The sequence below is a fragment of the Henckelia pumila genome, chromosome 4 (genome assembly GCF_033568475.1).
Source record: "Henckelia pumila isolate YLH828 chromosome 4, ASM3356847v2, whole genome shotgun sequence".
NCBI classification, from domain to species: domain Eukaryota; kingdom Viridiplantae; phylum Streptophyta; class Magnoliopsida; order Lamiales; family Gesneriaceae; genus Henckelia; species Henckelia pumila.
In genome coordinates this window covers 149,333,412-149,405,500 of record NC_133123.1, presented here as the reverse complement: position 1 = coordinate 149,405,500, position 72,089 = coordinate 149,333,412, and the positions used below count along the sequence as shown (strand labels likewise).

Here is a 72,089-nt window from a genome sequence, read left to right as displayed (position 1 = left end):
AATGGGAGATGGTAGAATTTAAAGAGGGGAGAAAAAAAAAAATAGGTCAATACAATTGAGAATTAAGTATGATGGAAGAAGACAGGAAGGAATAGTAGGGAGGCGACGAACAATGATGAGGGAAAATTAGGATTTTGGGTGATTAGTTTATTTGAGATTGATTAGTTTATAGTTTTTATTTTGTAAACTAACCTTCATTTATAGTTTTGATTTAATATCCGTCCAAACTACCCTTTATAGTAATCTCAATGTCAAAAATCTAAGTAATGAGTAAGAGAAGGTTATTTTCCAAATTTTCTCAATGAATATATGATGATATATATTGCATGTTGACCTCGAGAAATATGAAAATAAAATAAAATTCACTAGCTAGTAGCTATATAGATAGACATTTGAGAAAGTGTAGCTGGAAAATAATAAAAATAAAATTCATTCAAACCCTTTTCAAGTGTTTATATGTAAATTCTATGTTACTAGTTTACAAATAATTGCAAATAGGAAATAGTGTTGCATAATTTTGTGCCCGCAAGTGCACGGTGTCAAGTTTTAATATATGATGAGTAGAGTATCGTTCCCACGAGAATTAAAAATTTATATTCACACTAAATATTGTAATTAAAATAACTCCAACTTTGTTTAGAAAATCAAAGTTTAAAAAATTCAATAAACTAAAATAAAATAAAATAAAAAATCCAAAATTTCAAGGATGGCTTTGGGTGCATGATCTGAGACGGGTTCTAGATACAAGATATCACTCGACTTTCATTCATGCAAATCATATCAATTGATTATATCATCTATTTCAATTTATAGGCCAAGAACCCTTAATTGTTATTTACTGCCTCTCTCGAGCGCCGAGTAAATGTTACTATTCTAATGTTAATTTTGATATCTCTATCAAAAATCAAACAACAAAATAATTTAATCAAGTTCTATGATTTTCTTTCAATGACCTCAAAAGAACTTGTAAGCCGGCCTCTCGAACTCTACAAAAATCTTAGGTTGTGTTTTCCTATGATTCTATTCAAAATCGTCTCTCTCGAGTGCTAGATTTCAAATAAATTTAACATTCAATCTATGGCCAGCAAATTGAAAGGCAATCAAATCAAGAATACACAAATAAATTGTTAAGAACAAATAATAGCAGGCAAAATAATATTCAAAACATGAAAATCAAATCAAGATCCGTCAATCTCTAGAAACAACCAATAATTTTATAGTAAAACAATTAAACACATAGAAATATTCAAAAATCTCATAATAAATCAAGGCAGATAATAAAAATCACAGATTAGAGTTGATTCTCCGTCCCCAGATGAATGTCCTCTGTCTTGTGATTCGATTATCCCTTGTCGTTCGCTCCCACGTCTCAAATCTGTGTCCCAAGCCCACTTGAATTCGTAGTTGTGTGGTTCTGCTATTTTCCGCTTGTTGTGTCTGTGTTGTGCGGCTCCCTTGTGTGAGTGTGTGTTCTCCCCCTCTTCTAGGTCCGATTGTTCTCTTTTATATGTCCTTGAATCCCGTCGAATAAAGCCCGTGAAATCGAGAATTTTAAGATTTTAAAATTCTATTGGTTTTTCGTACAGGCGGCGCTGGAGCGAAAGAAAACTTGTGCTGGGGCTCTGCTCGGCATAAAAAATTCTCGGAAAAAAAACGTCGGGCGCTGGAGCGCTAGTTTTATGGCGCTGGGGCACCGCAGCATTTTTGAAAAAATCTTCTCCGGAGTTCTAGCCATCGGATCGAATTGAAATTTTGACAGCAGCTTCAAAACATCCTAAATTTGATTATGAACGGTGGAGATCGGATTTGAAGGTCTAAAAAATGCCCAGTAATTTTTTGAAGCTGCTGCTCTATATTTCATCATTCCCCTTCGTCTCCCTACTTTTCTTCTAATCATTTCATCTCACAAAACAACAACAAATATGCATAAAATCCACTCGATACATGACAAAAGCCAATAAAATCATATATAAATTAAGTGTATAAATTGAACTTATCAAATCCCCCAAACTTAGACTTTTGTTAGTTCCGAGCAAAAAACTAATGAGTAATATAGTCAGCCTCCGAATTATTATATTACAAAATTCAATCCACATGTCCGCTAATTTTCTCAAGAGTTCTCGTGTGTGTGTGATTTTCCGATCTTGTCTATCCTCCTCACTTTCGATACACTAATACAACAAGTTTGTTTCATAGATTCATCAATTTTGTTCTCGAGTTTCAAAACACTTTCCACCAAGTTCAACTTCTACTCACAAAGATCAAAAGAACAATTCAAGTTATATCACAGTTTTTTCATAAAATCACCGGATTTTACACTCGGTTTTTATTTAGCCCCAATAATTATCCGTATATTTAGCTATAACTAAAGATAGGATTCAGATTTCAATCCCCTCGTCTATAGCCCGGGTGGAGCATCAACCCCATTTTATCCGCAAACTTAGTCATGGATCAGTGATTAGGATTTCAATCCTTTTCAGGCATGGATGAAGTTGTAAATTTTTTTCACAAATCTTTTTTTTTTTATAAATTTGCAACCTCATTGATTCCGCATACTTAGCCAAGGACAAGATAATTAGGAATGTTATTATTCTAATGCTAATTTCAATATCCCTATCAGAAATCAAACAACAAAATAATTTAATCAAGTTCTATGATTCTCTTTCAATGACCTCAAAAAAACTTGTAAGCCTCTCGAACTCTACAAAAATCCTAGGTTGTGTTTTCCTATGATCCTATTTAAAATCGTCTCTCTTGAGTGCTAGATTTTAAATAAATTTAACATTAAATCTATGGCCAGCAAATTGAAAGGCAATCAAATCAAGAATACACAAATAAATTGTTAAGAACAAATAATAGCAGGCAAAATAATATTCAAAACATGAAAATCAAATCAAGATCCGTCAATCTCTAGAAACAGCCAATAATTTTATAATAAAATAATTAAACACGTAGACATATTCAAAAATCTCATAATAAATCAAGGCAGATAATAAAAATCACAGATTAGAGTTGATTCTCCGTCCCCAGATAAATGTCCTCAGTCTTGTGATTCGATTATCCCTTGTCGTTCACTCTCACGTCTCAAATCTATGTCCCAAGCATACTTGAAATGCGTAGTTGTGTGGTTCTATTGTTTTCCGCTTGTTGTGTCTATGTTGTGCGGCTCCCTTGTGTGACCGTGTGTTCTCCCCCTCTTCTAGGTCCGATTGTTCTCTTTTATATGTCCTTGAATCCCGTCGAATAAATCCCGTGAAATCGAGACTTTTAAGATTTCAAAATTCTGTTGGCTTTTCGTACAGGCGACGCTGGGGCGCTGCTCGACATAAAAAATTCTCGAAAAAAAACGTCGGGTGCTGGAGCGCTAGTTTTATGGCACTGGGGCGCCGCAGCTTGTGTTCAGCACGCAGCATTCTTGAAAAAATCGTATCCGGAGTTCTAGCCGTCGGATCGAACTGAAATTTTGACATAAGCGTCAAAACATCCTAAATTTTATTATGAATGGTGAGATCGGATTTGGATGTCTAAAAAATTCCCAGTAATTTTCTGAAGCTGCTGCTCTATAATTCATCATTCCCCTTCTTCTCGCTACTTTTCTTCTAATCCTTTCATCTCACAAAACAACAAAAAATATGCATAAAATTCACTCGATACATGACAAAAGCCAAGTAAAATCATATATAAATTAAATGTATAAATTGCACTTATCAAATAGCTATTGCTTTTTTTTTTATTAAAATTATGTTACTAATGTCAATATTATTGATGTTTTAGTTAAATTAAAATATTAAAGTGAAAGAAGGTAAAATCCATATAATAGAGTACATGCACAAACAATAAATACAAAGACTGTGGAACGGACCCTAGAAATTAATTAAATTTGGAAAGGATAAAGACACACGAGGGAGATTCGTGATTATGAGCAATAGACATATCTCATCAATTTATTTTGCGTTTGCGTTTGCGTTTGCGTTTGTGAGCACATGCAAGATTAGTTTGATATTCAATTATTGTTTTAAATTTATACGTGAAATTTTAGTCCATTATACTAGAAGACATGTAACGTTATATAGTTGGAACATTAACGTCTACCTAAACATAACAATTTTTTTATTATTATTTTCAAATTAATAAATTTTCAATATTTTTTATTCATGGTAATATGATCATCTAAAAGTTTAATCCATATAGAAAACATAAACTAATACTTTTGCAATTTTAAATTTTTTTAAAAGTGGTTAAAATATGTTCGTCACAATTAAAAGTACAAATTTGCCATAATAGGTTATTATCATTACTTTAGGAAGGTATGTAATATGTTAACTTGTTAAGCATTATTCTTCCAATGGCATAAATATGCTTTAAGTAAAGTACAGTGATATTTTTTAGCCCAATTAACTAAAATATTATGCTAGTGTAAGTTTAAGTTACATTTTTTAATGAATTTGAGGAAAATGCATGGTGTTCTTTTATTTTTACTCTAATAAAAGTGTTAACAACATTCTAATCTTTGATCATGTTTTACTTAACTAATTGACGGGATTACTCCGTCACAAATGTTTTTTTAAAAAACAATAAATTTAGTTCATTTCCAAACTAAAAATAATAATTACTTGAAATATTAACTACTATAATAATAATGACCGTTCGCGACCCAACAATAGATGTTAGATGTAGAACGCATGTTGGATTCAAGTTACCGTACAGTTACATATATACTATTGTATAAATCTCTTTAAATTTTTTATTATGATACAATTTGCATGTTGAAAATCATAACTAAACCAAATCTGAAAATCTTCGTATATGTAGAAGGTCGTAACTTGACCGATTATTTGATTTAAAAAAATATATCGTAAATTCAATTTTAGTAAACGTGTAGTAGACTAGACTGTAGACCTCTAATTACCATATCTTGTTTCCCAATTTTTAGATTTTTGGAAATTACGAATTATTTTTTATTTTAGTGAATGATGATATTATGAAATAATAATATAAAAAATATTATTATGATATAACTAAAAATCAAAATTTTGAATTTCTAAATAATAATATCAATTGTAACTTTAAAAAAAAGAATTATTTTGTAAGAAGTTAATTAATTAGTGAGTCAATGTAAGAAATTAATTAAGTTAAATTAACCCAATTTGCATTTAGATGTTGAAATTGCCGCATCACAATAATAGAGCTTTCAATTGAGTGAAAGCAATCGAGGGCTTTGGCATTTGATAGTTTTTAATTATTTTGTCTAAATTTAATTATTAATTAATATAATTAGTGTTGAAAAATATTATTATTATTAATATTATGTTGAATATTGAATGTTGAATGTTGAATATTGAGTTGTAAAATGTGAAAAATTAGTGTGTGATGATGTAGATGATGATGTATTTATTTTTGGACTAATCTCAAATGTGGATCTATAAATAGGTCTTCATTTGTGATGAAAAATACAATTGAGTTGAGAGAAAAATATTATAAAGTGTAGAGTTTGATATATTTTGAGTTTTGGAGTTTTTACTTTTTACCATAAATTTTTACTTTTTCACAACACGTTATCAGCACGATCGCTCGAAGGTTCTCTATATTTTCCGACGCTCCAAAATACAAGAAGAAGTCAAAAATATTCAACAAGTAAGAATTTTTATTTTACTGTTTATATATTTTTATTGTGTATATATTAATATATAATATCATGTTATAAAAAAAATAGTTTTTTTTCAAAACTTGTTATAAATCCTGGGAGGATGTTAAGACGACATCCCACACTCCCGGTAAGGGATACGACAAGTATAAAAGTGTCTAAGGTTTTTAAACAATAACGTGATATATATTTATTATGTATATATTAACTGTATCAATATATAATTTCATGTTATTATATAAAAGGTTGTCTATGACACTGACCTTATAATAACATGATATGATATAAATTATTATGTATTTATATATACTAAACATATTCGTATAATCTCATGTTATTATATAAAAGGTTGTCTACGACACCGATCTTATAATAATGTGATATGATATACTATACCTGACTTTATACTAACTATATTGGTATAATTTCACAATATTATATAAAAGGTTGTCTACGATACCAATCTTATAATAATGTGATATGATATACATAATTATTTAATTATGATTATCATTATATGTATTGCATCATTATCACAAATTTTATTCAACACATACTCAATTTTTTCCTTACCCCCAACGGTCACAAAACGGCTAGTTTTTGCCTATAAATATGTTCACTCAAACTCATTTTTAATCACACCAAAATTCATTCTTTCTCTCAAAATATTTTCTCGATTTTTCGAAGATGAAGATGATGACATTTATAAGGCTATTTTTCATAACGGCTATGATCATCATGCTCACGAGTCTTGTACTCACCAGCGATTTTCCACCGCACACATTTTATCTATTTTTAAACATACTTGTACTCGTCGTTTATCCATTATTTTGTATTGTCATATTAATGGAAATTAACTAATAAAATGCATTGTTGTTTTTCTAGTACCATCATGTCAAATTTGGCAAAACTTAAATTCGTTGCTCTCGATATCACTAGAAAAGAGCAAAGAAATGTTAATGAGAAATCATCAATCCCGACTCAATGTATCTACGGCATTTCCAGAAGCAAATGTCGTAAGTAAAAATGAAAACCAAAATCAAAGGCATAAACTAGATTTTGGTTGAGGTCGAGGATGTGGTCATGAACGTGGACGTAGAAATGATCATGGTCGTGCTTATGGCCGTGAATATAAAAATAATCGAGATAGTTACTTCAATAAATAATCTCAAAAGAACGTCACAAACCACCCAAAAAGGCAGCATGAAAATATGAGTGAAAATAAAAATCACTCAAAAAGATATGAGAGTGTTTGTTATAAATGTGGCACTCCAAGACATTGGTCATGTACCACTGAGCACTTATGTAAGCTCTTTAAAGTATCGATAAAGGGAAAAGAAAAAGAGACTAATTTTGTTGAAATCAGTAACCATTTAAGTGGTTCAACTTATTTCAATGCTGCCGATTTTTTCAAATGATTTCGAGAACATTGATTAATATATTGGTGGGACTAGAATGTAACATGCTATATTTTTCATGCATTCTTATGAAACATGATATATTTTGCTTATATATATTATCCTTGATTTTTTTTTATTATATTTTTGTGAAGTTTGATATGAAAATGCTATGAGCAAACATGAAAATAATATCATGGAAATTTGCATACCAGATAGTGGTACAACACACACTATTCTGCGAGATAAAAGATATTTCTTGGAAATAAAACCAACAAAAGCAATGGTGAATACCATATCAGTTCCTGTAGACTTGATTGAAGGTTGTGGTAAAGCACAATTTTTGTTACCAAATGGTACAAAATTTCTGATAAATGATGTTTTATATTCACCACAATCGAAAAAAAATTTGTTGAGTTTTAATGACATATATTCTCATGGATATGATACTGAGACGATAACTGATGGAAATCAGAAATATATGTGTCTTACCACATATAAATCAGGAAAGAAATATGTGGTTGAAAAATTATCAATGCTCCCTACTGGATTGCATTATACACATATAAGGCCAATCGAATCAAATATGGTGGTTAATAGTTCTTCAATATTAACAAATTGGCATGATCGATTGGGACATCCTGGTTCAATAATGATGCGAAGAATTATTGAAAATACGCATGGTCATCCATTGAAAGACCAGAAGATCTTTCAGAATAATAAGTTTCAATGTAAAGCATGTTCTCTTGGAAAACTTATTATAAGACCATCGCCAGCTAAAATCCAAACTGAATCACCCATATTTCTTGAACGTATTCAGGGTGATATTTGTGGGCCAATTCATCCACCATGTGGACCATTTCGATACTTTATGGTATTGATCGATGCCTCTAGCAGATGGTCACATGTATGCTTATTGTCAACTCGTAATGTGGCATTTGCAAGATTGATGGCTCAAATAATAAAATTGCGAAATCAATTTCCCGATTATACAATCAAGAAAATAAGACTTGATAATGCTGGAGAATTTACATCCCAGACTTTCAATGATTATTGTATGTCAATGGGAATCACTATTGAACATCCTGTAGCTCATGTTCATACGCAAAATGGATTAGCTGAATCATTGATTAAACGTCTACAACTGATTGCTAGACCAATGATTATGAAAACAAAACTCCCTATTTCTATATGGGGACATGCAATTTTACATGTTGCGGCATTAATTCGCATCAGACCAAGTGCATATCATAAATTCCCCCCATTGCAACTTGCATTTGGTAAAGAACCAAATATCTCTCATCTGAGAATTTTTGGATGTATGGTGTATGTGCCTATTGCACCACCTCAACGATCAAAAATGGGTCCACAAAGAAAAATCGGTATTTATATCGGTTATGATAGTCCATCAATCATTCGATATCTTGAGCCTCAGACAGGCGATGTGTTTACAGCACGCTTTGCTGATTGTCATTTTAATGAAGAAATCTTCCCAGTGTTAGGGGGAGAAAAGAAACACATCGAAAAAGAAATCACATGGTATGTACCATCATTGTTACATTTGGATCCAAGGACCAAACAATGTGAGAAAGATGTACAGCAAATTGTGCACATGCAAAGAATTGCAAATCAAATGCCAGATGCATTTGCAGACACAAAAGGGGTAACAAAATCATATATACATGCTGTAAATGCCCCTGCTCGAATTGAAATTTCAAAGAAACAAATTGAAGACACTCATGATGTCATAAAATGCTTGAAGCGTGGAAGACCTGTCGGTTCCAAGGATAAAAATACTCGGAAAAGAAAAGGCATAGAGAAACACGACGATCATAAAATAGAAAATGGTGTTCCAGAAGAATCACCTGATGATGAAAATATTCTGTCAGAACCACAAACTGACGAGAATCGTGAAATCTCTATCAATTATATTAATACTGGAAAAATATGGAACCGAAAAGACATAGAAGATATTGATGAGATATTTTCTTATAATGTGGCTTGTGACATCGTAAATGAAAATGAGGATCATGAACCAAAATCTTTTGGTGAATGTAAAAAAATCATCATGATTGGGTCAAATGGAAAGATGCCATCCAGGTTGAATTGGATTCGCTGAATAAACGCAATGTTTTTGGACCTATAGTCCTCACACCTGAAGGTGTAAAACCTGTTGGATACAAATGGGTTTTTATTCGAAAGCGAAATGAGAAAAATAAAATAGTCAGATATAAAGCTAGACTTGTTGTACAAGGTTTTTCTCAAAGGCCTGGAATTGATTATGAAGAAACGTATTCTCCTGTTATGGATGCAATTACGTTTCTATATTTGATTAGTTTGGCAGTGTCTGAAAATTTGGAAATGTGTCTTATGGATGTTGTTACAGCTTACTTATACGGATCACTTGATAGTGATATATATATGAAAATCCCTGAAGGATTTAAGATGCCTGATGCACAAATTTCAAAACCCAAAGAATTTTATTCTGTAAAATTGCAAAGATCATTATATGGGTTAAAACAATCTGGTCGAATGTGGTATAATCGGCTAAGTGAGCACTTGATGAAAAAGGGATATGTAAATGATCCAATATGCCCTTGTGTTTTCATCAAGAAAACAACATCCGGATGTGTAATTATTATTGTATATGTTGATGATTTAAACATCATTGGAAGGAATAAAGAAATTCAAGAAGTTATGATGTACTTGAGGGAAGAATTCGAAATAAAGGATCTTGGAAAAACCAAGTAATGTCTGGGTTTGCAAATCGAACAAAAAAAAATGTGGAATTTTTGTTCACCAAGCAAATTATACAAAAAAGATCCTTAAACGTTTTAATATGGATAAATCAAATCCATTAAGTACTCCAATGGTTGTAAGATCATTAAACATAGAAAAGGATTCATTCCGTCCATGTGAAGATGATGAAGTTATTCTTGGTCCAGAAGTACCATATCTAAGTGCCATTGGTGCCCTTATGTATCTTGCAAATTGCACTAGACCTGATATATCTTTTGCTGTAAATTTATTGGCAAGATTCAGTTCATTTCCAACAAAGAGGCACTGGAATGGAATTAAACATATATTTCGTTATCTACGAGGAACGACAGATTTGGGACTTTTGTACTCAAAAGACACCAATAAAAGTATTATTGGTTATGCTGATGCTGGATATTTATCTGATCCACATAAGGCATGTTCCCAAATCGAATATGTATTTACTCGTGAAGGTACCGCAATTTCTTGGCGTTCACAGAAACAAACACTCGTAACAACTTCATCAAATCACGCTGAGATTATTGCGCTACATGAAGCAAGCCGTGAATGTGTTTGGCTAAAATCAATGACACAACATATCTAAACTTCTTGTGGATTATCAGTAGACAAGAAGCCTGTGACGTTGTATAAAGACAATGATGCATGTATTGCTCAAATGAAAGAAGGATACAGAACAAAACATATACCCCCAAAGTTCTTTGCCTACACTCAAGAGCTTGAGAAGAATAAAGATATTGATATCTGTTATATTCAATCAAGTGAGAACTCATCAGATCTCTTCACAAAGGCACTTCCCACGACGATATTCAGAAAGCATATATACAACATTGGGATGTGCAATCTGCGGAATATGTGAAGAATCACTCATGTTAACATGAGGGGGAGTTTACGTGGCTGCACTCTTTTTCCCTTACTATGGTTTTTATCCCACTGGGTTTTTCCTAGTAAGGTTTTTAACGAGGCAGTATAAAACACGTAATGAAGACAGTCATCATATCACGATCATCATCACAAGGGGGAGTGTTGAAAAATATTATTATTATTAATATTATGTTGAATATTGAATGTTGAATGTTGAATATTGAGTTGTAAAATGTGGAAAATTAGTGTGTGATGATGTAGATTATGATATATTTATTTTTGGACTAATCTCAAATGTGGATCTATAAACAGGTCTTCATTTGTGATGAAAAATACAATTGAGTTGAGAGAAAAATATTATAAAGTGTAGAGTTTGATATATTTTGAGTTTTGGAGTTTTTACTTTTTACCATAAATTTTTACTTTTTCACAACAATTAGCTCAATTATATCATTCCAAAACTAAAAGTAAAAATATGGAGAATGCCGACAACTTTATTTAACATGGTTCGGTGTAAATTCCTACTCTTAAGTCTTGACATAATCTGTTGACATAGATATATATGTCTATGAGATTCAACATAGTATTTGAGATCTTGTTTTCTCTAGAAAATAAAAATTACGTATTTGCTCCCATTCTTGGTTTTTCAGTACTTTGAGTATAATACTCAATAAAATCAAAAAATTATTGAAGATTACTTCTGACTTTCTTTACAAACTCAATAAACCAGAAGAACATATATATATATGTACATGGTACTAGTTGAATTCTTTAAGTTATCTCTCTCCAAAGCAAAGTATATGAGCCATCTCACAAAAACTCAAGACGGTATCACGGGTCAATTCTGTGAGATAGATATCTTATCCAACCCGATTTATGAAAATATATTATTTTCATGTAAAAAATTTGTAGATATCTAGACTGAATCAATTTATTTCACGAATATAGATAGATTCGTGACACCGTTCACACATGCTCGAGTCAAATTAAAGAATAATATGTCAGAACAAGTTACCTGAGATAATTAAAGAGTCATCTTATAAGCTTGTGAGTCCTTATGACTTTTTATCTCTAGTTTCTTTATAAAAAAAACGCATATATGGGTGCATGTGACATGTCAACCACTGTTCTTAATTATTAACGCAGAATGCAAAGAAATTCATACGACATAGGTTAGTACCAAAAAAAAAAAAAAACCAAAATCCCCGAATTCATTTTCCAACTCAGGACATCCACCCGTTAGGTAGGTAATTTCTGGTTGTCATTTTCAGATTAGGAAAAAAGAAAAAAGATCGAAATTAAGAAGAAAAAAATGCAACTATTACATTAAATTTTAAATTGACTCGTAAGTCGTAACACAACTAACGTTGAAAAATAATATAAATGATTAGACCCAAACTATAATTTTCCTAAAAATTAAATTTGCGGGGGTACGAACGAGACAGTTTTTTTTCCTTGCATATGTTTCACTTTATTTGTGATTGCGGCCTGCGGGCATTGACAAATCCCATCGAGGCCATGCTCGCTTGATTTCGTTTATGGAGTTGAATAGTATGATATTAGATTATCCATAGACTTTTGAACAAGTCGATCTAGCACTGTGAGTGGGTAATTCGACGAGATAATTAAGTAAGTACGATTTATATTTGTAATGAAAAGTAACATTTTTTATGAATTAGAACAATTAGAGATTGATATGACAAAATGGGATTGTGATACATTTTTACAATAATTTTTGTACGAATTATTATATTAAACATGTAAAATATTACTATACATAAACGCGCGCGCACTGTTTATATATACAGCACATTTGTGTTGTGCTTCATTGGGTTTACTCGCAGTACTGTTATTTACACTGATTGTTCGTAAAATTTCCTCCCAAAAAGAGATGATTTTACTTTTACCTCGAATGTCGGTGACATTATCGGAGGTGACGCAAAATACCAAACTCAACTGATGACGCCAATTTATTGTGTAAGGTCATCTCCAACGCATTACGCTATTTTAGTGCAACACTAACTTTAAAATAATGTAATTTTTACACCAAATACAACACTCATCTCCAATCCAATAACTCTAAATTTTACGCTAAAAAGAATATTCTCGAAATATTTTTTATTATTTTATTCACAACAAATAATTTATTCCACAAAATATTTTTAAACACAATAATTAAAATATCAATAATATCTAAAATAATAATTTCTATATAAAAATATTAATAAATTAAAATTTTTAATTACATATATTTTAAGAAATATTTTAAAAATTTTAAAATATTTATTTTTATTTATTAAAATATTTAAAGTTATTATTTATTTTATGAATTTTAATTTTATTTATTTAAATACTTAAAGAATTAATTAGAAAGAAAAAAAACAAACAAAAAAAAGAAGAAAAAGGATAGCGTTTAGTATTTGGTGCAACACTATTGTTCTACTCCAACCTGCCACTGAAAATAGCGCTGGGTTGGAGTATAAAATGCAACACCAATTTGGTGCAAGTGTTGTATTGGAGATGGCCTAAGAAAGATTAGTTTTTCTTCTATCTTCGTTTCCGAACTTTTTCTTTTCCATTTTATTTTGGTTTTATTTTAATTTTTTATATGGTTAATTTCATTGTTGTGTACACTGATTTAGAGACGCAGGTGAAAATTTTTTTTTTACTCATCAATGTGGACGCCAATTTATCATTTTTTTTAATCTTTCCTTGCTACGTCGTTTTAATATTATATGTTACTTTATGTTAAAAATATTGATCAGTTGGTTTAAGTAATCATATATATATATATATATATACAATTTTGTTATCCTGCTCTGTAACACCCGAAAATTTTAATACGTAAATTCGCATGCATAATTAGGAAAAATAATTATTTAAAAATTTATATTTGGGTTAAATGATATTTATGTGTTATTATGTGAATTATATGCATGATTTAAATTTATTTTATCATTTAACCCGCAGTTATGGTATTTTTGGATTTTTTGAGAATATTTATTATTTTGATCGCGTAGACGGGACCGTGGACGGACGAGATACCAAAATTCTTAGCCAAAAATATTTTATGAGTTTATGAGCTTTAAAATCTTATTTTAAGGTATTTTGTCAAGAAAATTTTAGTATTTAATTATATATATATTTAAGAGTTGATTTTTAGCCAAAATAAGTCATTTTTATGACTTTTATTAATTTTTAAAAATACTATAAATTAGTATTTCGGGATTTTTGATTAGTTATCAGATTAGTAGGTATTTTTAAGAGTTTAAAATCTTATATTTATGTTATATTATCTACCTAATTATTTTATACTAGTTATTATCCCAAATTATTCCTAGTTACAAAAATTTAAAACAAAAACCTACCCTACCCTAACCCCACTCAGCCGACAACTCCCATCTCCTCCCACCCCCATTCTCACGTTCAGCAGAAAGCAATCTCCATAGCCGATCCTTCATAGATTCTTGGAGTCTTTGGTTCATTCGTCGTCCCGGAGCGCCGTACACGCGATTATTGTCTTGTTTCTCAATATATCTTCGTTTAAGGCATGTTTATTCTTTCGTTTGAACACCATATAAGCTATTAACCATTCATGTTGGGTTTTATTCAGATTTTTATCAGATATTTTCGAATTATGCAATTTCATGGATGTTTGATGCATGTTTGAGTGTCTACTTGGCATGGCTCACGTTTTTCTTCAGCATGGTATGGTCCAGGGCTGAGGGCTCGAGTCAAAGGGGTCCCAAGGTGCCTTAGGGTCGAGTTTGTTCAGAGTTTTAGGGTGTCATAGGCTGGAAATGAAGCTATTCACTTCTGATGCACACAGACGCGCAGGTTAGGGCTTTGGGAAGAGAGGGGTCGTTCTCCTTACTCAGGCCATGGATTTGTGCGTGGTTTGTTGGGTTTAAAATATTTAGATGTTGGCTAAAATTGAGAAGTGGTTTCACGGTCTTTGGTTGTCGGAGGAAGCCGCACGAATGAAAGTTTGGCGACTGCTCAGTCTGCGCGTGAGGAGGAGGAAGGCGTCTGGTGCAAAGCTTCGTTCTCACTCCTCGGGCCATGGTTTGGTCTGATTCTTGTTGTGTTAGAACCCCCTGGATGTGGGCTATCCATGGGAGGTGGTGCTCTGGCCAGGGGCGGCCGGAGCAGGGCGGCAGCAGCCATGGAATGGCTGCTGCTCGCCCAGCCGAGAAGAGAAGGAGAGGGGTGATCGGGTTTGGGGTTTGGGGGGGTTGCTGGGTCGGGTTATGGGTCAGGGTTGAGTGCTGGGTCGGGTCAGGTAGTCATGGGTCGGGTTAAGTCGGTCCGGGTCCGGGTTAGGTGGGCCGGGCTTGAGTATTTTAAATTTTTAAATGTTTAATGTTTTAATTGGTTTTTGGGCAAATTAATTAGAAATAAAATTATTTGGACCTCCAAATAATTTTATTTGGGCCTTAAATAATTTATTTAAGTTAGCACAATGATTTTTATGGGCTTGGGAGTCCATGAGAATTTTTGGGCCAGTCAGTGAATTTTGGGCCAGTCTAGAGTTTTATTGGGTTTAAGTTAAGTAATTGGGCTTAAATATTTTATTTAGGTCAAGTTAAGTTTAATTAATTTATTTGGGCTAAAATATGATTATTGGATTTTATTTAAGTTTAATGGGCTTAGAGTGAGTGATCAGCAGTCTGGACCAACCCATGAAAATAAACTAAGTCCGGAATATATATTTAATTATTTTTATGCATGAAGTCTATTTTAAGTAAAAGTATATTTATTATTAAAATTAATTAAATATATATTACGGACATATTTTAAGTGCATGCATACATGAAATATTTTATGATGTGTTTATGATTAAGAATTGAGCATGAAAAATATTTTTATGGAAATTGAAGTGATGTGACAGCATAGAAGTGGTTTTACCACTGACACAGAGGTAGTTCTACTACCGGCATAGAAGTGGTTTTACCACTGGCACAGAGGTAGTTTACTACCAGCATAGAGGTGGATTTATCCACCGCCACGTACGATGATTTTTTAGACTGATCAGTCGGCACAGTTATTAGTCACATTCATGGATATGACCATACTCAGTTTTTATGTTTATGACATGCTCAATTATGTATGTATGATGAAGAAAGTTATGTTATGTTTAAGATTTATGGTTCAGCATTTATGTTATGAAAAATGTTTCCATGCATGCTCTTGTACATGTATATGTATTAGTATCTACGTGATGCATTATTTTTAACCTTGTTATAAAGGATTAGACATGTTGAGCCCCTAGGCTCACTACGCTTATATGGTGCAGGTGAGCATGATGACATTTATGTAGCTCCTACCGGTGGTGAGGACGTATGAGCTCACGGAGCAGTGGACCCCGTGACCGTCGCAGTTATTTAGTCTATTATGATGGAATTTTGAAACATGTTTTATTTTATTATTATTCCGCATATGAGATTTTTCAGCAGCAGTGTTTATCATTTTAAATTGATGCATGAAACATTTTTAAGGATTTATTTATTTATTTAATATTTTTCAGGTTATTTAAGAAATATATGTTATTTTTATATACATATATGTATGGGCGTATATGTATAGTATTATTATAAAAAAAAAAGTTTTTCCGCATTTTTTTTAGTAGTAGGTGTTTCAATTGGTATCAGAGCGCGGTCCTTGGAGGGTGTCTACTGTCACGTGAAGCTCAGAAGTCCTGCTACCGATCTGTAAGTTTTAAATGCTTTATTAAGATTTAGAAGGAGCTTATGTATTAATTTTAAGTATTTCATGTTCAGTAAGACTTTTGAAACCCTTAGTTATGCATTGCGATTTACATAAAGAAATATGTGGTGGTACAGAATGCCTCCCAGACAGATGAATAGACGCGGAGGACCTCCACCTCCACCTCCGCAGAACCCTCTCTCAGCATTGGAGCAGGCCAATGCTAACATGATGGCAGGGATCACTGCTTTGTTAGAGCAGCAAGCTACTCGTCCTAGGCTCACACACGATGAGGATGTAGCTGAGCGGTTCCAGAAGAAGGGACCAAAGGAGTTTACAGGCACCACTGATCCGCTCATTGCTGAGGGGTGGATTCGATCATTGGAGTCTATATTTGACTATATGGGAATTGCAGATGCTGATAGGGTCAAGTGTGCGGTGTATATGATGAGAGAGGATGCAGCCTCTTGGTGGGAAGGCGCTGTTAGGGGCGTGAACCTACCTACTTTGACGTGGATAGAGTTTAGACGTATGTTCTATGCCAAGTATTTTACCGAGGATGTGCGCAGCCGCATGATCCGGGAGTTCATGAGTCTCCGTCAGGGGGACAAGTTTGTGGTGGATTACATCACCCAGTTCGAGAGAGGGTGTCGTTTCGTGCCTCTTATTGCTGACAGTGCGCCGGATAAACTGAGGCAGTTTGTTGATGGATTGCGGGCTGACATTAAGCATGACGTTCGTATGTTGGATGTCGCTACTTATGAGGCTGCCGTTAGTAGAGCATTGCGCTCTGAGGAGCGGAGAAGAGATATGCAAAAGGAACAGCAGCGTAAGAGACAATTCTAGCTGGAATCCTATCAACCATCTTCGCAGTCATCTGCGAAGAAACAGTTCACAGGGCCATCTAGGGACCTTAACCAGCAGAGTCAGCAGGTTCAGCCACAACAGCAGCAGAGGGGCGGGGCCCCTAAGTCAGGAGGAGTACCAATTTGCCCGAAGTGTCAGAAACCACATTCGGGCTTGTGCCTGAGTGGGTCGAACGTGTGTTTCCATTTCAAGGAGCGGGGGCACATGTCCATGAATTGTCCCAGGAAGAAGAGCACCACAGGGAGGGTGTTTGTCATACAAGCAGCTGAGGCAGACCCAAACACCTCTTTGATCACCGGTATGCCCTAACTTATTCTTTTAAGGAACCTTTAGTGAAGCAAAAATATTTTGTGAGATCTCGATTCTAAACCACTAATCTCGGATTAAACAACTATTAAGCGAACAAGAATCCAAGAGTAAAACAAGTCAAAGTTTTTTTTTTTTTTTTTTAAAACGCCCGCGCCCGCGCGAGGAACCAAGCTCGCGCGCGCGCGGGCAAACGATCCCGAGGCCCAATGGAGGCCTCGCGCGCGCGCGAGGAACGCCTCGCCCGCGCGCGGAAGGCCTGGGCAGAAATGCTCAGGCTGCAGAAAAAAAAAAAAAGGGATTCCGCGCTTGGTCCGACATGCCTTCAAATACAATTACAATAACAGGGTGTAGGGAAACATGCCATAACAAGTCATGCTTTCAAAAGGCCTAAAAACAACCAGAAGTCTAAATCGATACAACAACAACATACTTCGATTTCATATTTCAATCCGAATACAAACTAATTTGAATAACAAAACATATCAAGTTCGAGTTCTAACATGCTTCAATCTTAAACTAGATAAACATGCTAATTCGACTTCTAAACCGAGTCTCACTTCTACTACTTGCCCTCGAAGCTAACCATGCCTCTTCTGACTTGTTCCTGCCCCACCTGTTGCCAAGTACACATACAAAACAAAGCAATAGCCGGATAACCGGTGAGAATGATAATCCCAGTAAAAGCAACATATCAAGTAATGAATATACAACATGCTATCAAACCACATATTCAAGTCGAAGTTAATGATATGCATGTCTTTAAAACCAGGATATCGATTCTGATAAACACGGGAGTATTGCTCTGCTTTTGGGATCCCGAGGATGAGATCACGTAACAACTCACCGACTCTCCCAATCGAGGTGGTGCCACGTATCCCACTCCTCTAGACTTTGAGCAACCATAATGAGTATGCTAGCACTAGGCGAAATACTACAACCTAGGCCACTCAATCATAGTTCCCAAACGTCTAACAAAAAGGGCGGTTCTGCCCGCTGAAATCAAAGTAGGCTCAAGATGAATGCATAACAGAAACATAAACATAAGCCACATAACAAAACTCAATCAATCAACAATTACAAGTTCCACGTACTAGAACAAGTATCAATGCAATATGTGATTTAAAAAGGGAAACTCGAGAACCAACAGTCCCGAGTATGCTATCCCGCTACGATGACTGCTTTTACCTTTCAATGCAGTAGTTCCAACTCCAGGAAAGCTACAACAAAAGATTGTATCAACAACTATACAATCTAAACAACAACTACGGATCAAGGTAAATCTCATTACCGATCTTCGTCCAACTCTGAAACGATCAATCAGCTGCTAACTCAGGGCTTGACAACTCCAAACGAATCTGTAAGAATTCAAGAGTTGATCAACAACCACGATCACTCACACACCAAGACTTCAAACTCAAAAACGGTTCAAAATCTCCAAAAACTCAAACCGACGGCATAACGGCTATAACTGAACAACCGGCAAATGCAGACAGCAGTTCAATACTGATAACAACTCAATTCAATGCTAATATAACAACAACAAGACAAACCCAACAAATCTCAAAACCATGATTTTCGAAAATGGCTTCCAAAAATCATAACAAATCCGAACGTCGCTCTATTTCAAAACTGACAGATAATAAACGATCAGAACTCTGTAGAGAACAACATACTCGAATCTAGAACGATTCTAACAACATCCAAAAACTAGAATGTATCCGATTGTAGAAGAACTTACAATATAACAGAGCTCTCACTGCAGTGATCGATAATCTGCCTTCAGAATTAATTTCTAACGGACGGATCAACCGGAAACCGAGATTGGAAGAGCTTGGAAACGTTTTCCCCAAGCTTCAATGGAGTTCACGGTTGAGAGGAAGAGGAGGAGCTCCTTTGAAAGTCAAAATAAGTGTAGATAATATATAAAATCAACTATTTGCGTTTTAGTCCCTGAAATTTCCAAAATTTGCAAAAAGGACCCTGATCAAAATCAAACCGGCTCGAGAACTCTGTAATCTCTGATAAACTCAATAAACTCATTTAAGATAAAAACGAGGCGTTACAATTCTCCCCCACTAAGAAGAGATTTCGTCCTCGAAATCAACGAGAATCACAACTCAAAGATAGAATAAAGAATCAAAAGACAGTAAGAAGAACTCACGTCATCCAAATATCTCTGGAAAACGCTGTCTCATGTCAGACTCTGTCTCCCAAGTCGCTTCCTCAACGCCGTGACGGCTCCACTGCACTTTCACTAATGGAATCAACTTGGTTCTGAGTTGCTTTTCTTTCCGATCAAGGATCTGAATCGGTCGCTCAAAATAGCTCAGGGTCTCGTCTAACTCGGCTTCGTCAGGCGAAAGGATATGAGAAATATCTGGTTGGTACTTTCGCAGCATAGAGACGTGAAAAACGTCGTGAATACCAGATAAAGACGGAGGAAGTGCAAGTCTGTAGGCAAGATCGCCTATCTTCTCGAGAATCTCGTACGGACCGATGAATCTCGGAGATAACTTTCCTCTCTTACCGAATCTGACGGTGCCTCTGAACGGAGAAATCTTAAGGAATACACGGTCTCCCTGCTCAAAACTCAGAGGTCGACGTCTGACATTCGCATACTTCGCCTCTCTATCTTGAGCTGACTTCATTCTGGTCTGAATGATCTTAACCTGCTCTGCCATATCTCTAAGCATCTCCGGTCCCAAATCTGGTGACTCGGACAATTCATCCCAAAACAACGGAGATCGGCACTTTCTACCATACAAAGCCTCAAAAGGCGCCATACCGATACTCGCTTGGAAGCTGTTGTTGTAAGAAAACTCGACAAGAGGCAAAGAATCCTGCCAACTAGTGCCAAAGTCTAGCACTACCGCTCGCAGCATATCCTTCAACGTCTGGATAGTCCGCTCTGACTGTCCATCTGTCTGAGGATGATAAGCTGTACTCAGATGCAATCGAGTACCAAGTGCCCCCTAAAGACTGTGCCAGAAGTGAGAAGTGAATCTAGGATCTCTGTCTGAAACGATCGACTTCGGCACACCATGCAATCTCACAACATTGCTAACATACAACTCAGCCATCTGATCATGACGATACGTCATCCTGTACGGAATAAAACACGCAGACTTCGTCAATCGGTCGATCACTACCCAAATAGCATCGCATCCTCGAACGGATCGTGGTAGCTTCGTGACAAAATCCATAGAAATGTGATCCCATTTCCATTCAGGAACAGATAGGCTGTGCAAAAGACCACCTGGTCGCTTCCGCTCTGCTTTCACTTGCTGACAATTCAAACACCGAGATACAAATCTCGCAACATCGTCCTTCATTCTCTTCCACCAGAACTGACTCTTCAGATCGTTGTACATTTTACGACCTCCAGGATGAACGCTAAACCGACTGCAATGAGCCTCTCGGAGAATACGCTGTCTCAACTCCGAAATATCAGGCACAACAATACGGTTATTCACAAACAAAACGTCATCTCTAACCTGGAATTCTGACTGATGCCCAGTTCTGACTTTCTCTACTGAAACCTGAATGCTCGGCTCAGACTTCTGTGCTTCTCTGATTGCAACAAACAACTCCGGCTCGGCTTGAATAGCAAACACTCTGATAGTCTCCCTATCTGTTTCAAACTCTAAACCAGAAGTGCAACAATCATCGACCAACTGAGAAACACCGATAGTTGAAAGAGATAAAGAACAAAGCTTTCGGCTCAAGGCATCTGCAACTGCATTCGACTTCCCTGGATAATACTTGATCTCACAGTCAAAATCCTTCAACAGATCTAACCATCTTCTCTGTCTCATATTCAGCTCTGCCTGTGAAAACAAGTACTTAAGACTCTTATGATCAGAAAAGATCTCGAAAGACTCACCATAAAGATAGTGACGCCAGATCTTCAGAGCAAATACAATCGCTGCAAGTTCAAGATCATGAACAGGATAACGAGTCTCATGCGGTTTCAGCTGTCTTGATGCATACGCCACCACATGCTTATGCTGCATAAGAACACAACCCAAACCTCGGTTAGAAGCATCACAATACACTGTGAAACCTCCAGTACCCTTCGGAATAGAAAGAATTGGAGCACTGGTCAGTCTCCTCTTCAGATCAACAAAGCTAGCCTCACAATCTGTAGTCCAGACAAAAGGCGCATTCTTCTGAGTCAGCTGGGTAATAGGCTTGGCAATAGACGAGAAACCCTCGATGAAACGACGGTAATAACCAGCTAAACCCATGAAGCTTCGGATCTCAGGTACTGATGTCGGTCTAGGCCAATTCATAACCGCTTCGATTTTGCTGGGATCGACAGAAATCCCATCTTCAGAAATAATATGACCGAGAAAGACAACTCGATCTAACCAGAATTCGCTTTTCGATAGCTTGGCAAACAACTGCTCAACTCGCAAAATCTGCAAGACGATCCTCAAGTGCTCTGCATGGTCAGTACGGTTCTTCGAGTAGATAAGAATATCATCGATGAAAATAATGACGAACTCATCTAAATAACGCTGAAAGATACGGTTCATCAAACCCATAAAAACAGCTGGAGCGTTAGTCAAACCGAACGGCATGACTATAAACTCAAAGTGACCATACCTCGTTCTGAATGCGGTCTTAGGAACATCTTCCTCTCGCACTCTCAGCTGATGGTAGCCTGACCTCAGATCAATCTTAGAGTAGACAGAAGAACCCTGCAGTTGATCGAACAAGTCATCTATTCGGGGTAAAGGATACCTGTTCTTAACTGTATCCTGATTCAATTGGCGGTAGTCGATACAGAGCCGCATAGAACCATCCTTCTTCCGAACGAATAGAACAGGAGCACCCCAAGGCGATACACTAGGTCTGATGTATCCCTTGGCAATCAAATCCTCAAGCTGCTCCTTCAACTCTCTCAATTCAACAAGTTCCATACGATAAGGAGCTTTTGAAATAGGTTGAGTACCTGGCACTAAGTCAATGCTGAATTCAACCTCTCGAATGGGTGGCAATCCAGGAACATCTTCCGGAAACACATCAGCAAAATCTCTAACCACTGGTAAGTCAACCAAAGCTGGGCTAGATTTCAGTACATCAACCGCATAAACCAAAAATCCTTCTGCACCTCTCTGTAACAAACGAGTCATAGATAACACTGAAATCAAAGGAATTTTAGATCGAGAACCCTTACCAAAGAATTTCCACTCGTCTGCCATTTCAGGTCTGAACCTGACAACTTTCAGAAAACAATCAACTGTTGCCCTGTACTTGGTCAAAGCATCTATACCGACAATACAATCAAAATCTGACAACCCAAGCACAATACAGTCGAATTCTAACCAATTCCCCTCGAAACAAAATTCACAGTTCCTGACTAGTCGGACAGAAACAATTCCTCCACCCAAAGGTGAAGTAACAGCTACTACTGTAGGCAACAATTCAGTTGGCAAAGCATGCAATAACACATATTTCTCAGAGATAAAGGAATGGGAAGCACCGGTATCTATCAAGACATGAGCAGAATGACCGAAAATCGAACAGTTACCTGCTATGACATCGTCAGGTGCTGCCTGAGCCTGATCCTCTGTCAATGCAAAGACTCGTGCTTGCTGTCTCGGAGGCTGATTTGCACTAGAGCTACCTCCCTGTCTGTTCTGCTGTTGCTGGGGTTGGAAAGAGTGCACTGCAGACGACTGCCTCTCTGGCTGAGCTGCAGGTCTAGACGAACTCCCACTCTGAGCTCTATCTCTATTACGTTGAGGGCACACTTTAGAGAAGTGTCCCGGTTGCTGACATGTGTTACAATTGCCGAAGACTCCCACACACTGATCCGGTGAGTGTCTTCCTCCACACTTGCTGCAGTACAAGGATGATGACCCAGAACTCGGTCCTGAACCGAATTGCTTCGAACCACTGGAACTGGACGAACTGTTCCCCTGTCTCTTGAATTGTTTACCTCTTGCCTTGTACTGATCCTTTCTGTTTCCCCCACTGTTTCCACCTTCGTACCTCTGCTGCTGGTTCTGATGTTGAGGTGGCTGATTTTGGTACTGAGATGGTTGGTTCTGATACTGCCTCTGCTGCTGAGGTGCCCCCTGATTACCTCTTTGCCTCCACAAGCCTGCTTCTGCTCCCTTTGCGTAATTCATGGCATCCGCAAAGTTGCTAGGCCTGTTGGTGTTAACCAACGTGAAGACATCGGGGTTCAACCCGTTGATGAACTGATCTGCCTTAGCTTCTTCATCTCCGGCAATTAGCGATGTAAAACGCAACAGACTATCGAACTTAGCACGTACTCTTCAATGTTCAGATTCCCTTGCCTCAGATTTGCAAACTCTGCTCCCTTATCCTTACGATACGAGATAGGGAAAAACCGCTTATAAAACTCAGATTTAAAAAGAGTCCAAGTAACCTCTGTACCTCTACTCTCAAATGCTTTTTTTGTCATGATCCACCAGCTCTTAGCACCACCACGCAGCTGATGAATTACTAACCTGATTCGGCGGTCATCTGTGTAGTCAATGGAATCAAACAACTGATCCATATCATCCAACCAACTCTCACAGTCAACTGGACTTCCTGAACCCATCAACAACGGCGGATTGAACGACTGAAACCTCTTCAGCAAGGTTTCCATAGGAGTTGCTGAAGCATCCAACTGATCAACCTCAGTGCTAGCTTGTTCAGTCACAGGGATAACTGGTGGTGTGTTTCTGTTTATCACTCGACGAGGACCCATCTGATAATCAAAGGTTAGCACACGAGATATCTCAATCGCTACCATCAGTGCCCTTACAACCGCTTGGAATACCGAATACCAGTCGAGAACAGAAACAGTTATATCTCAAGTAGATCATGCTTTATTAATTTAAATCACACAACCATGTAATTCAAATAATGCTCAAACAATAAAGCATGCTCGCATGGAATTAAGTACACAATTAAATAATTCAAACACATGCGAGGAGTCATTACACACAGACTCGATCTACCCCGCTCACTCTAGTTCGACCAAGAATCTTAACGCTTTGATATCTCGATTCTAAACCACTAATCTCGGATTAAACAACTATTAAGCGAACAAGAATCCAAGAGTAAAACAAGTCAAAGTTTTTTTTTTTTTTTAAAACGCCCGCGCCCGCGCAAGGAACCAAGCTCGCGCGCGCGCGGGCAAACGATCCCGAGGCCCAACGGAGACCTCGCGCGCGCGCGGAAGGCCTGGGCAGAAATGCTCAGGCTGCAGAAAAAGAAAAGGGATTCCGCGCTTGGTCCAACATGCCTTCAAATACAATTAGAATAACAGGGTGTAGGGAAACATGCCATAACAAGTCATGCTTTCAGAAGGCCTAAAAACAACCAGAAGTCTAAATCGATACAACAACAACATATTTCGATTTCAGATTTCAATCCGAATACAAACTAATTCGAATAACAAAACATATCAAGTTCGAGTTCTAACATGCTTCAATCTTAAACTAGATAAACATGCTAATTCGACTTCTAAACCGAGTCTCACTTCTACTACTTGCCCTCGAAGCTAACCATGCCTCTTCTGACTTGTTCCTGCCCCACCTGTTGCCAAGTACACATACAAAACAAAGCAACAGCCGGATAACCGGTGAGAATGATAATCCCAGTAAAAGCAACATATCAAGTAATGAATATACAACATGCTATCAAACCACATATTCAAGTCGAAGTTAATGATATGCATGTCTTTAAAACCAGGATATCGATTCTGATAAACACGAGAGTATTGCTCTGCTTTTGGGATCCCGAGGATGAGATCACGTAACGACTCACCGACTCTCCCAATCGAGGTGGTGCCACGTATCCCACTCCTCTAGACTTTGAGCAACCATAATGAGTATGCTAGCACTAGGCGAAATACTACAACCTAGGCCACTCAATCATAGTTCCCAAACGTCTAACAAAAAGGGCGGTTCTGCCCGCTGAAATCAAAGTAGGCTCAAGATGAATGCATAACAGAAACATAAACATAAGCCACATAACAAAACTCAATCAATCAACAATTACAAGTTCCACGTACTAGAACAAGTATCAATGCAATATGTGATTTAAAAAGGGAAACTCGAGAACCAACAGTCCCGAGTATGCTATCCCGCTACGATGACTGCTTTTACCTTTCAATGCAGTAGTTCCAACTCCAGGAAAGCTACAACAAAAGATTGTATCAACAACTATACAATCTAAACAACAACTACGGATCAAGGTAAATCTCATTACCGATCTTCGTCCAACTCTGAAACGATCAATCAGCTGCTAACTCAGGGCTTGACAACTCCAAACGAATCTGTAAGAATTCAAGAGTTGATCAACAACCACGATCACTCACACACCAAGACTTCAAACTCAAAAACGGTTCAAAATCTCCAAAAACTCAAACCGACGGCATAACGGCTATAACTGAACAACCGGCAAATGCAGACAGCAGTTCAATACTGATAACAACTCAATTCAATGCTAATATAACAACAACAAGACAAACCCAACAAATCTCAAAACCATGATTTTCGAAAATGGCTTCCAAAAATCATAACAAATCCGAACGTCGCTCTATTTCAAAACTGACAGATAATAAACGATCAGAACTCTGTAGAGAACAACATACTCGAATCTAGAACGATTCTAACAACATCCAAAAACTAGAATGTATCCGATTGTAGAAGAACTTACAATATAACAGAGCTCTCACTGCAGTGATCGATAATCTGCCTTCAGAATTAATTTCTAACGGACGGATCAACCGGAAACCGAGATTGGAAGAGCTTGGAAACGTTTTCCCCAAGCTTCAATGGAGTTCACGGTTGAGAGGAAGAGGAGGAGCTCCTTTGAAAGTCAAAATAAGTGTAGATAATATATAAAATCAACTATTTGCGTTTTAGTCCCTGAAATTTCCAAAATTTGCAAAAAGGACCCTGATCAAAATCAAACCGGCTCGAGAACTCTGTAATCTCTGATAAACTCAATAAACTCATTTAAGATAAAAACGGGGCGTTACATATTTGGTTTATCAGAGTGCGCAGCAGAAGCATGACTTTTGGGATACCGAAACTTGGGAACTAGATATGTGATAGTTGGTTTAGTGAAGTGGATTTTGAAGAACTCCGTTATTAGAATTGGATCAGTCAAATTTTGAGAACGAAATTCAATTTAAGGGGGGAGAATTGTAACACCCGAAAATTTTAATACGTAAATTCGCATGCATAATTAGGGAAAATAATTATTTAAAAATTTATATTTGGGTTAAATGACATTTATGTGTTATTATGTGAATTATATGCATGATTTAAATTTATTTTATCATTTAACCCGCAGTTATGGTATTTTTGGATTTTTTGAGAATATTTATTATTTTGATCGCGTAGACGGGAACGTGGATGGACGAGATACCAAAATTCTTAGCCAAAAATATTTTATGAGTTTATGAGCCTTAAAATCTTATTTTAAGGTATTTTGTCAAGAAAATTTTAGTATTTAATTATATATATATATTTAAGAGCTGATTTTTAGCCAAAATAAGTCATTTTAATGACTTTTATTAATTTTTAAAAATACTATAAATTAGTATTTCGGGATTTTTGATTAGTTATCAGATTATTAGGTATTTTTAAGAGTTTAAAATCTTATATTTATGTTATATTATCTACCTAATTATTTTATACTAGTTATTATCCCAAATTATTCCTAGTTACAAAAATTTAAAACAAAAACCTACCCTACCCTAACCCCACTCAGCCGACAACTCCCATCTCCTCCCACCCCCATTCTCACGTTCAGCAGAAAGCAATCTCCATAGCCGATCCTTCATAGATTCTTGGAGTCTTTGGTTCGTTCGTCGTCCCGGAGCGCCGTACACGCGATTATTGTCTCGTTTCTCAATCTATCTTCGTTTAAGGCATGTTTATTCTTTCGTTTGAACACCATATAAGCTATTAACCATTCATGTTGGGTTTTATTCAGATTTTTATCAGATATTTTCGAATTATGCAATTTCATGGATGTTTGATGCATGTTTGAGTGTCTACTTGGCATGGCTCACGTTTTTCTTCAGCATGGTATGGTCCAGGGCTGAGGGCTCGAGTCAGAGGGGTCCCAGGGTACCTTAGGGTCGAGTTTGTTCAGAGTTTTAGGGTGTCATAGGCTGGAAACGAAGCTATTCACTTCTGATGCACACGGACGCGCAGATTAGGGCTTTGGGAAGAGAGGGGTCGTTCTCCTTACTCAGGCCATGGATTTGTGCGTGGTTTATTGGGTTTAAAAGATTTAGATGTTGGCTAAAATTGAGAAGTGGTTTCATGGTCTTTGGTTGTCGGAGGAAGCCGCACGAATGAAAGTTTGGCGACTGCTTAGTCTGCACGCGAGGAGGAGGAAGGCGTCTGGTGCAGAGCTTCGTTCTCACTCCTCGGGCCATGGTTTGGTCTGATTCTTGTTGTGTTAGAACCCCCTGGATGTGGGCTATCCATGGGAGGTGGTGCTCTGGCCAGGGGCGGCCGGAGCAGGGGCCATGGCTGCTGCTCGCCCAGCCGAGAAGAGAAGGAGAAGGGTGATCGGGTTTGGGGTTTGGGGGGGTTGATGGGTCGGGTTATGGGTCAGGGTTGAGTGCTGGGTTGGGTCAGGATGTCATGGGTTGGGTTAAGTCGGTCCGGGTCCGGGTTAGGTGGGCCGGGCTTGAGTATTTTAAATTTTTAAATGTTTAATGTTTTAATTGATTTTTGGGCAAATTAATTAGAAATAAAATTATTTGGACCTCCAAATAATTTTATTTGGGCCTTAAATAATTTATTTAAGTTAGCACAATGATTTTTATGGGCTTGGGAGTCCATGAGAATTTTTGGGCCAGTCAGTGGATTTTGGGCCAGTCTAGAGTTTTATTGGGCTTAAGTTAAGTAATTGGGCTGAAATATTTTATTTAGGTCAAGTTAAGTTTAATTAAGTTATTTGGGCTAAAATATGATTATTGGATTTTATTTAAGTTTAATGGGCTTAGAGTGAGTGATCAGCAGTCTGGACCAACCCATGAAAATAAACTAAGTCCGAAATATATATTTAATTATTTTTATGCATGAAGTCTATTTTAAGTAAAAGTATATTTATTATTAAATTAATTAAATATATATTACGGACATATTTTAAGTGCATGCATACATGATGTGTTTATGATTAAGAATTGAGCATGAAAAATATTTTTATGGAAATTGAAGTGATGTGACAGCATAGAAGTGATTTTACCACTGACACAGAGGTAGTTCTACTACCGGCATAGAAGTGGTTTTATCACTGGCACAGAGGTAGTTTACTACCAGCATAGATGTGGATTTATCCACCGCCACGTACGATGGTTCTTTAGACTGATCAGTCGGCACAGTTATTAGTCACATTCATGGATATGACCATACTCAGTTTTTATGTTTATGACATGCTCAATTATGTTATGTATGATGAAGAAAGTTATGTTATGTTTAAGATTTATGGTTCAGCATTTATGTTATGAAAAATGTTTCCATGCATGCTCTTGTACATGTATATGTATTAGTATTTACGTGATGCATTATTTTTAACCTTGTTATAAAGGATTAGACATGTTGAGCCTCTAGGCTCACTACGCTTATATGGTGCAGGTGAGCATGATGACATTTATGTAGCTCCTACTGGTGGTGAGGACGTATGAGCTCACGGAGCAGTGGACCCCGTGACCGTCGCAGTTATTTAGTCTATTATGATGGAATTTTGAAACATGTTTTATTTTATTATTATTCCGCATATGAGATTTTTCAGCAGCAGTGTTTATCATTTTAAATTGATGCATGAAACATTTTTAAGGATTTATTTATTTATTTAATATTTTTCAGGTTATTTAAGAAATATATGTTATTTTTATATACATATATGTATGGGCGTATATGTATAGTATTATTATAAAAAAAAAAAAAAGTTTTTCCGCATTTTTTTTTAGTAGTAGGCGTTTCATGCCCACTCACCGTGCCCACCTAATGTGCCCACTATGAGGTGGCACTCAACTATTGGATGTGATAAATTGTGCGTCCAATAGTTGAGTGTCACCTCATGGTGGGCACATTATGTGGGTACGGTGGATGGGCAGGATAACAAAACTATATATATATATATATATATATATATATATATATATATATATATAACTGAGATTGTAACATGTGCCACCGTGGCCAGTTATTTGATTTTTGGTTTAGAAAAACTGTTTCGATATTTTTAGTAATTCATAATTGTCTTTGTTTTTGTCAATGAAAATAAAGTCATTCAGATGATAAAATTGACCTTTTCATTTAATCTTTTCACCTGTTCTTATTCTTCAATCCATAATTTAATTTCATCATCTCACATTCTCTTCTCGGTCGCCGGCCACTTGCAAGTTGCAATTGATTGAAAGCCAATCATGCATCTTTGATCATTTCCAGATTTACTTTATCCCTCCTCTATATTACTGAATATTGAGTTTTTATTTTCATTTACTATATATATGATGAGCTACACCTAAACATTCAACTGGGCCTGAGCCCAATCATAAAGGTTCACTCTAAATATTTTTGAGGTCAAAGCTTATTTAAATATTATATATATTTAATTCAAGCAGACCCTGAATTCTACAAAAGTCCATAAGAGGCTCAAGCCCGTGAAACGCTTCGAATATCTATAAATAGCTCAAGTCACCTCATTATTAAGGTACACACTTTCTTTAGCACTATAACGCTCTACTCTTGATTATTATTCCTTGAGTAATCACTAACTTGAGCGTCGGATTGCCTTCGCCGGGAACCCTCCCGGCTCCTCTGACTTTGTTTTGTGACGTAAGAACAACCCACTGAAGATCTCCACCGGAAACATACAAGGATTTGTTGATACTCCGGACTTTGCGAAAGCAACGTGTCATATACAAGCGATTTTTGGCTACATCAATATGTTAATGTTCACACGTTTTGTGTGTGCGGACCCACTAATATATAATATATATTACTATTATGAAAATTAAACACCTAATATTAACTAACTTTCGGTATGTTTGTGAAGCTTTTTATAGTGACGAATATATCTTTTATTCATTTAATATCATACATTCATACTATATAAATATTTTTTTTCCAAAAAAAAGGGTTCTATATGTTATCTTCCATTATTAAATTTCAAATTTTGATAATTTTAATTTCAATTTTATAAAAAAAAAATTTTCTAATTATTTTACAAATCACACACAGAGTGTGTACCATACCGCGCGTGCTAGTATTATATTATACACAATCAAGGTATATATGTTCGCAACCTCAGTCAGAATCTCATTATCTATATATACCCTGTTTAAGTTTTGCCTAAAGAGGTTTTCTGATTTCTGCAAGTTTCTTAATGTAATTTTCAGAATAAGTTAATAATCCTAGAAATCTTCTTAATTGATCTTTACCCTTGATTTCACTAGAAAAATCGTGAATTTTCTTAAGTATATGTTGTTGTAAACAATGTTTTCCATCTTCTATTTATAATCCTAAATAATTTATTTTTGTTTTAAACAATTGTGCTTTATTTTCAGAAAGTATAATTCCATATTTATGACAAATATCTAATACTGTCATGAGGTCTTTATAATATTGATCTAGTGTTTTTGAATAAATTAATATGTCATCTATATAAACACAACAAAAATCTACATATGATTTAAAAGATTCATCCATATATCTTTGGAAGATACCTGGTGCTTGTTTAAGTACGAAAGGTAATACAGTCCATTGATACTGTCCTTTTGGACAACTGAATGCTGTAAGTAATTGTGTTTGTGGTTCTAGCTGAATTTGCCAGAATCCTGATTTACAATCTAAACTGGAAAAATATTTCATTTCTTCTATATAAGATAGTAAATCATTCTTATTTGGGATGTAATATCCGTCCATAATTGTTGCTTTATTCATTTTTTGATAATCAATTTCCATTCTTTTCTTATCAGTATCTTTCTTACTGACATAAAAGGCTGGTGAGGAGTGTGGACTCTTACTAGGGATGATTATCTTAAGTTTTAGTAATTCTTGAACCTCTTTTTCGAATATTTTTACATCATCCATGTTGCATCTTCTTAATGCTTCACGGATTGTGATATTAGGGTCTTTAAGTTTTATTGAAGCAATGCATTATTTTCTTTTCTTAATTTTGTCCTGAGGATTTTCAGAACAAATATCATGAAATTCCTGCATGATTTCTTTTTCAGGATTAATCGTTAAAATATTTTCTATTTTTTATTCTATTGGATTTGTATTTCGTTTATGAAAATTCTTTGTAAATCCTTCATTTCCTACACGAAATGCTGTTCGTATTTTAGGAATATAAATCATTGATGATCATTTGTTTAAAGTTATGTGATCTTCAAATTCTGTAAAAGGAAGATATTGTCTTAAAAAGTTATTTCATATTATAATGTTCATTCCTGATTCTATTTGGTATATAATGGGTATTACAAATTTTGTTTTCTCAATTTTTATTTTTAATTTTTCTGCTACTCAAGCATGATTATTGATCCATCTCCTATTCGAACTTTTAATCCTTTATCGTATTTCTTTCAATAATGATTTGGAAGTATATGTTTGCTTCCTAAACACATACTTGCTCATGTATCAACATAAGCATGTATATGATATGATTTATGTTCTTTGATTTTAATTTGAATTTTTATATATATACTATTTGGATTAGTTTTGTTTTTAGTTTCCATTCTCTCAACTCTTTTTTTTAAATTGTAATTTTAATGGTTTCAGAGGAGGGTAATAGAAAGGGTAGAAGTGACATTTTTAAACAAAATTTTCTCTCTCCAGAGATTAGAAAATAAGTTTTAATGGAGTAGGTATTGAAAAAATGGGATTTATTTAACTAAATAACCTCCGTTTGACCATGATTTGGAAATATAACCTTCTCAATTTTTTTTTCTTTACTTTGTTTTTGCATTTCCTTTGTATTTGAAGGTCATTTTGCAAATTTTTTTTGAAAGAAGGTTATAAATCAAAAAATTTGGTTGATCAAGGTCATTTTTCAAACTCTCCCTATTGAAATGTAAGTTAAAAATGGGTTTAGATATTGATTTGGAATTTACCCTATGATTAATTATCTTCCCTTGATAATTTAATTGATGCCAACCTGTTTTGTGGGACACGTGTGTTTCTCCAAAAGGCTTCTTGATTGAGTCCAACATTCAAGCATGTTGACTAAAAATATTTGTTAAAATTGTTGCTCATATATGCTCACGAATATTAAGACGGGCAATTATGTTTAATTTTTATTTGAGCCATGTGCTCGACGGCAGGAGCATTAACGACGAGATGGTGCCTTTATAATTTAATATCCTACATTATTTATTCAAATTATGAGATATTATTGTCTTTGATTTTTTTTGCCTCGGTCTCATGCTTTCTTGCAGTCACGACGAGCTCAGGCATGCAATCTAGCAGTAAGGCCCTGATATATCTATATTAAACTCAGGTGATCTACCATCCTGGTATTCAGAGCCCGTAATTTACGAGCACTCAAAGCCCATGGCAGCCCCATGACACCTAAACCTAGGCGATCTACCAACCTGGTACTCAAAGCCCGTGGTAATTCACGAGCACTTATGTAACACCCGGTATTTTTAAATATGTAAATTCGCATGCATAATTAGGAAATTTATTTATTTAAAATTTTAGATTATGGGTTAAATTATTATGTGAATTATTTGTGCATGATTTAAATTATTTTTAAGCATTTTACCCATAATTAGTGATTTTCATAATTTATGAAAATTTAATTGTTTTGATCGCGTAGACGGGACCGTGGACGGACGAGATACCAAAATTCTTAGCCAAAAATATTTTATGAGTTTATGAGCCTTAAAATAATATTTTAAGGTATTTTGTCAAGAAAATTTTAGTATTTAATTATATATTTATTTAGGAGTTTATTTTTAGCCAAAATAAGTCATTTTAATGACTTTTATTAAATTTTAATAATAGCCTACGTAATTATTTCGGGATTTATACTTTTGTATCAGATTATTATTATTATGTGTGAGTTTTAAAGATTTTGTTTAAGATACAATATATTTATTTTGAGTAATATCTTTTATGATTATGTTATCTACCAAAAATTTTAAACAAAATCAAATCCTACCCTACCATAACCCCAACCAACCGACCCTGTCACTTTTCCAAACCCCATCAGCCGTCTCCCACCCCCATTCTCACGTCCCAACAGATTATAGCAGACTCCATACCCGAAACCTTGAAGTTTTTGGCTTGGTTTAAAGATTTGTTCGTCCCGGACATCGTATACGCATCACGCATCATATTTTCGATCGAAATCTTCGGTGCAAGGCATGTTTTTCTTCCAAATTTTCGTACCTATCAGATATTATAGAGTGTGTATTGTGTAGCATCGAATTTTCTTCAAATTTTCAGATTTAAGGATCGGTTTTGATGTTCATGACATGTTTATGCATTTGTTTGATCATGACTCACGTTTTCTTCCAACATGGTACGACCAACTGCTGGTGCATGTCTAGGTGGGTGTGTTAGGGTCCCTAGGGTCGAGATTGGTCAGGTTCTATGGGTGTAACAGGCTGGAACCGAAGCCATCTATTTCTGATGCGCAACAGGTTGCAGTTTGAGCGGTTTTAGGAGAATGGTTCGTGTGCACTGTTGAAGACGAGTTTGAGGGTGATTCCAATTGGGTTAGAACCCCAAGACCTTGGGGAAGGTTGTACAGGTAATTTTTCCGGCCTGTGGTTGCCGGAGATGAGCGGCCGAACGGCCTGAATCCTCTAGTCGCGTTCTGCGCGTGAGCAGAAACTAGGGGTAGATTGTTTTGGTTCGTTCTCCCTCTACAGAGATCCGTTTGAGGTAAAATTTGTGGGGTTAGAACCGTCTTGATGTTGGTTAAGTATGGGCGGTAGTTTCACGGCCAAAGGTGGCCAGAGCAGGCGGCACGGTTAGTTTTTCTAAAACCGCTCAGGGCTGCTCACGGCCGCAGCACAAGGGGAGATAGAGTTTCGGGTTTTAGGGTTCTAGGTGCTTTCCGGGTCGGGTCATGGGTCCGGGTCGGTTTCAGTAAGTCATGGGTCAAGTCTAGTGGGTCCGGATCCGGGTTAAGTTAGTCGGGCTCGGGTATTTTATTTTTAAGTTAATTATTAAGTTAAAGTGTTTTAATTGGGCTAATTAGATTAATTAAATTAATGGGCTACATTTAAGTTTCTTAATGGGTTTGAATAATTATTTTAAGTTAGTCCAATAATTTTTATGGGATTTGGAGCCCACGGAAATTATTGGGCCAGTCTTTGGGCTTTTAGGCTCATTGGGCCAGATTAAGTTGTTATTGGGCCAAGTATGTGCTAATGGGCTTTAATTGATTTATTGGGCTTAGAAAGGTGTTAATGGGTTTAAGTATGTTAATGGGCCAGTCTCAATGTTAATGGGCTAGAATTTAAGAAAATGGGCTTGAGTGTTAGGGCCAGCAGTTCAGTACAACCCATGAGAAATTGCATGTGTCCTGAATATATATTTAATTATTTTTATGCATGGAAGTTATTTTTAATATTTATATGTTAGTATGAAATTAAATTAAATATATATGAAGGACACACATTTTATTTAAGTACATGTATTCATGAAATAATTTTTATGCATGATTTAATGTTTAAGGTTGAGCAAAAGAAAATAATTTTTATGTTGGAAGTTGAAGTAGTGTGACAATTTAAGGGGGATTCGTCCTCATATGTGAACTATTGAAGGGCAGTTTACTGCCAATTTAAGAGGTGATTCGTCACCGCCACGTACGTTGGTTTCCACGCTGATCAGTATTTAATGTATGATTTAAGGTTACACTATGGATACAACCATGCGATGTTAGAAAATAATTTGCTCAACAATGTTTATGTATTATGTATGATTATGATATTTAAGTTTAATTTAAGTTATGTTATGCCATGATATTTTTAAGCATGCACATTCATGTATATGTTATGTATTAGTATTAAAGTGATTTAAATTATTTTTAAACCCTTGTTATGTTAGCATGTTGGGCCTCTAGGCTCACTACACTGGTATGGTGCAGGTGAGTACGTAGAGGAGGATGTGGTACCCACCGGCGGTGAGGACATATGAGCGGACATGCAGTGACCCCGTGACCGTGATAGTTTTCTGAGTCATTACGCATGTTTTTGAATATTTCAGCATGTTATACTTTTATTTATTTTCAGTGGGTGAAAGTATTACTCATTTTATTTAACGATTTTCAGTGCATGCAAACTTTATTTATTTTGCTTATGACAGTATTTTATTAAATGTTTGACTCAGATATTTAATTTATTAAAGGTTGCATTTTTATTTAATTTATTTATTTTAAATCTATTTATTCTGTGCATATATGTATGGGCATGTATGTACATATTTTTATTTAGTAAGTAATAAAAAAAAAAATTCCGCATATTTATTTATAATTAGAGAGTTAGGGTCGTTTCAACTTAAGCCCAGACGATGTACCGCCATGGCACCTAAAAGCCCATGGCAGCCCTATGGCATCTAAACCCATGCGATCTACCACTCTGGTACTCAAAGCCTGTGGTAATTAACGAGCACTTAATCCCAGGCAATCTACCATTCTGGCACCTAAAAGCCCATGACAGCCCCATGACATCTAAACTCAAGCGATCTATCACCCTGGTACTCAAAGCCCGTGGTAATTCACGAGAACTTAAGCACAGGCGATCTACCACCCTGTCACCTAAAAGCCCATGGCAGCCTCATGGCACCTAAAGGCCAGACGATCTTCCACCTTGACACTCATTTAAAGTCCATGGCAGCCCCATGGCAACTACTCAAAGTCCAGGGCAGCCCCCTGGCATCTACTTGAAAGTTCAGGAGGGAAGCTATAGCATGTTACTCGGGTTTGGAGAATAGCTTTCTCGGGACAGTGGAGCAGGTCCTAGCCCGACTATTTTTGGGATGAGTGGTGATATTGCGGTGAAATTTCCCGGGTTATCACCAAACCCGAGTGGTTGTCAAGAGCCCGGACGTGGAATGGTTTCTAGGTTGATGCATAAGAGAAGACCGAGAAGAAGTAGAGTCCAAGCGAAATAGGGAGGAGTCTTGCCTTGCCAAGGGCTATCCTCCCTTGCCTTGCTTGCCAGGAGGAGTCTTCCCTTTCCTTCCTAGGAGGAGTCTTGCCTTGCCTGCCAGAGAACCCTTCCTGGAGCACCCCGTCATCCCGAGCACCCTGGCCTCGAGCACCCCGTCATCCTGAGCACCTTTCCCAGGCTAGAGGACCCTTCCCGGGCCAAAGCAGGACAAGGGTCCCACAACATGGGCATCATCAGGGATTGCCAGAAAAGTAATAAATAGGTATGGGCTTTATCCAGAAATTGCGGGAAGCGTCTTGTCACATTAAATAGCTATCAAAAACCCATACCGTGCAATTATTGGGGTCTCCCAGGATTTCCTTTAAATACCAGGCTCCTTGTCTGGCTAATGTAGGTTTTCTTACGTTCATCTACATCTTCACATTCACACTCAATTTATCTCAATATCATAAGCCCACTCCATACATCTTAATCTAACTTAAGCATCGGAGTGACGACGCCGGAGAACCCTCCGACGCCCCACTGACGAGTTTTCTTGTTTTCTGGCGTGTAGGCTTCATCTCCAAGAAGACGAGGAACTCACCTGCTATTTTTCCCGGGACTTTACCCACCCCAGGTACCCATTCTCTGATAATCGCATCATATATATATATATATATATATATCATATACTAAAACATCTAATACTTATGATATCGATAAATATATGTCACGTGCAACGCACGTGCCCCTTGCTAGTATATATATATATGAGTAATACTCAGCTGCCCAACCATTCCTGACCACTTCGTCCCCGATCACTAAAACTCGGTTTTTAATTTTTCGTATCACTAAAACACGGTACCGGATTTTAGTTATCGGGGATGAGTTGGGCAGTATTGGTTGGACAGCTGAAAATTTCTTTATATATATATAGAGAGAGAGAGTCTTGATCACATGGGCAATCACCATGGGCAACTACGTGAGAAACTGCTGACGTGGCAATCACTCATTGGATGTACAAGGTGGCACATCAGCTGTTGCTCACGTAATTGCCCATGGTGGTTGCCCATGTAATCAAAACTATATATATATATATATTTGTTATGCCTGAAATTTTTTCCCTCTTTTTGATAAACACAAAATATAGAACGAAGTTCAAGTTGCTTCAATTTAGAAGATCGAAGTACACGTGTAGATAAAATAATGAAGCAACATATATAAGCTATCTTTGATCTGTTGGAGGTTTTTTATGGTAATAATTGCGATAGGAGGAAATTTGACGAGATGATTGTCCCTGGTGGCCTGGTGCCGATTGGTTGGTGAGATTTTGAGAGTGTAAAATTTGATTGGAAATATTAGTCATGGATTCAATTTGTTAGCAATTCTTTGAAAATTAGTGTTCATAGAGGTATGGAGAGACTGAACATGTGCATTCAAAGTGTCAACTTTGGTCTCTAGAGAGTTATGAGATTGTTGCAGTTGAGACAAAGATATATTCAGTTGACTGCAGTTAAGTAGCAACTTGTTTAGAAGTACAAATTAACTTCTCTTGCAGTTCATAATTTAGAGAATTTCGAAAGAAAATGATGTTGTTGCTCGTATGATGTTGTTATCTTTAAGATGAAGATCTTTTAAAAAGAATATCAAATATGATTCCATTGCTGCTAATGTTTGATTCAAATCATCATCCATATCAGATGACAATGAAAATTAAATTTAACGTATCAACCAACCTCCACATTCATTGGGAAGAATCAACAGAAGCGAATTCTCTTTGTATAGATCGATTAGTCCTTTACTTTTCATTAGAAAGCTTGAGTGTAATTTGGTGGATTTTTGTATACAAAATGAAATCGAAATAGAAATAGATAGATGTTCTTGTTCACACAAAGTACTGCAAATTCATACGATGAGTAAATTATTAACAAGGTAGCAATGAAAACGGACTCAGATGTCATACAGGAGCTTCTTGAAAACCTTCATATGCTCAGTTTGTAAAGAGATGGCCACCGATAAGCTCCCATCGTTTGTTGGACTAGGCAAGATGTAGCTTGAACCTTCAAACCGAATCCGACCCGGTCCCATGAAAACAGGCTTGCCCCATCCGAAATCTGCGTCGTAGATGGGAAGTCGGGACCAACTTATGATCCCAAGATTTGGGGAGTTGAAATATCTTGGCCCGCGAGCGAGAGCCTTCAGATCAGGCTGCAGTTCCAGATAATCAATAGCGGACCTCAGGTACTCGCCGTCCATCCGAGCTATCGCATTATTAACTTTGTTTGCAGAATATGAGACGGGCATCGTTTCCAGATCGCCGGATACAGCCATCGGAGTGGCTAAGAAGATCACGTTGCCAAAGTAGCCTGGCGGAAGCGAGGGACGGAGCCTGGATCGCCCATCTGTTGCAATGAGCAGTCTTGTTACTTGATCTTGAGGCAGCCCCCGAGCCTTACATGTACATCGCCAAATATGGCCTGCCAGCATTTCATACGAGCTGTAAGTGGTCGTGTTCCCTTCCTCTTTCGGCTTGGACTTGAGGGAGTTGAGCTGATCACGGGTTAGCTTGAAAATGGAAACAGCTATCTCCGGGGATTCGTCCAGTTTGCTAGTGAGTTTCATAGTTGGAAGGGGCTGATACTCGATGTGGTCGAATTGGGGTTGGGGCGGATCGCGGGCACGGAGGAGGGTCCTGTCGAAGAAAGGGGGGAGTGCAATATCAAGTCCACGAGCAATGTCCGACCAGGTGTTGATGAAATGGAGACCAGAAACTCCATCCACTACAGTGTGATGGTTCCCAACGCCTAAGCAAACTCCACCACATTTGAAATAAGTCACCTGTTCAGTTTTTATGATATAAATGTTTGTCATCTTAGCTAGGTAAAATGAGGAAAATATGGATAAAATTTGTTGAGTTAACAAAAATTAAATTGGTTGCAGATAAAAGTTAGATGCTATATGTAAAGAATCCGTAAAAGACCTATATGTAAGCTGGAGATCCGTAAAAGAACTACTTTCACATACAACTAACGGATATTTATCAATAAATGTGATCATACCCATTTATCTAGCTAAATCTTCCGCAAGTTAGCTGCAGATAAAAATTGAGTCACCGATAGTGAACTAGAATGATTTAATACTAGTTTTCAACTTTATTGTTATTAAATTTATGAGAAAACAAATAATTTCGAATATAAATCATACACATGCATCCTAGCTAATCCACGAAAACATGCAATGTAATGTTATTCGTGTTCATCATAAGGATGGATTGGAAGTAAAAATAATACAATTTAAATATGAGCATATATATCTTCTATGTGACGGACTCATAATCTATGCCGTGATGATCGACTGATCTTATATTTGTAACAAAATAATAATAATATTTATCTATATATTATATTATATTATTTATATAAAAGTGGCACTTTAGTTATGAATTTACATTTTTATCCTCATTATAATTCATTTAATGGTTAATTTTTTTGTCATTTTCAAGATTTTTTGAGGTTTTTTATGTCATTCTTTAGATTTATTCGATGCGTATTTAATTTTTCACTATTTATTTTAGATAAAATTAATTGTTAATATTTAATTCATCTCCTAAAATTAAAGTTTAGTTGTTAATTTGCATTTTTATCCTCATTTTAATTCATTTAATGGTTAATTTTTTTGTCATTTCCAAGACTTTTTGAAGTTTTTAGGTCATTATATAGATTTATTCTTGCTTATTTAATTTGTCACTATTTATTTATTCTAATTCATGTCCTAAAATTAAAGTTTTATTTTTATTCTCAATTTATTTCATTTAATGGTTAATTTTTTTGTCATTCCAAATCTTTTTTGAATTTTTTATGTCATTTTGTATTTTTATTCAATGAGTATTTAATTTATGACTATTTATTTATTATAGGTAAAATTAATTTCTAATAATTAATTCATATCCTAAAATTATTTTTTATTTGTATCCTCAATTTATTTCATTTAATGGTTAATTTTTTGAAATTTTCAATGTTTTTTGAGGTTTTTTTGTAATTTTGTATTTTTATTTAGTGAGTATTTAATTTGTATCTATTTATTTATTCTAGGTAAAAATAATTGCTAATATTTAACCTATGTCCTAAAATTAAAGTTTTATTAATTGAAAGCTATATTAAAATTTTTTCTCTACATCAAAGAAATTTATTAATTTTGTGAAATTACTTTCAGCATTTATTTTCAACGCTATGTTTTTAGTCTTCATTCTTCTAAATTTTTTAACATAATATTTTGATCATTAAACTTTTAAACAAATAACAAATTAAATCAAATAATTAATTTTAATCATCTAATTCAAGACAAGTAGAATCATATCATAAATTCATAATCATAAATCGATATTGTATTCCACTTATATAAGAAATGTATCTCATATTGTTGGAAATTGTTATTGAATGAATTGTGGAAATAATGGGCTTGAAAAGCTTGTCCCAAAAGTCTTGAAAAGTGTGTCCCAAGTTATACAAATAATTTGAATTTGGTGAAATAAATTGGAGGGAAATGGGAAATTGGTTGTCCCACATTGGAACAACTCCAATTTGTTGCTCACCTTATGTAATCCAACTTAGGATTATGAGATTGGACCCTTAGGGCATCGATGTTTTGTAAAGGGGCAAGACGCTAATCGATGCAACAAACACGCGCGTGGCGTGGCAAGGCGAGGTCTTATGATTAATTATTCTTTTTAGATAAAATTTGGTTCAAGAATAATATTTTATTATTTTTTTGAGTGCGATCGATCGGTTAAAAACAACCGACCGAGCGCAGCCCTCCTCTGCCGAGACAGAATGTTTCATAAAATTTGGGCGTTTGGTCCGCTAAATTTAACCGACCGAGCGCACCATGGTTTGAGCGAGACAGAATGTCTGTCAGAAGAGGGGCGCTCGATCGGTCAAAAATAACCGACCGCGCGCGCCTTCTGCAGACTGATAACGTGTATACATTAGATTTCTGCAAAATCTTCCTTCTCTCTCACAAAAGAAAAAGTTGATACATATTTTAGTTCGACGAAGATCGAGATATTTGTTGTGCTGCTATATCTCGATTGTATAGTCGTTGTATCTTAGATACGATTGCCGTCAACGTTGAGCACTGTTAACGGGCAATTTCGTCTTGCGGATAGAGAGTTTTTCTCGCCTCGACTTTGTTCGTCTTTGTTGGTGCTGTTGTTGCTGTTGACGCACTAATTTTCAGAATTCGAAGTACACCCTTATAACACATATTTTATTCAATCAATTCGTTTATTTTTTGGAATTTGGTAATTTAACTATAATATTTTAGTGATGAACTAAAAGTGTAATCAACAACATTTATACTTTTTTTATCAAAGGTAAACAAATATATGATTATAAGTAAGTTTCATGTTGATGTAATTAGTTTTTTTTCATTTTTAAGATTTTTTGAGGGTTTTTTATTCGTTGTATAGTTTTGTTCAATGAGTATTTAATTTGTATCTATGTATTTATTGTATATAAAATTAATTGCTAGTATTTAATTCATGTTCGAAATGAAAGTTTTATCAATTGAAAGCTATATTTTTTCATTTTTTTATAAATCTAAAAAATTTATTAATTTTTTTAAACTTACTTTCAAGCTTTTTCTTCATCGCTATGTTTATAGTCTTTTAAAATTTTTAACATAATTTACTATTAAAAACTTTTAGAAAACAAAAAATCCAATCGAGTTATTAACTTTTACCGTCTTGTTCAATATAAATAAAATCATATCATAAATCAAGATTTTATTTAATTTGTGTACGAAATGTATTACCCTCTTTTATTCAATCAATTAGTTTATTTTTTTCATTTGGTAATCTAACACAAATCTTTAGTATTCCATTTCTTAAGAAGGGAGACTATAAAAATAATGATGATAACTAACTATGTAATCTTTTAAAAAATTTTAGGGATTAAAAATATTTGAGAAAACTGCAATTTTGGTCCTTTATGTTTGTCACTTTGCGATTTCGGTCCTTTATATTTTTATATTTCAGTTTTAGTTCTGCATGTTTCGATTTTTGGCAATTTCAGTCCTTTTTATTCGAAAATGATTACATGGCACTATACACGTCAGCTCCACATCAGCACTGTGTTGGTGCCACATCAGAAAAAGACTAAAAATGCCAAAAAAAAAATAAAGATAGCGGACTAAAACTGAAATCTAAAAATATAGATGACTAAAATCGCAAAGTGACAAACATACAGGACAAAAAAAACAATTTTTCCAAAATATTTTAGTGTTGAACTAAAAGTATAATATTTTTTTTGTCCAAATTAAAAAATATATAAGTATAACTAACTTTCATATATGTTGATTTTTGAATTACATTATAATATAATATTTATCCATATAAAAGTGGTTATTTATTATGAATTTACAGTTTTGTATTTATTTTATTTCATTTAATGACTAACTTTTTTGTCATTTTCAAGGTTCTTTTATGTCATTTTGTAGCTTTTTTCAATGAATATTTAATTTATTTATATTTATTTATTTTATGTGAATTAATTATTAATATTTAATTCATGTTCTAAAATTAAAGTTTTATTAATTGAAAGCTATCTTAATCTAAAAAATATATATTAATTTGACAACTTATTTTCAACATTTATCAGCATCTCTATGTTTTAGTCTTCTAAACTTTTTAACATAATATTTGGTCATTATAAGTTCACGAAAAATAAATAAATTAAATCATTAACTTAGTCATCTGGTTCAAGACAAGTAAAATCATATCATAAATAATCGAGACTATATTTCACATATAAATGAAAGATATTCTTCTCTTTATCCAATCAATTCGTTTTCATTCATTTATTTTTTTTGAATTTAGTAATCTAACTAAAATTTTTGGTATTCCAGATTTTAGGAATAATATTATAAAAATAATGGTGATCACTATATATGTAATCTAACTATGGTAGTTTTCTGAAAAAAAATATGACAAGATTTGAAGAAATAAAAATTATAAACAAAAATTTACCTTGATTGTTGCATATTATATGTATATGATTTTTCAGAAAAAAAAAAGAGAATTACTACATATTAATATTTTAGATTTTAAAATAAGAATATGACAAACTTATGAAACAATTATGTTTATCATTAATTAAATAAATAATTCTATGAATAAATTATTTTTTTGGCATAAATTTGTTAATACTTTAACATAAGAGTTTATGTTAGAAAAATTTATTTTGTAATATATTTTTGTTAGGACATTAATTATTTTATATGTTAAATTATTATATATTCAATGTATATTAAATTTGATTTTCAAAGCTAACGAAACAAATTTATTCAATACGCTAGAAAATATACACAAAAAAATTGTGAATGTATTATGCATTAGCAAAAAACTTGAAAATCAAAGCAAGTCATATGGACAACATGTTTTATCAGACGTAAAAATATATATAAGATTTAGATACACTTTATTCATAGAAGATCAAATTTTATCTCCAACTAAAACTTTTAAATTAAAAAATTATTATTATTTTTCACTAAATTTTTAAATTTTAGGTTTTGGTCACTAAGTTCGAAGTTTGTTACGTTTTTTGTAGACTAAATTTTATTTTAATCTATTTAGACCTAATTGTTGTGGTGACACTGAAAAATGGTTATTTTGCATTGAAAAATACTGACATGGGCATTATAATAATGATGTGACTTCAAAAACTGTTAACTTGTTAAATGTCACGTACGTCAACAATTAGATTAAAAATAGTCAAAATTAAAAATTAATGTATCAAAACTTAAATTTGACAAATCAATTGACTAAATATCAAAATGTGATGTGTTAATGGAACTAAAAAATTATTTTCTTTCAAATAAATTACTGTTTTAACTTGAAAATCAATAGAAGTAAAATTATTATTTAACAGATATTACTTTTGTTGAAGTGCAACAAATATTCATACTGAGAAGAATAATCGAAACATGATGTTTGAGATACAACATAGTTTAAAATATTGGATTATTATTGTTATCAATGACTATAATTTTTAAAAATTCAATAACCATTCGACCATACAATATGTATCAAAGTGAAGGTCATGACTTCGATTCACATTGATTGCGAGCATAATTATTGGGAAGAAGATTATTGGGTATAATAATTATCTCTTTGATATGTAAAACAATTAAAATGTAATGTTTGAACTGTTACACAGATTAAAATATTTGAATTGCACAATTATATATCATCAACTATATATAGCTTTTAATAAAATGCAAAACGCTCAGTCCTATGATTTATAAAAAAATCAATGTATTTTTTATTTCTAGACAAATATATAACATATGTTATTGTTTTAAAGTCATTAATTAAAAAAATAAATTAAAGCCAAGATATAAAACATAAAAGTATCGATTAGATACCACAAATCAGGGAAAAAATTAAAGACATAATATTCTCATTTCAATAACTAAATAGATATCAAATCATTATAACTGAAGTTTGAAATTGAAAAAAGCTAAACAATTAACTAATAAAATTAATATCGCACGTTCAATTTTTTAGTGTTAAAAAAAAGTAATGAGATTTTTTTTGGAGAAAAATAATTTCAATAATATCTCACAACTTATTAGTTCACATTTCTATGAAATACATGCATGATGCATCCCAATCCCAAATGTCCCCGAAAGCGTACCTGTAGCACCGATAGTGGGTAACTTGATGAGATTCCCTGAGAACAATCCACCGACGGGATGAGGCGGCGGAGCTCTGTCGTCGGAGCAAAGTCACCGAAATCATCCACCACACCGTCGCACTCTGCTTCCACGAAAAGCACTCCATCGGCGTTACAGTCGATCTCCGTCCGTCCATGTTCATCCCTCTTCAGCCTCCCCGCAAGGGGGTAGAAAGCCACCAGTGTGCGGCCAAGTGCCTCCTTGAGCACCGTCGCATCGAAAAAGTTTACCGATGCTGTCGGACGGTAAAAGTAGACACTGCGTGTATAATCGTTGATCGCCACCACATCAACATTGGCGATCCAGAGGCTGACGTTCGGCGTCGCCGTCGCCGGAGCAACCAACGTCGTATTCTTCACGTCGATTTTCATGGTTCTAAATGGTTTTCGGTTGTCAATATGTGGAGCTATACGTAGTATATATGTTATTTTGGAAATGGGAAATGTTACATATACACGTTGAGTTATACGCACACTATATATGAAATTACAAATTTATTCTTCCACTTGTTTTGAAAAAAATCTTTCCAAAATACATTAAGAATATATATGTAATTTCAAGTTCAATGGCCAACATGTAACCCTACGTATAACTCTGCGTGTATATGTAACATTACCCTTTAAAAAAATGATGAGTATTTGAGCTCGTCATATCGCCCATACGTACTCCGTGAATGCGCACACACTCTTAATTAGTAAAATTTCGAGATTATTAAAATTTTTATGAAAAATAAATAATCTATTAATTCTTTGTGTTTTTTAATTTGTGAACCGGTCAGATTTGAGAAAGTGTATGTAGCTGGAAAATAATAAAAATAAATTTCAATCAAATCCTTTTCAAGTGTTTTTATGTAAATTCTATGTTGCTACATACACATGAGGGAGTAGCAGTACTGGGTCAGATAAATATTTTGTGAAATTTATTTTAGGGCATGTACTCCAAATGTCCACCCTAATAAATGTCCTCCATTGTGTTAGGTCAGGTAGAGTGTCCGGACATTCCACCCATTTACTTTCTTTTATTTTTTTTTATTAAATATTTTAATATATATAAATTTTAAAATCAAATATTTTTAGTATAATTACGAATATTAATACAATTCATAATATAAAATTTTAATATTAAAATAATTTTCAAAATCTTTTTGTTGTTGTATATGTGTTTTACCATTTATATTCAAATTTTAAAATATTTTATTAAAATAAATTTAGTCTTTTAAATTAATTATAATTATAATTTTCATTATTATGTAGCCATTACAAATAATGTTGGTAATTATTTTTTTAATGAAAAATAAATTGAAAGTAATAAATATCAATGGGGTTCACAAATGTTTGATTTGTAGGATCTTTGATTGTGGAATGTGAGATATTTGATAAATGATGTGGCTTGATGAACCCACAAATATTTGAGAAAAATGTTTGGGTTATTGTGGGTGCCCTTATGGAGTAAAAAGATGATTAGTTTATATTCAATTATTTTTTTAAAATTATATGTGAAATTTTTAGCAGTGGGTTTCTGAGGGATTTTTAAAACCAATTATCGAAAAAACCTTGGAAAAGGCAGCAAGAGAGTACCAAATTATTGTTAATCATATCCTAATTAAAATTATAATGTTTGTCTTATAACTTCTGGAATTTGATATTTTTAGTTTGAAAAACTTTCAAATTATAATTTTAATCAAGTAAATTGATATTTTTTTCAATAATATTATTCTACCAAATGAAGATGTGACTTTGGAAATCAATGGCATGACATTGAAATTGCTGAAAAAACACAAGACGTTGTTTACATGTGTAACACCACGTCTGTAGTCTGAATAAAAAGTGTAAAAACGAAGCAAATAACCAACTTACTGGACTAAGATTGTAACTTGAAAACTAATAAACTAAAAATCAAAATCAAAATCAAAATAATTATTTTCCCTTATTCAAATAATAATAACTCGATTTAATGAAAAAATAATATTATACAGAGAAAAAATAAAATAAAAATAAATTAATATTCTGCATTTTCCCTTATTCAAATAATAATAAATCGATTTAATGAAAGAAATAATATTATACAGAGAAAAAATAAAATAAAAAAATTATTCTGCAAAATCGACAACACTCAATATATATCTATCAATACTGCAACCAATAAAATGAGATGTACTCGAAAGATTTCTTGTTATCTATCAAAAATTTTCGAATCATATATCATCATGGTTTGGACAACAAGGGTGTTATCTTGAACTCGAAACTGTCGGAAAATTATAGAGGATTTGTACTTCCTGTACCAATTTTTGTTATTGTAGATTACTGTATTGATCGAGACAGTGATTCTAGGGAACATAACGAGGGTCAGATAGTCTGGTTAATTCGATGTTACTCTTATAACAATGCTATGATATACTTAGTATTTTCAAATCTTGAACACATACATCCACAAATTTTCAAATTTTGAGCATAAAATTTGAAAATATGATAAGTTAATAATCCTAATTAAAGAGTTTTCAATGATATCATTATCTCACAGTGGCGATATTAACTCAAAAAAGAAACAAACGATGCTTTGTGATACAATATCAATAGGAATATCCATGTTGCATTCATGTCACACATTTGTATTGTAGGATATGGGTTGTAAAAATTCCCGAAATCTCGACTTTTCTTAAATCTTTTCTCATTCTTGTCTCGAAAAAATCTCATCTCTATATTTTTCCGACCCGAAATTTCGGGATTTTTCCTTCTCGGTTAGTATCGGGAGATGGATCGGGAATAAAACCTCATACCGACGGGATTTCCGACGACCCGTCCGGTCCGTCCCGAAATAATAATATAATATATTTTATTAATAAATTGAGCTAAATATTATTGTGTTTCAGTCCATATAACAATTAATTGTGAACTTAATTCGCATAATTATTTATTGTTGAAACGATCGAATAGTAGAATCACGAAATTATATTTTATTTTTTTGAATTAATAATTTAATTAATTCATATTTATAATTATCTAACTAGTCTAACTAGAACAAATATGTAGAATATAAAATGCAATTTAAAAATTTATTTAACAAAATTTATCTAGTAATTTGTATACGAACATTTATTAATAATTATTTGATACACAATGTGATGTTCTTCTTGACAAAACTTTGAAGCATTATTCGAAAAATTTTAATATTATAGTTTAAGTTGAATATTTATTTTTTATCTAAATATAAATTTCTAAATTGAATTTTGTATAAAATAATCACATTTTTCGTTTTTTTTTACGTTTTTGAACGAAATCTTAAAAATGAAAAAAAAATCAAAATTTTCTCTCCCTATCCGATATGATCTCGAATGTTCGGAATCCCGAATGTTCGGGTCCCGAAATGTGTTTGGTACGGAATCGAAAGAAAAAATATTCCGATTCTTTTCAGGACGAAGAATGAGTAAGAGAGTTACGGGATGGGTACGACGACCCTATTCCACCGCTATTGTAGGATTAATCAGTCATTGTGAATTTGACCAAAAATAACAAAAAAAAAAAAAAAAAAACCAAAACAACATATTCCTCAAGAAAATAAATACAAAAAACGAAAGTAGTATATTCTTCAAGAAAATAAAAAAAAAACGAAAGAAATTAATTTCAAGACACAAAAAATAAAAGACATAGCACATACAAATGAAGAGATAGATTAAAAGATTACGTAAAAAAAATAAAAATGAGATAGCTATGTTAAACAGGTTAAGTCTTTCCATTCCGTCTATTTTAACGGCTAATTGGACGGAAAGATCGATTTCAAATAGCGTTCAAAAATTGAAAGACCAAATTGAGTCAATTGAAAAATGAGAGACGAAATCGAAACCGCGTCACATAACGGAAGACTAAACTGGGAATTATCCCTAAAAAATAAAAAATGAGAGATGAGTTAAAAAAGTTAGGTCTTTCCATTCAGTTTATTTGAATAGCTAATTGGACGGAATGACCAATTTCAGAAAGCGTTCGAAAATTGGAGATCTAAATTGGGTCGATTGAAAAATAAGAGACGAAATCGGGATCGCGTAAAATCATGATGGACTAAATTGGGAATTATCTTTTTAAATAATATATAATAATTAATATGTGAGAACAGATTACTTGAGGAAAAAAAAAAGTCATCTTATTGCTTATGAATTTTTTTTATATCTAGTTTTGGATATATAAATATCCATGGTTGTTGGTTCATGTCATATATTTGTGTTGCAGGATTAATATCTATAAATCTGCGGTAACATATTTCAACCACTGTTCTTATTCAGGAAGAAGTTATTTTTTGGGTTTATGATTGTGAAGAAAAGTTGTAAAAATTATGTTTATTGAAGTAACAATAATGTGGCATTGTATCTCTCATGCTGAAGTTGTGATGTAAAAGTTTATGGTTGCGGGTCGGAAAGATATGCATAAAAACAGCATAGAAAAGGGTGTCAGATGTCGTACAAAAGCTTCTCAAAAACCTTCATATGCTCAGCTTGTAACGAGATGGTCACCGATAAGCTCCCGTCGTTTGTTGGACTAGGGGAGATGATACCTAACCCTTCAAACCGAATCGTGTCCCGTCCCATGAACACCGGCCTGCCCCATCCGAAATCTGCATCGTGCACGGGCAGCCGAGACCAACTTGTGATCCCGAGATTCGGGCAGTTGAAAGTTATGGGGCGCCCGCGAGCGAGAGTCTTCAGATCAGGCTGCAGTTGAAGATAATCAATAGCGGACCTCAGGTATTCATCGTCCATCCGAGCTATCGCATCATGAATTTTGCTTGCAGAATATGAGAGGGGATTCGATTCAAGATCGCCACATACAGCCATCGGAGTGGCTGAGAATATCACGTTACCAAAATAGCCTGGTGGCAGCGGGGGACGGAGCCTGGATCGACCATCGACTACAATGTGCAGCCTCGTCTCCTGATCTCGTGGCAGCCCACGAGCCTTACATGCAGATCGCCAAATATGGCCTGCAAGCATTTCATACGAGCTGTAATAAGTGACAGTGTTCCCTTCCTCTTTCGACTTGGACTTGAGGGCGTCGAGCTGATCGCGGGTTAGCTTGAATACAGAAACAGCTACATCGGGGGACTTGTCCGTGGGTAATTGGCTCGTGAGTTTCATGGATGGAGGGGGCTGATACTCGATGTGCTTGAATTTGGGTTGGGGCGGATTGCGGGCACGGAGGAGGGTTCTGTCGAAGAGGGGGGAGATTGCGATATCGAGGCCTCGGACCATGTCCGACCAGGAGTTGATGAAATGGAGACTAGAAACTCCATCGGCTGCAGTGTGGTGTATCCCAACGCCTAAGGAAACTCCTCCACATTTGAAATACGTGACCTACACATTTTTTTTGTCATTAGTTACTGTTATACTCCAATTGAAATACAAATAGGGTTACATAATAACGGTGAATTAAGGTACGTCTCATGACATCATATTCATCCATCTTTATAACGATTTTATTGTAAAATTTTGTTATTATATCCTAGAATTTGTAATCATTGTATCCTAGATTTTGACAAAATGAAAGTTTTGTAGTGATTTTTTATTTTTTTTGTATAGATTATTTATGGATGTTTGAGAAAAACGTTAAATGTATACGTTTGATTAAAAACTCGTTTGCGGTTTAATTTTGAAATTATAAAATTATCTAGATTAATAATGTTACGTGTACATGACGTTTTATATAAAAGATTACACGTCATGTAAATTACAAATTTTAGCGTGAGTTTTTTTTAGCAATACAATGATTTGTAGGTTAAAAAAAATATTTAAAAAAATTTTGTGATGCTTTCGTAAAATTAATATGGCGTTTAACAATACTCTATGTAATACTCTATCGACACATAGAGTTATACAATTATCTATACATAATCATCTATATTTCTAATAATTCAAGTTGGATAATTTTACAATTTCAACTATAACATTAGCGTGCAACTGTGTGTGTGATCAATCGCAATAACATAGTATTGGTCAATGTTTTAAAAATTTCGCTCAAGCAATGCTTAATTTCGCTTAAGTTTTAATAGGCTTAAACTCGATTAACAACCGTTTTTTAGAATGAAACATTTCATTTATTTATTTAAAATGAAAACATTTTTATAAATATGTATATTTATAGTTTAAAATTTGAATTATCTAGTCAATCACATTTATGATTAATCTAACATTTTATTTAATGTTTGTCTTAAAATAATTAAAATTGCAGTAAAAATTAAAAACACCAGTTGACACTTAAACTCGATCTCGTTTAAGCTTAAAAGGCTTAAAACTTGACATCCACATCCACGCTTTGATCGTGTTTCATGCATTTTAGAGCCTTGATATTGATATGAGATAAATAAATGATACCAATTAAGCTCACAAACATGAAACCAAGAAAGTACCTGCAGCACCGAAAGGGGATAACTTGAGATCCCCAGGGAATAGTCCACCACCGGGATGAGGCGGCGGAACTCCTCCGTCGGAGCAAATTCGCCGAAATCATCCACCACGCCGTCGCACTCCGCCTCCACGAAAAGCACTCCCTCGGCGTTACAGTCGATCTGTATCCGGCCATTTTCATCCCTCTTAAGCCTCCCAGCAAGGGGATAGAACTGTACCAGTACGCGGCCTAACGCCTCCTTAAGCACTGCGGCGGCGAAGAAGTCTTCCGCCCCTGTGGGAAGGTAAAAGTAGACAGTGTATGTGTGGGTGTCGGGCGCCACCACATCAACATCGGAGATCCAATGGCTGCCGTCCGGCGTCGACTCCGCCGGAGCGACCAACGTCGATTTCTTCACGTTGATTTTCATGGTCATATATAATTGGTTTTCCGTTTCCCAATGTATTATCTGGAGAAATTATGAGCATTGGAGCTTGTTATTAAGTCGTCCCCATACTCCGTGTCCACTTCGGATCAGCCCATGCTAGTAGCTGTCCCCACGTGATCTGGAACGATTCAGATCACGACAGCTATTTTCAGAGGAACATCGATCTTTTCGTGCACTCATTTAAAGAAAATTGTTTTTATATATATATATAGACACTTTTTTTATTAACTAATTTTTAAATTTTAATTTTCTTACAATAACTTATAATTTTTTTAATATTTTAATGAATTATTAACATAAATAAAAAATTACTGATATATCATCGAAAAATATTAATACTACATAGAGCTTGTTTACTTTTCTGACGTTAGCATTGGATAACAAATTAATAATAATCGAAAATTATAAGTGATAGTACAAAATTTATATTTATTTTGAAAATTTAATGAATCAAAGTCTACGATTGGACAAGTCAATGACCAAAAGTTATTTTCTCTTTTATTTATTAATGATCTTTTATAAAAGATAAATAAAATAAAAACATAAACTTAATATAATTTTCTAATTAATTCTCCTTCACTCCTCCTCGGTCATACCATATATATGAAACTTATCATATTTTCACTGGATTTGTTTCCTTTCATTATAGATTTAAGAAAGTGTACACGTAGCTGGAAAGTAATTGGATTTATCAAACTCTAATTTAAAATAAATATATTTTTTTAAAAAAAAAACCTCATTAAAACTTTTTTTAAGTGTTTTTTAAAAATTTCTATAATTTAAAGTTACTACACTAAATAATACCCAAACATGTTGTAACACCCGATATTTTAAATACGTAAATCCGCATGCATAATTAGGATATTTAATTATTTAAATTTTAGATTTATGGGTTAAATAATTATGTGAATTATTTGTGCATGATTTAATTTATTTGTTTAAGCATTTAGCCCATAATTAGTGATTTTTATGATTTTTAGTATTTTAATTATTTTATCGCGTAGACGGGACCGTGGACGGACGAGATGACAACTTTCTAGCCAATTTATTTCATGATCCTTTTAGAGCCCTAAAATATTATTTTGAGTTTTATTATCTCAAAATTTTTAGTATTTAATTTTATATAATTTTAGGAGTCCATTTTATTCAAAAATTAGCCAAAATATTGACTTTTTAGTATTTTTAAAATCTCCTTAATTATATATTTCGAGATTATGATTTATTATTTAAGTTATTATATTTTTTTAGAATCTTCTATTTTAATAATGATCTCTTAAATCATTATTGAGATCATTATCTACCTAATTATTTTATTCTAAATTATTAACCTAATTTAAAAACCTAGACTAAACCTACCCCCAACCCCACGCTTTCACCATCAGCCGCCCCACCTCCACTCTCCATCATCTTCTTCATCGTGTCACAGCCACGGAGACTCCATAGCCACGTTTTCGAAGGTCTAAAGCTTGTCGTCGTCGTCCCGTCGTCCCGAAAACGTTCTACGCAAATTGTTCTTTTAATTCTTCGATGAAAGGCATGTATTTATTGCTCTTTTCTCGTACCATATCAGCGTTATACGTGTGTGTTGTGTATGCTTCGAATTGTCCAGAATTTTTCAGAAATATGAATCGAATTTGGTGTTCTTGAAGCTAGACCGTGCGTGTTCTTCATCCATTCTCACGAAAATTTTTCTTAGCCATGGTTGGATAGCTGCTGGTCAAGGTGGGTACGGTGTCTTAGGTAATTCTAGACTCGAATGGCTCGAGTGGTTCGAGCCAAACGAGCTTAGGATTCAAGCCAATAGGCGATCGGGTGCCCATGGTTGCGCAGACTAGGGTTTTTCGGAAGGGCTGCGGGTTCGTGGTTCGGGCGCTGCATGGCATGGGTTCAGGGACCAGGTTAGGTCCGCCCAGACGTGGGCTAAGTCTGGGCGGCGGGGCTCCGGCCATGGGCGGCCGGAGCTAGGGCTGCTGCTCGCGGCCGAGGGAAAACTAGGGGGCGACGGGTTTAGGTGCTAGGGTTGGTTCCGGGTCGGGTCTTGGGTCTGGGTCGGGTTCAGTAAGTCTAGGGTCATGTTAGTTGGGTCCGGGTCCGGGTCAACTTAGTCGGGCTCGGGTATTTTTATTTTTAAGTTTTAAGTTTAATTAAGTGTTAAATGGGCCTAATTAAATCTCAAAATTTAATTGGGTTCCATTTAATTATTTTGAGTCAAATTTATTTATTTTGGGCTTAATTAATTTAATTAAGTGAGTCCATTAATTTTTATGGGCCTTGGGGGCCCATGAAAATTATTGGGCCAGTCTTTGGGCTTTTGGGCCCATTGGGCCAGATTAATTATTTAATGGGCTTAAGGAAATTAATTGGGCTTACATATAATTATTTGGGCTAAAAGTTTAAGTTATTGGGCTTAAGTATGTTAATGGGCCAGTCTCAGTGTTAATGGGCCAGATTTAAGTAATTGGGCTTGAGTGTTAGGGCCAGCAGTCCAGTACAATCCATGAGAAATTTGCATGTGTCCTGATTATATATTTAATTATTTTTATGCATTGAAGTTATTTTAATATTTATATGTTAGTAAGAAATTAAATTAAATAGATATGAAGGACACACATTTTAATTAAGTACATGCATTCATGAAATAATTTTATGCATAATTGAATGTTTAAGGTTGAGCAATAATAAAATATTTTATGTTGGAAGTTGAAGTAGTGTGACAATTTAAGGGGGATTCGTCCCCATATGTGACCTATTGAAGGGCAGTTTACTGCCAATTTAAGAGGTGATTCGTCACCGCCACGTACGTTGGTTTCCACGCTGATCAGTATTTAATGTATGATTTAAGGTTACACTACGGATACAACCATGCGATGTTAGAAAATAATTTCTCAACAATGTTTATGTATTATGTTATTTAAGTTAAGTTACGTTATGTTATGAAATTTTCAAGCATGCTCATTCATGTATATGTATGTATTAGTAGTTAATTGTTTTAAATTATTTTAAACCCTTGTTATGTTAGCATGTTGGGCCTCTAGGCTCACTACACTGGTATGGTGCAGGTGAGTTTGTTGAGGATGAGGTTGTACCCACCGGAGGCGAGGATGTATGAGCGGGCATGCAGTGACCCCGTGACCGTGATAGATGTCTGAGTCACATGCATGTTTTATTTATGTCAGCATGTTACATTTTATATTATTTTTTTCAGTGGTTGTGAGTTTTGAAGATTTGATTGAATATTGTTAGTGCATGCAAATTTTAATCATTTTATTTATGCAGTATTTTTAATTAAATGTTTGACTCAGATATTTATTTTATTTTAAAGAATGCATTTTTATTTAAGTATTTAATCATTTATTTATTTATTTTATTTTTAAATCTTTTCATTCTGTGCATATATGTATGGGCATATATGTACATATTTTATTTAGTAAGTATATATAAAAAAAAAAATTTCCGCATATTTATTTATTAATTATAGAGTTAGGGTCGTTTCAGTTGGTATCAGAGCACGGTCCTTGGAGGGGTCATTACTGCTATGCGAGCTCAGAAATCCACGCTACCGGTCTGTAAGTTTTAAGTGTTTACAGCATGATTTACTTTTAAGAATTTAAGTTAGCATTAATTTTTAAACCACTTAGTTATGCATGCCGATTTACGTAAAGAAATATGTGGTGGTGCAGAATGCCTCCGAGATCAGTTAACAGACGTGGGGGACCTCCACCTCCACCTCCACCTTCGCAGAACCCTATTGCAGCATTGGAGCAGGCCAATGCGAATATGATGGCAGGGATTACTGCACTGTTAGAGCAGCAGGCTACTCGTCCCAGGTTGTCCCATGAGGAGGACGTTGCTGAGAGGTTCCAGAAGAAGGGACCCAAGGAGTTTGTGGGGACCACCGATCCTTTGGTGGCGGAGGGATGGATTCGCTCTCTGGAGTCCATCTTTGCTTATATGGGGATCACAGACACCGACAGGGTGAACTGTGCGACGTACATGCTGAGGGGTGATGCAGCGCTCTGGTGGGAGGGTGCAGCCAGGGGAGTTCACCTTCCTATACTGACATGGGCAGAGTTTAGGCGTATCTTCTATGCCAAGTACTTCACCGAGGATGTGCGCAATCGCATGATCCGAGAGTTTATGAGTCTCCGTCAGGGGGACAAGACAGTGGTTGAGTATGTGAGACAGTTCGAGAGGGGATGTCACTTTGTGCCTCTGATTTCAGATAGTCCACCAGAGAAGTTGAGGCAGTTTGTGGAGGGTTTGAGGGCGGATATCAAGCATGATGTTCGCATAGCAGACGTTCTTACTTATGATTCTGCAGTCAGTAGAGCCTTGCGTTCCGAGGAGGGTCGGAGAGAGGTTCAGAGAGAGCAGCAGGGGAAGAGGCAGTTTCAGGCTGGGTATCAGCGACCATCTTCGCAGCCTCCTGCGAAGAAGCAGTTTACAGGGCCGGCTAAGGGCCCGAATCCACAGCAGAGGCCACAGCAGCAGAGGCCGCAGCAGCAGAGGGGCGGGGCCCCTAATTCCATAGCTTATCCCACTTGCCCGAAGTGCCAGAAGATGCATTCGGGACCTTGTCTATTGGGAGCAGGAGTTTGCTACCACTGTAGGGAGCCAGGGCATCAGATAGCTAACTGCCCTAGGAAGAAGAATACCGCTGGTAGGGTGTTTGTGATGCAGGCCGAGGAGGTAGATCCAGACACCTCCTTGATCACCGGGAGAATTCTAGTTGGAGGCAACTCCACGTTTGCATTGCTAGATTCAGGGGCTACGCATTCGTTTATCTCCCTGGAGTTTATCAGGCGGGTAGGCATCACACCTGAGAGTATTGACAGTGGGTATGATGTTACTATGCCGTCAGGGCAGATTATTTCTACCTCGAAGGTTATTCGAGGACTGGAGTTGGAGCTGCAGGGACACTCCATTCGAGCAGATGTAGTAGTTTTGCCATTGAGTGGATTCGATTTGATTTTGGGTATGGACTGGTTGACAGTCAATGGAGCTTCGATTGATTTTTGCCGGAGATCAGTGTCAGTGAGACCTACAGTAGGCGACCCGTTCACTTTTCATGCATCTCAGAGCAGTGATATGTCTCAGGTGATATCTCATATTCAGGCAAGGAAGTTGTTGAGACGGGGTTGCCAGGGGTTTCTAGCGAGTATCGTCACGACTTCAGAGCCATCTAGCAGATCATTGTCAGAGATAGAGGTGGTTCGTGACTTTCCGGATGTCTTTCCGGAGGATGTTGCAGGAATTCCACCAGTGAGAGATGTGGAGTTCGGCATCGACTTAGTGCCAGACACCGTGCCTATCTCTAAGGCACCGTACAGACTTGCTCCTACCGAGATGAAAGAGCTGAAGGAGCAGATTCAGGAATTGTTAGAGAAAGGCTTTGTTCGTCCTAGCTTTTCTCCGTGGGGGGCTCCGGTGTTATTTGTGAAGAAGAAGGATGGCAGTATGAGACTGTGCATCGATTACCGAGAGCTCAACAGGGTCACAGTGAAAAACAAGTATCCACTGCCGAGGATAGAGGATTTATTTGACCAGTTGCAGGGAGCTTCAGTGTTCTCCAAGATCGATCTGCGATCTGGTTATCATCAGTTGCGTGTTAGAGATACAGATGTGTCCAAGACTGCTTTCAGGACACGATATGGGCATTACGAATTCTTAGTGATGCCATTTGGGATGACCAATGCTCCAGCGGTTTTCATGGATCTTATGAACCGAGTCTTTCAGCCGTATTTAGATCAGTTCATCATAGTCTTCATTGATGATATTTTGATCTATTCTAGGAGCATCGAGGAGCATAGACAGCATCTTCAGACAGCCTTGCAGACTTTGAGGGAGCATCGGTTGTATGCCAAGTTCAGTAAGTGCGAGTTTTGGCTTGAGCAGGTGGCATTTCTCGGCCACATTATTTCGAGGGATGGGATTGCAGTTGATCAGTCTAAGGTTGAGGCAATGCAGAATTGGGGTATTCCGAAGAATGCTTCGGAGATTCGCAGTTTCTTGGGTTTGTTAGGATATTATAGGAAGTTCATCAAGGGTTTTTCCTCTATTGCAGTACCCTTGACTTCCTTGACCAAGAAGAATGCGAAGTTTATCTGGAGTTCAGACTGTCAGAGGAGCTTCGACCAGCTGAAGGAAGCACTCACTACTGCACCAGTGTTAGCGATGACAGTACCACACGAGGAGTTAGTGGTGTACACCGACGCGTCTAAACTAGGTTTAGGCGCAGTACTTATGCAGTGTGGTAAGGTTATTGCGTATGCGTCGAGGCAGCTGAAGATTCATGAGCAGAACTACCCGACGCATGACTTGGAGTTGGCAGCAGTGGTCTTCGCTTTGAAAATCTGGAGGCACTATCTGTATGGCGAGAAGTGCAAGATTTTCACAGACCACAAGAGTCTCAAGTACTTCTTCACACATAAGGAGTTGAACATGAGACAGCGCAGATGGTTGGAGTTGGTGAAGGACTATGATTGTGACATTAGCTACCATCCGGGTAAAGCTAATGTAGTGGCCGATGCTTTGAGTCGGAAGTCGTCAGTGGTATCATGTTTGACCATACAGTTACCACTACAGAGCGAGATTCAGAGATTTGGCTTGGAGTGTTATCCGAGTGGTCGTGCACCGAGCTTGTCAGTGTTGACGGTGCAGCCAGTTCTGCGAGATCGGATTAGGGAGAGACAGTCTACTGATGAGGAGTTGCAGCGATGGAGACAGAGAGATGAGGCTAGAGGTAGTCTCTTGTATACAGTGGAGGATGGTACCGTTCAGTACCGTGGTAGGATGTGGGTACCGAATGTCGATCAGTTGAGAGCTGAGATTTTAGCAGAGGCTCACACATCTCCGTACTCCATTCACCCCGGAAGTACGAAGATGTACAAAGATTTGCAGCTATTGTATTGGTGGCCCGGGATGAAGAGTGACATCGGGAGAGTGGTGTCAGAGTGCTTGACTTGTCAGCAAGTCAAGGCAGAGCATCAGCGTCCAGCAGGACTTCTTAGACCTCTTCCTATTCCGAAATGGAAATGGAAGAATATTACGATGGACTTTGTGGTTGGCTTACCGAGGAGTGCCAGAGGTTGCACAGCGATTTGGGTGATTGTGGATAGACTCACCAAGTCAGCTCATTTCTTGCCGGTGAGGACTACTTATACTTTGACACAGTATGCAGAGCTTTACATCAGAGAGATTGTTAGACTGCATGGCATACCAGTGTCTATTGTGTCAGACAGAGATCCGAGATTCACATCTGCGTTTTGGAAGAGTCTGCACACAGCTTTGGGGACGAGGCTTTTGTTCAGTACAGCATTTCATCCCCAGACAGATGATCAGTCTGAGAGAGTGATCCAGGTTCTCGAGGATCTTCTGAGAGCTTGTGTCATTGATTTTCAGGGCTCTTGGGAGACTAGACTGCCATTAGTGGAGTTTACCTATAACAACAGTTTTCAGTCGTCTATAGGTATGGCTCCTTATGCAGCATTGTATGGGAGGAGATGTAGATTTCCTGTGCATTGGGATGAGGTTGTTGAGCGGATTTTGCTGGGTCCTGAGATTGTGCAGCAGACAGCTGACATTGTGACTCAGATTCGAGATAGGATGAGGACTGCTCAGAGTCGGCAGAAGAGTTATGCAGATGCCAGACGACGAGATTTGGAGTTCGCTGTAGGTGATCACGTATTCCTGAAGGTGTCACCTATGAAGGGAGTAGTGCGTTTTGGCCGGAGAGGCAAGCTTAATCCGAGGTATATAGGGCCATTCGAGATTTTGGAGAGAGTTGGCACGTTGGCCTACCGTTTAGCTCTACCACCAGGGCTAGCGGCAGTGCACAACGTTTTCCATGTATCTATGCTTCGGAGATATGTCTCCAACCCGTCGCATGTGTTGGATTTCGAACCCTTACAGTTGCCACCAGATCTAGTGTATAAGGAGAGGCCAGTGCGGATCTTGGCAAGGGAGGAGCGGAGGCTTAGGACGCGGGTCATACCGATGGTCAGAGTTCAGTGGCTGAATCACTCAGAGGAGGAAGCTACTTGGGAGACCGAGGCAGACATGAGGACTCGCTACCCGGAGTTGTTCGGGTAAGTACTTTAAATTTCGAGGACGAAATTCAATTTAAGGGGGGGAGAATTGTAACACCCGGTATTTTAAATACGTAAATCCGCATGCATAATTAGGATATTTAATTATTTAAATTTTAGATTTATGGGTTAAATAATTATGTGAATTATTTGTGCATGATTTAATTTATTTGTTTAAGCATTTAGCCCATAATTAGTGATTTTTATGATTTTTAGTATTTTAATTATTTTATCGCGTAGACGGGACCGTGGACGGACGAGATGACAACTTTCTAGCCAATTTATTTCATGAGCCTTTTAGAGCCCTAAAATATTATTTTGAGTTTTATTATCTCAAAATTTTTAGTATTTAATTTTATATAATTTTAGGAGTCCATTTTATTCAAAAATTAGCCAAAATATTGACTTTTTAGTATTTTTAAAATCTCCTTAATTATATATTTCGAGATTATGATTTATTATTTAAGTTATTATATTTTTTTAGAATCTTCTATTTTAATAATGATCTCTTAAATCATTATTGAGATCATTATCTACCTAATTATTTTATTCTAAATTATTAACCTAATTTAAAAACCTAGACTAAACCTACCCCCAACCCCACGCTTTCACCATCAGCCGCCCCACCTCCACTCTCCATCATCTTCTTCATCGTGTCACAGCCACGGAGACTCCATAGCCACGTTTTCGAAGGTCTAAAGCTTGTCGTCGTCGTCCCGTCGTCCCGGAAACGTTCTACGCAAATTGTTCTTTTAATTCTTCGATGAAAGGCATGTATTTATTGCTCTTTTCTCGTACCATATCAGCGTTATACGTGTGTGTTGTGTATGCTTCGAATTGTCCAGAATTTTTCAGAAATATGAATCGAGTTTGGTGTTCTTGAAGCTAGACCGTGCGTGTTCTTCATCCATTCTCACGAAAATATTTCTTAGCCATGGTTGGATAGCTGCTGGTCAAGGTGGGTTCGGTGTCTTAGGTAAGTCTAGACTCGAATGGCTCGAGTGGTTCGAGCCAAACGAGCTTAGGATTCAAGCCAATAGGCGATCGGGTGCCCATGGTTGCGCAGACTAGGGTTTTTCGGAAGGGCTGCGGGTTCGTGGTTCGGGCGCTGCATGGCATGGGTTCAGGGACCAGGTTAGGTCCGCCCAGACGTGGGCTACGTCTGGGCGGCGGGGCTCCGGCCATGGGCGGCCGGAGCTAGGGCTGCTGCTCGCGGCCGAGGGAAAACTAGGGGGCGACGGGTTTAGGTGCTAGGGTTGGTTCCGGGTCGGGTCTTGGGTCTGGGTCGGGTTCAGTAAGTCTAGGGTCATGTTAGTTGGGTCCGGGTCCCGGTCAACTTAGTCGGGCTCGGGTATTTTTATTTTTAAGTTTTAAGTTTAATTAAGTGTTAAATGGGCCTAATTAAATCTCAAAATTTAATTGGGTTCCATTTAATTATTTTGAGTCAAATTTATTTATTTTGGGCTTAATTAATTTAATTAAGTGAGTCCATTAATTTTTATGGGCCTTGGGGGCCCATGGAAATTATTGGGCCAGTCTTTGGGCTTTTGGGCCCATTGGGCCAGATTAATTATTTAATGGGCTTAAGGAAATTAATTGGGCTTACATATAATTATTTGGGCTAAAAGTTTAAGTTATTGGGCTTAAGTATGTTAATGGGCCAGTCTCAGTGTTAATGGGCCAGATTTAAGTAATTGGGCTTGAGTGTTAGGGCCAGCAGTCCAGTACAATCCATGAGAAATTTGCATGTGTCCTGATTATATATTTAATTATTTTTATGCATTGAAGTTATTTTAATATTTATATGTTAGTAAGAAATTAAATTAAATAGATATGAAGGACACACATTTTAATTAAGTACATGCATTCATGAAATAATTTTATGCATAATTGAATGTTTAAGGTTGAGCAATAATAAAATATTTTATGTTGGAAGTTGAAGTAGTGTGACAATTTAAGGAGGATTCGTCCCCATATGTGACCTATTGAAGGGCAGTTTACTGCCAATTTAAGAGGTGATTCGTCACCGCCACGTACGTTGGTTTCCACGCTGATCAGTATTTAATGTATGATTTAAGGTTACACTACGGATACAACCATGCGATGTTAGAAAATAATTGCTCAACAATGTTTATGTATTATGTTATTTAAGTTAAGTAAAGTTACGTTATGTTATGAAATTTTCAAGCATGCTCATTCATGTATATGTATGTATTAGTAGTTAATTGTTTTAAATTATTTTAAACCCTTGTTATGTTAGCATGTTGGGCCTCTAGGCTCACTACACTGGTATGGTGCAGGTGAGTTCGTTGAGGATGAGGTTGTACCCACCGGAGGCGAGGATGTATGAGCGGGCATGCAGTGACCCCGTGACCGTGATAGATGTCTGAGTCACATGCATGTTTTATTTATGTCAGCATGTTACATTTTATATTATTTTTTTCAGTGGTTGTGAGTTTTGAAGATTTGATTGAATATTGTCAGTGCATGCAAATTTTAATCATTTTATTTATGCAGTATTTTTAATTAAATGTTTGACTCAGATATTTATTTTATTTTAAAGAATGCATTTTTATTTAAGTATTTAATCGTTTATTTATTTATTTTATTTTTAAATCTTTTCATTCTGTGCATATATGTATGGGCATATATGTACATATTTTATTTAGTAAGTATATAAAAAAAAAAAATTCCGCATATTTATTTATTAATTATAGAGTTAGGGTCGTTTCACATGTCATCCAATTATTGTTAAAAGACCACGTGTGTTTTTCACATTGCTTAATATATTACATTACATGGGGGAAAAAAATCAATGTGACTTCTCTTCAAAACCATTTGATCAAATATTAAGCACTACTCATGTGTTAGGATCAAACAAAGTAAACCTACATAAAAAATTACTTGTATCATAATTTTTTTTATGATTTAATTATTTCATAAAGACGAATTTCTATAAGGTAAAACTTTTGCCTATGTCCCTCTTATACACCACTTTTGAAAAACATTGTGGACCGATTTATCTCGATGTAACTTTCATTTAACAAGGTTTTTTCAATGTTTATCGTTAATGATTTCTGTGATTAATTAAGGCAAGATGGGAGGATTTCTTCTTTTACGGTATCACGTCGTCCAAACAGACCTGATTAAGTTCGTGATTAAATTTAAATCACGATCTCCAGAACAGAACGTGTGATATTAAAAAAAAATCACATTTGCAAACTTCAATTCACGCAATCTTGATTCTTGGGAGGCGTTACTTAAAGTCTCTGAAAATTCATTAAAAAAAGAGTCACGCCCTTTAGAGTAGGTTTGACTTTATTTTATTTATTTATATTTAAAGAATTGTTTTTTTTCCAACTGACCACGTCGGTCACAATGACCGAGGCGGGCAGCGGGTCAGTCAAAGATCTACCAAATCTTTTATACTTATTATTATTAGTATTAGGCCACGTTTGGTTTGGTAGGGATGATAGGATAAATAACGGGCAACTTGTAGATAACTCCCTAAATCAAACATAACTTTCAATTTATTCCCTATATTTGTCTTTCCGAAAATGTTCTTGTAGTTATTTTAATCATTATTATTTCTTGAATTATCAAATAAGGAATCAGATTCAAAATCTGATTCACTTGATTTATCAAGATAATAAATATTGTCATCGTCGGATGAAAATTCAATTGTTTCTACGGGATAGAATCCAATAATATATATTTCTTCAAGAAGTTTAATTTTATTTTTCTTTTCGTTTTGTTTTGGACATTCATTCGCATAATGTCCTTTTTCGTTGCACAACCAACATGTGCAATTCTTTCCTTTACCCTTTGGGTAAGGTGGTTTTTTGTTATCAAACTTTTTATAAAATTTTCTTTTATAAGGTTTTCTGAAGAAATTCTTTTTAAATTTCTTTTTCTTATAGGGAATAAATTTCTTATTAAAAGATTTATAAGGTTTATTAAATTTATTCTGTTTATGTCGTTTTAAATATTTGTGTGACATGTTTGTTTTGAAACCGTATTCTTTTACTGTGAATTCCATTTTGTCACAACAAAGTATATTGTTTTGTTTGTAGGATTTAGAGATTCTTTTATTTAGTGTTACTTCATGACATTTCTTTGTTATTATGTCTTTGATGAATTTAATAGCTCCTCCTAAAGTTTTAGCATAAGGACTAGTTAAGAATTCATCTTTACTGTTTATAGGTATATTAGGTATCTTATTAAAGATACTTAGTTTATAATGTTCCTTTTTATCAACATCTATTAATTGATAATAGTTTGTTTCATAATCACAAATAAATTCTTCTAAGTAACATAAATTGCATAATTTAATATTATCTAAAATAAAGATTGCTCTATTTTGTTCTATGTTCTTAGCTACCAAATTAGCATCATTATTAGAAACTCCTAAAAATTCTTGGTACAAGGCATCAACAAATAGTTCGAAATATCGATGTCCTGTCATTCCTTGTGGAATATTAGTAATTACTAGGTTTTCAGCCCAAGTTCTTACTGCTCCTACCAACTTCATTTTTATCATCCCATGAGTTAAAACTTGAATATTCTCATTTTTGTCTAATAATGGTGTTAATTGAATTTGTACTGATAGTTCATTTGCCCAATGATCTATCTTTGATTTTCTTTCTTTGGCTGTTGAATAACCTAAATCTAAGATATTCTGTTTCACAAATCCTGATGTTTTTGATTCTCTAAGAATATCTCTAACATCTTTATAAGATCCAGAGTATTGGTCTCTGTTATATTTAAATTCTTCATCATCTCTTCCACCACTACCTTCTACATTCGTTCGTAGATTTAATCGTGGTCTAGAATCATCTTCAGATTCTGATTCTGAAATATCCAAATCTCTGTACTGTTCTGAGTCCTGATGTGAATGATATAATTCTTCTGTATTTACTCCTATTTGTTCAAAATCAGATGAGTCGGTTTCACTAAACACCTCCATACTTATGCTTGCCATAACTAAGGGGATTTCTATACCATGATTCAATTTTGAATGAGGGTTCTTCTTCCATTTTTCTTTTTCCTTTATCTATTGGAAGAACTTCCTTAAGATAGTTTAATATTTCATTACTATGTCTTTCTTGTTCAATTATTAATCTAGTCGTTGCTAAATCAATATATTCTTTGAAATTCTTCTCTAATTTTTGTATTGATAGATTGATCTTATTAATATTATTTCTAAATCTCCTAGATCTTTTTCTAATTTTATTAAGGACGTCATTGCGATGAGGTTGACTCATTAACAATAGCTTGTTTAATTTTAAGAATATTTTGATTCATGGTTCCAATCTTATCAAGAATATCTTCATCATTTCTAGCAAATGATAATGATCTTCTTGGTACAGACTGTTTTGTGATTTGGAGGTCATCTGAACTCCATCTTTTATAGGGATTTATTTCTTCAATAAATGTTTTTCGAGGGTGTTCAATTCTTGTAATATTTTCAAATATTCTTTCAACAGAAATAGTTGGTTTTGTTGAAATTATTCCTGTTTGAGAATTATTACTTATTGCTAAACCGACAACATAGTTTATATTGATCGGATGGTTTCCTGTTAACATAAGATTATTTCTATAAAAGTAATAATCTAATGTTAAAACGTCATTTATGTTTTTATCAAAAAGAGATATATTGTATTGTGAATAAATACAAAATTTCATCTTTTTGTAACATAAATTTCCTTCAATTTTTTCAAGGATAGAATCCTCGAAATTACGTATTCTTTTGTCACGAACTGTTATTTCAATTGGTGTATCTATTCCTTCTCGGTAGTGAGCTGATATTATTATTTCAATTCCTCCGATATGAACATATTTCAGTTCAGATCGTTCTTTTTCACTGGCTTTTGCCATGATGGTATTAATATCTTGTTGTTAATAACTTCAGAGTATTAGACCTTGATTCGTTATTTATTTTACAAGATCGTTCTTTTGTACGAATCGAATAATAAATTAAATTTTTTCTGGGATTAATAAAATTTGAAATCTTACTTAGTATTCCTGGTTGGTCTATTAGATTTGTTTTTGAATTAGAAAACCCTGTTTTTTGTATTTCAGCAAACTTACTTTGATTGAATATAATATTAAAATTATACTCTTGGTTTTCTTCAGATTCATCGATCTGACTGTTTTGATTTGGAATTGTTACTTCTGTCATTTTAACAGATGATAGAACTTCTTAATTTTCTTAAGGCTATTAAAAGCCTTTTTGTTGAATCTATCTGTTCTAATAAATTCTGAAAATCTTCGAAACTATCAATTGAAGATTGACAATTTTTAAGATGTTTCAAATTGTTTTCACAATTTTCTATATCAAAATTTATATTTTGAGAATATAAATTAAAGATATTGATATGAATCTAGAAGGCGCTCAAAGATTCATATTGTTCCAAGACTTGCTTCAAGATTTACATTCGAGAGTTGAAGGGTTTGGAATTCATGGCAATCAAGTTGGAGTACTTGAAGATCAATTTGGAGGATGTTACAATACTATTGAAGTCCAAAGTAGTTCAGAAAGTGGAGGAAATATCAAAGAAAACACAAAAATAAGTGTTATGGTCAGAGACGTATGCGCGCCCGCGCCTCCCTGACGTGCGCCCACGCCTGACGGACAGAACTTCATGCGCGCCCGCACCTCCCTGACGTGCGCCCGCGCCTGACGGACAGAACTTCATGCGCGCCCGCGCCTTTGAATTTTACACACAGTTCGGCGTGTTGTGTGTGTGCGAGACTTTTTTTGATATTTTGGCATTATTTTCTATATTTTGAGTCTTTTAATTATACTAGGAAACTTTTTAGATGATATCTTTGATATCTTTAGGCTATATTTTGCGTTATCTTTTATTTTTGATTGTAAACTATAAATACTTTTGTTTTATTTCATTAATAAGAATTCAGATTCAGTTTATACAAAAATTATTGAAAATTCTCTCAAGAATTTTATTCAAAGCTTTGCTTTGTTCTTCAAATCAAACTTTCTCAGTTAATTACTTGGAAACGTTTGTCGATTGTTTCTCACTGAAGATTGTCAGATACAAGTTTATCTGAAGGTTTTCTTTGGTTTCAATTGTTGTGGTTTCTGTTGTTAATCGTACCGTCGATTAAAGGTGGAAATCCAAAACCCTATCAATTTTACTTGTTTCAAAGATTGGGCAAAACTTTGAGTCTTTTGTTTATTGGTTAGAGGGTGCGATTCAAATTGTAATCGTGTTTGCTAATCTTACACAACAAGATTCATATCATTTGGTATCAAAGCCAAAGTTTTGAATCAAGTAAGTATCTATCTTCATCTATCTCTGTTCTTCGTGTTCTTCGTTCTTCATCTAAGTCTCTCATCTCAAATTTCTGTGTCATTCTTTCAAACTTGTTATCCAAGTCTCGTGTCTTGTGCTACAAGTTATAAATTCAAAAAAAAAAAGTGAAAAATCGAAAAAAAAAAAAGTTCAAAAAAAAAAGAGATTTGAAATCGGTCAAAAAAAATAAGTAGAGACCGAAAAAGCTTTAAAAAAAAAGGGAGAAGCAAAATAACTTGTGGCAAAGTCTTGTGTTTTGTGAGTATTTGGGTAAAAAAAAAATTATTTCAATCTTCATAAGTCTCTTGACTTGTTTTTGTGCAATCTACGTGAGTCGATTGGCAAGTGTTTACAAGTTTTGAACTTTAGAGTTTGATATTTAAAATCACAAAGCATAAACTATTCTTTATTTGAGTGAAAAAAAAAAGAGTGTTTGAGCGATTTTTTTGGAGTGACTTGTGAGATTTTGGGTGAGGAATATTGTAATTACTAACCTTCTTCTTGCAGGTACGATGTCCTATAGAAATTATTTTGTTGGAGGAGATGATGAGTACATGGAGAGTAAAAGGAGATTTTATGGGTGTGGTAGTAATGGAAGTAATAAAAGTAAAATTCCATCGTTCCATGGAGATGAGGATCCGGAATTGTATCTGAAGTGGGAGAAAAGGGTAGAGACTGTATTAGATGATCGTGATATTTCTGAATCTAGGAAGGTAAAACTTGTCATAAAAGTGTTTACCGACTATGCTTGCACTTGGTGGGATAGGTTAGATGAGAATTGGGAGAGGCGTGGAATGAGTCCTATATCTACGTGGGATGAGTTGAAAAAGGTGTTGAGGAAACGCTTTGCTCCTAATCACTATGAGAGGAGAAGTGTTGTTTCCAAACGTGAGCATCAAGGTACATCTAAAATTACAAATTCTAGTACCTTTGATATTGCATGCTTATGGTGTCATAGAAAAGATAAGCATGATGTGAGCCAATGTTTTAATGAGGCTATAATGAAATTGGAGGATTTTCGTGTAGAGATTGAATCTAATGGTGTCGTAGAGGTTGAATCAAAAGTTGAAGTTGAGTCGATAATTAAGGATGAAACTTTATTGATTGATGATGTGAGTGTCGAAATTTGTGCGGTGGAAGGAGAGTGGATTGATGAAAAACCTTCTATTGTACATGGTGTGGTTGATAGTGTTGGAAAATGTGAAGTAGTAGGTGAGTTTGTAGTTGTTGAAGAGTCATCTAATATTTTTGTGGTAGATGAGAGTCCTATGGATGTTCATAGTAGGACTAGTAATTTGTTGTTGGATGAGTCTTGTAATCTTGCTATTCTATTGAGTCCAAAAGAATTTCTTGAGGATCAATTGGAATTCGAAAATTTGAGTGATATGTCTAAAAAAATGAGTGATGAAAAAAGTAAGATTGCCATTGAAAAGGAAAAAGAAAAAGAAGAGGCCGAAAAAATGAGTGTTCAAAAAAGTGAGATGGCCTTTGAGAGAAAAAAAGAGAGGAAAGAAAAGAGAGAAAAGAGACCAATAAACAAAGAAAATATTATGGTCCGAAATTGTGAGGATGAAAATTTTGTGCAATTGAATAAGATCCTTAAAGTACTTATGTACAAAGAGGTTTTATCTCATTGTGATGATCTAGCCGGTTCAATCCCGAGTATCGTTTGTTCTTCTTTGCAGGATTTTGGAGATGTGTTGTTGAAGAAGCAAAGGAGATACAAAACTAAAAGGCTTAACATGTTGGATCCATGTCAAGGTGAGGTTGAATGTTTGAAAGTTGTTCCCTTTGAGAGGTACGATGTAGATGCAATTTGAAGGTACAATTTCAATTCAAACTTCCAAAGATAAAGGGCAAGATTTGAGGACAAATCTTTTTGAAGAAGGGGAGTCTGATATGAATCTAGAAGGCGCTCAAAGATTCATATTGTTCCAAGACTTGCTTCAAGATTTACATTCGAGAGTTGAAGGGTTTGGAATTCATGGCAATCAAGTTGGAGTACTTGAAGATCAATTTGGAGGATGTTACAATACTATTGAAGTTCAAAGTAGTTCAGAAAGTGGAGGAAATATCAAAGAAAACACAAAAATAAGTGTTATGGTCAGAGACGTATGCGCGCCCGCGCCTCCCTGACGTGCGCCCGCGCCTGACGGATAGAACTTCATGCGCGCCCGCGCCTCCCTAACGTGCGCCCGCGCCTGACGGACAGAACTTCACGCACGCCTGCGCCTTCGAATTTTACACACAGTTCGACGTGTTGTGTGTGTGCGAGACTTTTTTGATATTTTGGCATTATTTTCTATGTTTTGAGTATTTTAATTATACTAGGAAACTTTCTAGATGATATCTTTGATATCTTTAGGCTATATTTTGCGTTATCTTTTATTTTTGATTGTAAACTATAAATACTTTTGTTTTATTTCATTAATAAGAATTCAGATTCAGTTTATACAAAAATTATTGAAAATTCTCTCAAGAATTTTATTCAAAGCTTTGCTTTGTTCTTCAAATCAAACTTTCTCAGTTAATTACTTGGAAACGTTTGTCGATTGTTTCTCACTGAAGATTGTCAGATACAAGTTTATCTGAAGGTTTTCTTTGGTTTCAATTGTTGTGGTTTCTGTTGTTAATCGTACCGTCGATTAAAGGTGGAAATCCAAAACCCTATCAATTTTACTTGTTTCAAAGATTGGGCAAAACTTTGAGTCTTTTGTTTATTGGTTAGAGGGTGCGATTCAAATTGTAATCGTGTTTGCTAATCTTACACAACAAGATTCATATCAGATATTCATTTTTGTATTTTCATACATTTTCCATTTAGTAAAAATTGTTACTTTTATTATTTTGTTTTTGTTGATCGGATTTCGATAACAAAGTTTGTTCTTATTCATAACATATTGTTATGTCTTCAATTTCATTGTTTTCAGAAATTTGAATTATCATTTTCCAGTTGCTTGAAAAATATTCTTTTTTATGATTTTTGAAATAAAAGGTTTGGAGATCTTTTATTTTATTCCATAATTGATCTATTTGAAGTAAATCTTTTAATAAGATTATTTTATCAAATAAATTTTTAATCTCAATATCTAAAGTTAATCCAGGCATTAATAATCTGCTTTATTTAAGCTCTGATACCAGGTTGCGGAATTCTTTTTTAAAATTCTTATGAATTTTCTTATTCATGGATTTACAGATCTGATTTATTTATAACAGATTAATGTTTTCATATTACTTTGGTTCCATTCATGGGTTATTAATACAAATTTTAGTTGATAAATTGATTCAAATATGGTTAAATCAGAAGTATTTAAACGATATTCATGAAATGTATAATATTCATGATCATCTTCTATTTCGAACCAGTTTTTTATTATTAATCTTCCATTTCTTATAAAGGATGATGATATGATTAATGTATTTTGACTATTTCTTTGAATTAAGGGCTGCAGGAGGTTTAGGAAGGTTACCTTGTTTGAATGAATCTTGGTTTTGAGCAGAGGCCAAATCCTCGCTTTCCCTTAACGATCACTTGATCAACTGGTACTTGCTCTATGGATCTCCAGGTTTACTCTAACCATGAATATTCAATGGTTGGTTTCCAACCTTATCCTCCTTACTCCTGCTTGTTTAGTTATTAGCCATAAGGCTTATTTTGTTTCTGATTTTATGTTTTTTAGTTTCTGATTGTTTTCATACGTCTTGTATGAACCAGATTATAAGAAACTTTTAAGAAGAGAGAGATACTAAAACTTCACTCACTCTTTTACAGCACAAAACATCTCCTTTTATAGGCGTGGAGAAACGCATACATAATTAAAAATAAAAGAAAAGAGGGGGACCACCCGACACTAAATAATGGAAACAACTCATTTTACATTTGAGTGGATGCTTTTAACATGTGGTGTGGTCCACGATTTCATTTGTTTTTACATTATGTCACTCTCTGAATCACTGGTGCATTCGGACCATTTCTTTATTGGTTTGTCTTCTTTGACAGCTGGTTTGTCCTCTTTGATAGCTGCTTCTTCTGTCTGAATGGGTTGGCAATGTCCACATGTGTGAGTGGAAATCATTGTTTTTAGTCTTTGACATAACATTTGTTGGGTTTCTCGGGTCATGTCAACTCTTGCTTCATAGATTGGAGCTTCGAATTGAGCTAACATGGCTTGTTCTTTTTTTTGGATTGTCTCCTTGTGTCCAGTGGTTAATAAAATTTTACTGGTTGCAAAATTTATTTTAACATTTGAGTTTCCATCAATCTTTTCTGTCTTTGAGATCATATCAATCAATGTCTTTATTCTTATCTCAGGAAGTGTTGAGATATCCATTGCTGGTTTCTCTTCATTTGATCCTTCGAATAAGAACTTGTCTTTTTGTTTTCGACATTGAATATATACCATTGGTTGATAGAATTTGTTATCATTCCAATCTGGAAGGGTTGAGTGAATACTCAATGTTAATACT

General features: G+C 35.2%; 2 protein-coding genes across 2 annotated transcripts; both read right to left on the bottom strand.

Moving 5' to 3' along the window:
- Nucleotides 1-38,620: 38,620 nt before the first annotated feature.
- LOC140860387 (shikimate O-hydroxycinnamoyltransferase-like) lies at nt 38,621-45,774 on the bottom strand. The gene is made up of 2 exons (XM_073263394.1): nt 45,364-45,774; nt 38,621-39,508 (listed from the first exon to the last, which is right to left on the bottom strand). The coding sequence occupies exons 1-2, from the start codon at nt 45,772-45,774 to the stop codon at nt 38,621-38,623; spliced, it is 1,299 nt and encodes a 432-aa protein (XP_073119495.1).
- Nucleotides 45,775-49,755: 3,981 nt separating this feature from the next.
- Nucleotides 49,756-52,258, bottom strand: LOC140860386 (shikimate O-hydroxycinnamoyltransferase-like). Its single transcript, XM_073263393.1, has 2 exons — nt 51,794-52,258; nt 49,756-50,741 (listed from the first exon to the last, which is right to left on the bottom strand). The coding sequence occupies exons 1-2, from the start codon at nt 52,205-52,207 to the stop codon at nt 49,842-49,844; spliced, it is 1,314 nt and encodes a 437-aa protein (XP_073119494.1). The 5' UTR covers nt 52,208-52,258; the 3' UTR covers nt 49,756-49,841.
- Between the last annotated feature and the right edge of the window lie 19,831 nt (nt 52,259-72,089).

What these genes read in the sequence shown, in the direction of transcription:
- LOC140860386 (XM_073263393.1), bottom strand. Translation starts at nt 52,207, where the DNA reads ATGACCATGAAAATCAACGTGAAGAAATCGACGTTGGTCGCTCCGGCG. An exon ending in ATCCCCTTTCGGTGCTGCAG is followed by an intron (nt 50,742 to 51,793) that starts GTACTTTCTTGG and finishes AAAAATGTGTAG; the next exon opens with GTCACGTATTTCAAATGTGG.
- LOC140860387 (XM_073263394.1), bottom strand. Translation starts at nt 45,774, where the DNA reads ATGAAAATCGACGTGAAGAATACGACGTTGGTTGCTCCGGCGACGGCG. An exon ending in ACCCACTATCGGTGCTACAG is followed by an intron (nt 39,509 to 45,363) that starts GTACGCTTTCGG and finishes AAAACTGAACAG; the next exon opens with GTGACTTATTTCAAATGTGG.